The sequence below is a fragment of the Euprymna scolopes genome, chromosome 46, assembly GCF_053919585.1.
Source record: "Euprymna scolopes isolate OS-2025 chromosome 46, ASM5391958v1, whole genome shotgun sequence".
NCBI classification, from domain to species: domain Eukaryota; kingdom Metazoa; phylum Mollusca; class Cephalopoda; order Sepiida; family Sepiolidae; genus Euprymna; species Euprymna scolopes.
Window position 1 is genome coordinate 85,931,041 of NC_136527.1, and position 57,500 is coordinate 85,988,540.

Below are 57,500 nucleotides of genomic sequence, written 5' to 3' on the forward strand. Positions count from 1 at the left end.
TTAATTTTTATTATTACTATTTTTATTATTATCATTATTATTATTATTATTATTATCATGATTATTATTATTATTATCATTATTATTATTATTATTATAATTATTATGATCATTATTATTATAATTATTATAATTTATAATTATTTTTATTATTATTATTATTAATTTTTATTATTATAATTGTTATAATTTATAATTATTATTATTATTATTATTATTATTATTATCAATGTTAGTATTATTATATTTATTATTATTAATTATTATTATTATTATTATCATTATTATTATTATTATTAATTATTATTATTATTATTAATTATTATCATTATTATTATTATTATTAACATTATTATTATTATTGTTATTATTATTATTATTGTGATTATTATTATTATTATGATTATTATTATTATTATTATTATTATTATTATTAATGTTATGATTATTATTATTATTATAATTTATAATTATTATTAATATCATTATTATTATTATTATTATTATTATTATTATTATTATTATTATTTGAGAATCTTGGCAATGGATTTGATGTGTTTCATTTTAGATCAAGACTGAAGATCAGTCCTAGAAGCTTATAAAAAACCGGTAGCTTCCCAAAGACAAGAGCAGTTCATTTCTATTGGGGTCAGATAGAAGTCACAGAATTGATGAGGAAAAGAGAGGTGTTTATTTTTGATTAAAATTAATCAGCCATCTATTTCCCAATGCACCACGTGGTTAAGATCCAATGCAAGAGAATCAGAGAGATCTTGCTCATCCCCTGCCTTTAAAATGTTGCCATAAATTGTAGTGTCGTTTGCATAAATATCTACGAATGACCAAAGAATGTGATTTGGGAGATCATTGATGAAGATCAGGAAGAGAGTTTGGTCCAGGATTGAACCCTGCCGGACGTCACCGTTGATAACATGAGCTTGTGACTTTTACCCGTCGACAACTATTCTTATAAATCTATCAGACAGAAAGGATTTTACAAGTGAGAGAACATTTCTTGTGAAGTTAACCTTTCTGTCATACCCTGTTAAAACAATTTGATATCTCAACCATGGAACCATGAGAGACGTCAACGTTGATACCATAAGCTTCTGAATTTTGCCCATCGACGACTACCATTATAAATCTTTTCTCCACACTAAAAAACGACCCTGGTGTCTAACTCTGTCCCGTGGGGAGGCATTGTAAATAGGTACTACCATTATAAATCTATCAGACATAAAATGTTTTAATAACATAGAAGACATGTTCAGCTATTGTGTAGGTGAAACTCTTGTGAAGTAGACGTTTCTGTCATACCCTATAAATAGCATTTGATATCTCAAGAGCTATTGCTTTAGAAACGAATTATAAGTCAAGACATTCACTAATCTTTTGTTATATTAATTATAGTTAGCACATCAGATGTAGATCGAGCTTAAAATTCCGATTTTTCGAGTTACTGATTTACCTGTTCCAGCCTTGATATATATATATATATATATATATATATATATATATATATATATATATATGTCTTTTATTTTTTATTACCGTTTTATCTGTTTCGTTACACATGTAACATACATGTACACCTGCAATAGTATTGAGCACTTTCTTCAGGTTTTTATTAATTACCAGTTTTGCTATATATATATATATATATATATATATATATATATATATATATACATATATATATATATATATATATATATATATATATATATATATATATATATATATATATATAAATGTTTGTTTATGTTTTAGCGATATGTTTTGAATGATTCCATTATTTACGAAAGCGCATTTTTACCTAAATGCGAGCTGGGAATAATTTTCCCTTTAACCAACTTGGTACACCCACATGGGGAGTGGAATATATATTATTTTTAAAATATAATTATCCACTGACACGTGTTTCGTCGTCTACGACTCATCAGAGTGGCTAAATATAGCGAGATTCGAAATCGGGACCCCACGGTAATTAGCCGAAGCCATTTACCTCTGACCCATCTCGCCAACCGTCTGGATATATCGCGATTTACTTAAATGTTTGTTTTGGTTTTAGCGATAGGTTAAAGGGAAAATTATTCCCAGCTCGCATTTAGGTAAAAATACGCTTTCGTAAATAATTGAATTCATTGCTTTGTTTGGGGTGAACGTAAGTAAAAAAAATAAAATAATAAAATCGACACACCCAGAAATATTGCGTTTCATTTTTAAAAACATGATTCACTTTATTATTTTTAATTTTTTTTTTTTCTGATTCAATAGATGACGTGCAGAAATGAAAAGGTAACCGGTTTGAATAAGAAATTGATTAAAACCTTTTCACAGTTTTGAAAATTGACTTGTACGAAATTAGCATTTTTATGGCATTTGCCAGTGCCAGACTATCCGCAATTTTACACATCAATCAAAAAGGTCACATACATCACTATCACTATATATAATAAAATAATATAAATAAAATGTATAAAATATATATGATAAAATAATATAAATAAAATGTACATAATATATATGATAAAATAATATAAATAAAATGTATATATTATATATAATAAAATAATATAAATAAAATATATGATGATTGCAACGTATTGTAAGACGAGTGCCACTCCCTCAGACACTAAAAGTTCATGAGCCCAAAAATGACATATAGTCCTGCCGGCGAATTCACATGCACAAGCAGACATGACACTAAAGACGGTCATTGGTATACATACATATATATATATATATATATGTATATATATATATGTATATATATATGTATATATATACACGCACGCACACATACACATGTACATATATCACACACATATATACATGCGTACATACACAATACACATTACGCACACATACATATACATACATACACACATGCAAACATACACAACGGTCATTGGTATACATATAAATATATACATGCATATATACATACATACATACATACATGTCTATAAGCATACGCTCATATATACCCATATACATACACGATGCATAATACACAAACATACATATACATACCCACATGCATGCATACACATATACATACATATACATCAACATATACACAAACATATAAAAATACATACACATACACATACATATACGTACACATATGCACATATATATACATACACTTACCTACATATATATATACACATACATATATATGCATTTATACACATACACACATACATGCACATATACACATACATAGACATACACACATGCATACATACACATACACATATATGCATATACACACATACATTGCATACAAACATATATAAATGTATATACATACACACACAAACTTATATACACACAGACACATATACATACATATACACATAGATATAAATACATATAAACACACATGTACATAGATAAATATACACACACATACATATATAAATATACATACACATATATATGCATAGATACATATAATGATGGCAGATTAATTGTTACATGCATCCAGCATTTCAAGCGTACACACGTCACAGCTTTTTTTTCCGCCACAGGACTTTTTTTTTAATAGACAAATGCCTGAGGGAGTATCTATACAAAGACAATGTTACAGCTAAATCTCTCTCTCGGTTCAAAATGTTGACATCCAGCAAAAAGTCAGAGCAAGATAGCTAGCAACAAGTCAAACTGCAGACCAGCTTAATGCGGGTACTAGCCTCCCGCTTTGTTGTTTATTTCTTTAATTAGAGATCCGCTTCTCCCAGAGGGGCCGCCCTCACCACGGCCCACGGGAGCCCTCTCCATCCCACACACACATGGAAATGAACAAAAAGAAAATGGCACGAATTTACATCTTGTTCTTTCGCTATAAGACTATCACATTTTGAATTAGAAAATGATGATGTGGACAATTTCACACATTATTTCACAAATAAAATCGACGACGAGTCAAATGTAAACACACTCCAACCGACATATATTAAAGACGCTTACTCTTTTTTTTTTAATAATAATAATAATAATAATAATAATATATATATATATAATAACATAATATAAATAAAATGTACATAATATATATAATAAAATAATATAAATAAAATGTACATAATAGATATAATAAAATAATATAAATAAAATGTACATAATAGATATAATATGAAAGACGGTGGGATCCTTCTACCGCTCCAGAAGATATCTCACTACTGATGCAATTCTCTATCTATATAAAAGCCAAGTACGTCCAAGGATGGAATACTGTTGCCATATCTGGGCAGGAGCTGCTAAAAACAGCCTATCCTGCCTTGACAGAGTACAAAATAGACTTCGTGGCTTAGTGGGGGATACCCTTTTCTCTACCCTGCAACCTCTCTTCCACAGAAGAGACGTTGCGAGCCTGTCCTTGTTTTATCGTTATTTCCATGGCAGATGCTCGTCTGAACTCCGGTCTCTGGTCCCCCCTCGCCAATCTTTCACGAGAAACACCCGTCTAGCTGAATCCACTGTGAAAAATTTCCCCCACTCTATATCTGTGCCTAAATCAAAACGCGTATTCCATGAACAAAGCTTCTTTCTTAGAACTGCACGCCTGTGGAACTCTGTTCCGTCTGCCTGCTTCCCTCCGGACTACAATTTGGATATCTTCAAGTCCAATGTTAACAAATTCCTAATGAACCGCCCCCTTAAGTAAACACTTCAGCAAATCTCCTCACTAACTTTATGTACTTGCAATAACCCTTATCCCTGAGTGGCTTCCGGGCCTTGATAAGTGGTGATCACTGTGTAAAAAAAATAAATTAAAAAAAATAAAAAAATAAAATAATATAAATGAAATATATATATAATAAAATAATATAAATAATATATATATAATAAAATGATATAACTATAATGATAAACTATTTATAATAAATGTACCTAGATTACTGTTTTAAAAATAAATGAATAAATAAAAATATTATTAAAAAAAACAAAAAAACATCCGATCTTCAAGATGAAGACGCTAATCTTAATATCGTTTAAAAAATCAACAGCAAAAACTACGTATATATATATATATATATATATATATATATATATATATATAAAGAGAGAGAGAGAAAGAGAGAGAGAGAGGTATTAAAAAAAAGCTGTCTGGGAAGCCATCAGGGAACTCAGCAGAGATACTCCATGGGGAAATATATTTTCTCTTCCAGCTGAACAGTTCGCAAATGAGACCATTGAATGGTTCAAAACTGCAATTGAAGCACCCTGTTCCTACACGGAAATTCTAAAGCAACCCTCACTCCCCAATGGTTTACTTCTACTTATGCAGCTGCCATTGCTCAAAGGCAGCATGCATACTGCAGATTTAACCGACATAAGTCCATAGAAGTTAAAAGTAATTGTAAGAGAGAAATAGCGACAGCTAAGACAGATTACACTGAAACCACCAGAAAACGCATCGAAGCACAGACATGAGGAACCCGTGATTTTTTTGAAAAATCTACAACAGTGTAGTAAATAATGGGCAACGATTCCCCCACTATCAAACAATCATAAGGTTGTTTCCACGGCAACCGAGAACACTAATCTGCTTGCCAGTCGGTTTGCCTCTAACTCCACATTGGACCCGACACACAATTCCCTCCCTGACTTTCCTTTGCGGACTAGCGCAGTACTAGATGATTTTAAAATAACTTCTTCTCAGCTACATGCTATTATAAAAAACTTAGACACCTCAAAAGTATGTGGACCCGATCTCATCCCGGCTGTGCTGTTAAAAAAATGCTCTGCTGAGGTTGCTTCAGTTCTCTTAAACCTTTACAACGAATGCCTCAACCAATCTTGCTTTCCTGACTGCTGGAAAACCGATTCTGTGGTACCAGTTTTCAAGAATTCTGGCAAAAGAACTGACCCATTAAATTATCGCCCCATTAGCCTTCTCCCGCTTTTCGCCAAAATATTTGAGTCCTTAATTAATCAAGCTCTAGTCTATCACCTTACAGCTGCTAAACTCCCGACCGACAATCAATATGGATTTAGGCAAGCCCGCTCCACAGCAAATATCCTAACTGTAATCTCTGAACGTATATACCATTCACTGAACAAAACAGGGGAAGGTAGAGCGGTAGCCCTCGATATATCTAAGGCTTTTGACAGGGTATGGCACGATGGTCTTCTAAGGTAAATTAGATCATATGGCATCACTGAAAGAATACATAATGTAATTAAATTCTTCTAAAGTAAAAGAAAAATCCAGGTTGTCCTCGACGGTCGTACATCTAAACAATATGATATAAATACGGGAGTACCTCAAGGGTCTATTCTTGGACCTTTATTAGTCTTGATATTCATAAATGACCTCCCTGAAAAAATTGTTTCGGAGATGTGTATATTTGCCGACGACACAGCACTCTATAGCAGGCACGAGGGGAAAACAAATGAACACATATCTAAGGGAATGGTATAAACACTAGAAAATGACTTCCAATCTGTAGTGGAATGGGGATAAAAATGGAAGGTCACATTCAATGCTGCGAAGACTAAGCTTGTTTCCTTCAATAATTACAAGAAACCTTCTCTGCCACCAATAGCAATGGCTAAGAACACATTACTCGAAAGTACTTCCTTTAAACTCCTTGACCTAACGTTTACAGGGAACATGAACTGGAATAGATACATTGAGAGCATTGCCAAGGCTGCTGCAAAGAAGGTGAGCTCTCTCTACCGGGCTAGAAAACTCCTTATGCCTTAAAAATCCTGTATCTCTATATGGCCACTATTCGCCCATGTATAAAGTACTGTTGTCACATTTGAGCTGGTGCATCTCTCACTTCTTGACAAGATTTAAAAGAGAGTCGCCAACCTGATAGGTCCTGAACTGTCATCTAAGCTTCAGCCTCTGTCCCATCGACGAAATGTTGCATCCCTCTGCCTGTTCTACAAGTATTTTAATGGTGAATGCTCTGACGAACTACAAGCACTTGTACCCCCTCGACGTGAATACCCCCGACAAATCAAGCAAAATACAGCAGCTAAATATCATCCCATTCACAGTAGAGAAATCTAGGTGAAAGAAAGCATTCTACTCCAGTAGTTTCTTCGCCAGAACTACTAAACTTTGGAACTAGCTTCCAGCATTCTGCTTTTCAAACTGTACTGACATGCAGAAGTTCAAGTGCAATGTGAACAGCCATCTTGCCGCTCAACTCCCTTCATAATAGCCCTGTAACTTATGTCCCAATAGTAGCCCCCTACTTCAAAGTGGCACTGTGCCTTGTTTGGGGTGAAAATTGAATTAAAAAATTACAAATTGAAACCAAGATTTTCTGTTCAATTTCTGAGAATAAAAACAGATACACCCACTTACATTAGAAAGAAAAGAAGAGAAAGGGTGAGAGAGGGGGAAAGAAAGAGAAAGAAGACAAAGAGTCGTTTAATGCAGAAATATTCATTGATTTTGTTGAGTCATACATTATTAAACGAGAACAAACAATCTGAACATACGTCCACTTAACAAATATTCTGAAGATACGTTCATTTTGTCTGCGCGTTTATCGATGAAAATGCCATTTTAAAGGCTATAATGCGTTTAGCCTGACGATTCCCTACAGGCATTAAACGTGTAGATTACGTATAACATAATTGTCATATATATTTTATCTACCATATATTTTTTGTTTTATTTTACTTCAGCCAAAGTTCTCAGAAACCAAGTGGCCCACAACCTGGAGGTAACACTTGAACTCTATATGAGATACATAGATATTCGAATGTTCCATTAAAGTTCTTTATCTCTCAAACACTGAGTTAGTAAAGAAATTGAGAACATAATTTTTTCTCTCCCCAATTAATCATTTTCAAACGTGTATCCTTCGTTTTGGTTTTGGTCTTACTTGATTTCATGTCAAGAATTTATTTAATCTGGTGGAGTATCCAACGGTTTCAATCCTACCCAAAGCCGGCCAGAGGCCAAAACGTGGTGAGACGACAACAACTACGGATGGCATTGATTGCTGAGAATGCAGTTAGGAGATTCGAAGTTCCTATATATCGCGGTTACCACCTGACGAAGGCCAGAGGAATAGTTGGTCGAAACGCCGTGAAACAACAACTAATAAAGATGAGAATAATAGTCCGCAATAAATAAATGAATATAAATAATACTCATCTCAATAATGAATTCCAATTAAAATAATATATTTGAAAAGCTTCTAAATGTTCAAATGTTTACGTGATTTGTTATTTACACTCGGTTGAACACGAACTATGTACATGCTAAGCTAACCATCGACTATAAGAACATTTATAAAGTACTAGGGGGGATACCCGGCGTTGCACGGGTGTTTGGAGGTAAATCAAAACTTCGGGGGCGGGGGTTGAAATAATAAAAAAATGTTTTGGTAGGTGAGTATGAGGATCGAACCCGAACCCTTGAGGCGAAGTTGGAAATTAAAGTGTGGAAAAAAAAGTGCGACATTAACCATTGGCCCACCGCGTGATACTAACGCAAACACGTTTGAATTTATTTAATTACTTAGATTTGGCAGGTGCACGTTTTAATGACTTAATGAGGTCAACTTTGAATGCGGGATAGTATTCATTTACTGCGGGAACGCTTTTTTTATTTTTATTTTCCCGAGATCTTGGGGGGGGGACAACTCCCCTTATCCAATTTGAAAAGCGATTGTTGTCTGATATAAGGAAAATATTTCCACATTGATCAAAGCTGATTGCTTTCAGACATTTCTGGCGATGGCGACCGGAAAAATACAGCTAGAATTAGTGTCACTTTTATTATTGAAAAAATCCTAATCCACATGCGGCGAGCGACCAATGTTGAATACTTATCTTCCCGAAGTGGAGCAAATTAAATAGACAGGCGAGCTCCGTTGTTAACTCGGAGATATTATGATTTATATGTGATATAAAAAGTTTGCAGAAGTTGTGAACCAACCGATCGCTTCTCTGAAAAAAAGCCTTTCTTGGACATACACAAAAAGCGAACATACATACACACATTTTCGCTTTTATATATATAGACTAGCGGTTGCCCAGGTGCTGCAAGGTGTGTGCGCTCTAAAATTAAAAAGAAACCAGAGGGGTAAAAAGTTTTGGTAAGTTGGTAGGAACGAACCCGAAGCCCTGAGGCGAAGTTGGAAAATAAAATGTGAAAAAAACATGAACCGTTCGGCCAGCTAGAATGAGTTACTGAAAGATGTTTGAATTTATTTAAGTAAGAACAAAATTTTCGCTTTTATATATATATAGACTAGCGGGGGTACCCGGCGTTGCCCAGGTGTTGCGAGGTGTGTGCTCTTAAATTAAAAAGAAACCGGGGGGGTGTAAAAATTTTTTATAAGTTGGTAGGATCGAACCCGAAGCCCTGAGACGAAGTTGGAAAATAAAATGTGAAAAAAACAGGAACCCTTAAGGGGAGTGTATCGTCTCAAAATGAAAGCAAACATCTGGTATGACGACGGTATGCCGACATTGACCAAACGTCACATCGCTTTCTAGATACCATTGCCACAAGTGATTCGAATCGTGTTTCGCTTTTTTTTATACCGACAAACGAAAGTAACATGCGGCGATCTTAAAATGTCGAATATTTAACGTTTCAGAGTCGGGCAAATTAAAAAGACGGGCGACCTCCGTTGGTAACTCGTAGATATTATGATTTCAACGTGATATAAAAAGTTTTACAAATGAGCGACGGTTTCGAGAAGCCGCCGAAAAAATCCTTTTGCGGACATACAGAAAAAGCGAACACATATACATACATGCATTTTCGCTTTTATATTTATAGTTTAGACAAGCTAAAATATAATTGATCATAAAAATACTATGTAAAATATAGTTGATCATAAAAATACTATGTAAAATATAGTTTATCATAAAAATACTATGTAAAATATAGTTGATCATAAAAATACTATGTAAAATATAGTTGATCATAAAATACTATGTAAAATATAGTTGATCATAAAAATACTATGTAAAATATAGTTGATCATAAAAATACTATGTAAAATATAGTTGATCATAAAAATACTATGTAAAATATAATTGATCATAAAAATACTATGTAAAATATAGTTGATCATAAAAATACTATGTAAAATATAGTTGATCATAAAAATACTATGTAAAATATAGTTGATCATAAAAATACTATGTAAAATATAATTGATCACAAAAATACTATGTAAAATATAGTTGATCATAAAAATACTATGTAAAATATAGTTGATCATAAAAATACTATGTAAAATATAGTTGATCATAAAAATACTATGTAAAATATAATTGATCATAAAAATACTATGTAAAATATAGTTGATCATAAAAATACTATGTAAAATATAGTTGATCATAAAAATACTATGTAAAATATAGTTGATCATAAAAATACTATGTAAAATATAATTGATCATAAAAATACTATGTAAAATATAGTTGATCATAAAAATACTATGTAAAATATAGTTGATCATAAAAATACTATGTAAAATATAGTTGATCATAAAAATACTATGTAAAATATAATTGATCATAAAAATACTATGTAAAATATAGTTGATCATAAAAATACTATGTAAAATATAGTTGATCATAAAAATACTATGTAAAATATAGTTGATCATAAAAATACTATGTAAAATATAGTTGATCATAAAAATACTATGTAAAATATAGTTGATCATAAAAATACTATGTAAAATATAATTGATCATAAAAATACTATGTAAAATATAGTTGATCATAAAAATACTATGTAAAATATAGTTGATCATAAAAATACTATGTAAAATATAGTTGATCATAAAAATACCATGTAAAATATAGTTGATCATAAAAATACTATGTAAAATATAGTTGATCATAAAAATACTATGTAAAACTCTGTCGAGGCAAAAAATTTAATCTTTGAAGATATTATTTATTACTATAGACAACATTTTAGAATTAGAAATAAAAAATAAGAATTTTTGTTTAGAATTAAACAGTTCAGATTTTTTTAGATATAGGTCACTTGGACATGGATCTAACTTTATAATTTGATTTAACCCAAAAATAAATGTTAAGGAGTCAAAATTGGGATCAAAGTTTAAAAAAATTTGACCTCTGCAGTCTCTACCAAATTACTCAGCAAATTTCGGAAAAAACTTAATTTAGCTCTGTATTCAATCTGTTTCAATCTTCGTTTTATAATAAACAAGTTTGGATAACACACACACACACACACACAAACACACACACACACACACACACACACACATATATATATATATATATATATATATATATATATATATATATATATATATATATATATATGATCAGAATGTGACAGATTATATATAATAAATTCCGCAACCAAACAACGTCGCAGCCTACAAGAGCAATGACAATCAACGAACCGGAAGTTCAAGACTCGAGTTTCGCCCTCATTTGGGCTCATCAGTCAAACACATCCGAACTCAGGATTCGAAACCCGAGCATGCAAGAGGACCGGGTTTCGAATCCTGAGTTTGGATGTGTGGAATTTATTATTATTATTATTATTATTATTATTATTATTATTATTATTATTATTATTATTTTATATATATATATTGTATGTGCGTGTATGTTGGCATTTATTATTATTATTATATATATATATATATATATATATATATATATATATATATATATATTGTATGTGTGTGTTGGCACCTGTGAATATATGCAAGATGTGAATTTTGTAAAAAAACGTAATAAAAACTGGAAAAGCCGGATTCATTAGTATTTCGTAATGATAGAATTGTAACATACATACTCCCGCCATCTATCTATCTATCTATCTATTAATTAAAATATGGAGAAAGACAGAGAGTAAGAGATTAAAAAAAGAAGAGAATACAGTGTGTGTGGGTGTTTGCGATTCACGAGACTGTGACGAATCTCTCAAATATTCATGAATTTCTATGACGTTAAACGCAATCGGATGAGAAGTGTTTCTTTTTTTATAAAGGAGTTACCACTTATCAAGTTCCGAAGTCCACTCGAGGATGAGGGTTAATGTTTATACAACTACTTATAAATCTATCAGACAGAAAGGATTTTACAAGTGAGAGAACATTTCTTGTGAAGTTAACCTTTCTGTTATACCCTGTTAAAACAATTTGATATCTCAACCATGGAACCATGAGAGACGTCAACGTTGATAGCATAAGCTTCTGAATTTTGCCCATCGACCATTATACCATTATAAATCTATCAGACATAAAAGGTTTTAATAACATAGAAGACATGTTCAGCTATTGTGTAGGTGAAAATCTTGTGAAGTAGACGTTTCTGTCATACCCTATAAAAAGCATTTGATATCTCAAGAGCTATTGCTTTAGAAACGAACTATAAGTCAAGACATTCACTAATCTTTTGTTATATTAATTATAGTTAGCACATCAGATGTAGATCGAGCTTAAAATTCCGATGTTTCGAGTTTCAGATTTACTCGTTCTAGCCTTGATATATATATATATATATATATATATATATATATATATATATATATATATATATATATATATATATATATTTGCTTGGCGTTTCTCTCAACTTGAAAGCTGGGATATCGTGCTCATCTGAACATCTACAATTTTATAAATAGATAGACATACCGCAATATATATATATATATATATATAATTGAATTCATATATATATATATATATATATATATATATATATATATATATATATATATATATATAAATGTTTGTTTTGGTTTTAGCGATATGTTTTGAATGAATTCAATTATTTACGAAAGCGCATTTTTACCTAAATGCGAGCTGGGAATAATTTTCCCCTTTAACCAATTTGGTACCCCCACATGGGGAGTGGAATATATATTATTTTTAAAATGTAATTATCCACTGACACGTGTTTCGTCTACGACTCATCAGAGTGGCTAAATATAGCGAGATTCGAAATCGGGACCCCACGGTAATTAGCCGAAGCCATTTACCTCTGACCCATCTCGCCAACTGTCTGGATATATCGCGATTTACTAAAATGTTTGTTTTGGTTTTAGTGATAGGTTAAAGGGAAAATTATTCCCAGCTCGCATTTAGGTAAAAATGCGCTTTCGTAAATAATTGAATTCATTGCTTTGTTTTGTGTGAACGTAAGTAAAAAAAATAAAATAATAAAATTGACACACCCAGAAATATTGCGTTTCATTTTTAAAAACATGATTCACTTTATTATATTTAATTTTTTTTTCTGATTCAATAGATGACGTGCAGAAATGAAAAAATAACCGGTTTGAATATATATATATATATATATATATATATATATATATATATATATATATATATATATATATATATTACAAAGATTGTAATATTATATATATTACAAAGATTGGCCAAGTGGGCGGTCGCTTGACTTTAAAAAAGAGAAAGCCTAGTATACTGCGAGAACAGATACTACACTTTGATCTTGGTTCAAAAGGCCAAGAACAACAATTATTTAGCCTTTCGGTCCCGGCCTTGGCATTATCTACTGCCAAGGCCTCATTTAGGGTCCAAAAGAGCTTAGACACCAGGGCCAGTAAGGGGGGTTGGGGGAAAAAACCGGGTCTTTACTTAGAACTATGTTAGACTTGCAATGAAAAGCAAGCACTTTATGAAGATCTTGAATAATTATCTAAACTCAAACGTAAATTAATATTAAGCCAACTTTATAAATTGATAAAATTATTGGATTTTAATTATTGGATGTTAATTATAAGGTGAAGCTCGAAGATTTCAATCCCGATAGATAAAGCAAAAACAAATAAATAAATAAAATAGACAAAGAAATTAAAAAAAAATAAAAGCATTACCCCCGCCCCCCTAAATACACACACACCGCCCACCATATTCTTATGTAGCTAAAATGAGTCTGCTAGGTTCCCACTTCCGATATGACCCTAATAAAGGGTATATCGCTGCTTCCAAACTCTTCAGCTAAGGTTAAAAAATGTTTCCAACTTTTGAACCAAAAGCTCAAAGATGTCAATCCGGAGATATATAATGCCAAACCACCCACCCATTAATATTGGAGGGGAGATTATCTTCAAAAGCATCCTGTTTGATAATTGAGCCTTGGACTTACTAAGTAGATAGTAATAAGTCCCTTATATCCCACCCCCCTTTTTTAATGGAGAATAGATAATAAAGTGGTTGTGTTATCGGCAGCTGCAGTAACTCTCGCTTCTCCTTTTTTGTCCCTCCGTCCTCAAATGCAAATGATTTTTCTGACAAAGGGTGAAGAAAAGCTGCTGTAAATCGTAGTCTGAGATGTTGGAAATTTTTCTGCCTCTATGTCTATCCTTGTGGTCATGTCACTAGTAAGGGTGCTGGAGGTAAGCATTTTGTCTGGGCTGACGTTATCCGCCTGATAGTCAGGGACCCGAACCTTGGATTAACCACTAAGGAGCCTGCCTTATCAGCAGGCGCAAAGTACTGGGACTGCTGTATTGCCATTTGGTGAGTTGATCTGGACCATGCAGTAGTTTCTGGTGGGGCCTCCCGATGTCATACTAGTGGGTAATTGTTAAGACTTTACCGTTTCATGTGCTACAAAAAAAATTTTCCTATCTTTTTCTCTCTTACTTTCCCTCTCTGTACTGCTCTAACCAAGTATGCCGACCTGTTCCACAAATCCCAAAACCTCAACATGAAACATCTCCAGAAAAAAAAACTCGAATAAACCTAGAACCCCATCTTCCAACGTAGACCCCTACTACCATGTCTCCTTCTCCAATATCAGGGGTCTATGGTCCAACCTTCCAGAGGTTGAAACCCAATTACAGGAGACGACACTGGACATATTCTTCCTTAGCGAAACTGGAATAGGGCCGACCACTTCTCTAGATGAGTTCATAATTAACAGATACTCTAACTTAACATCTAAATCTGACCCCCAAGATCGCCATGGGCATGGAATATGTGCGTACATTAAAGATGGCTTTCGGTGTGGCAGGAATATCTCTAGAGAAGATCCTAATTTACTCTATATGTGCTTCCGGGTTGCACTTGCTTACACTTACATTTATATTTGCCCTCTATTGGCCCCACAACAACGGAGTTACTATCTTTAAGAACATATCTGAGAAAATAGACCACATCCTGTCTGCACACACCTCGGCTAACATCCACATCTGTGCTAGCTTCAACGTCCATAACGAGAAATGGCTGACCCACTCAAATAAGACAGACGATGAGGGGAGGTTTTGTCATGATTTTGCCATTTCTTATGACCTCACTCAGATTGTTCGCGAGCCCACCCGTGTGCCCGATACTACTGATCAATATGCAAGCCTCCTAGACCTTTTTCTCTCAACTTCCCCTGAGCTATGTTCATATTCCGTTCTTTCTCCTCTAGGATCCTCCGACCACTCCGTCGTATCAGTTAAGATAAAAATGAAATGTAATAAGTTCCTAGACATACCCCTCCACCGTACTGTATACCGATACTCCATGGCTGACGGGGATAGCTTCCGTACATTTAAGAAAAAAAATACATATTTACAAAAAACAAAATAAAATATACTATATACAAAACAAAAGGATATTTGTATTTATATAATGGGGGGTGAGATGATGGGGAGGGGGGCAAACATATGAAACACCCAAAAAGAAAGAAAAATAAAACAAACAAACAAAATGCCTATGGGGGGCGGGTTAGTAAGGGGACCCTCCCTTCCTACTACCTATTCGTCAATTAGAACGCCCATTGTATTCCGATCCCCTCCCCGAGGGGAGAGGTGAAAGCAAGCAGATCGTTCCCTAATCGGGTCCACATTGTCGACAACGTACGCTAAATCAAGTGGCACCGACTGCTCGGGGTCAATGCGAGCCGTTACCTCTCCGACATACTCCTAGAGACTCCGAACCCGGCTGCAATGAAAGAATGCATCTTCTCTCATCTCCTCCTCCTCCTCTTCGTCTTTGCAACGTGGGCATGGAAGATAATAATATTCACCATCCCTGAAATCCCTGGCTAGTCTGCCGAAGAGTGGCAGCGCATCCCGAACTAGCCTCCATGTGATGGAAAACTGTGTGTTATTTATGTAACTACTGGCTGGCGCCCAACACCACAGCGAGAGAAATTACCCCCCTTGACAGATGCAGCCGCTCAACCAGCGGGTCTTTCGCGGTACCCACCACTAACTCCTCATATAGCCTCCTCCTAGGCCATGCAACGTCACTGGACCCCCACAATGCCCTAAGGGCGGCTTGGCATTCGGTCAGGAAACGCCGTTTCCCCACTGGTCGTTTTCGACCTTCAGCAGCGGGGTCGGATATGAGCCGTGGAAAAGCTTGTTCCACGATTGGTACCCAGTGTGTTTCCTCCAACAGTGTGCGACTCAGGAACGCCAATCTTTCAGCGTGCTTATGACTTTGTAGGTCTGGCATTCCTAAGCCTCCCTCTCTAAGTTTCTGTGTACAGTCCTGTCTGGAGACATACGGCTTTCCTCCCATCCAAACAAGTTTGAAAAGGAGGCGCTCTAAAGCCTTACAGTGATCTCCGCACGACCTTTCAAGGACAATTTCCTCCGAATCCAAGTCCCTACTGACGACTCAACCTTCGTCTGTACCTCCGACTAATTCTTGTCCAGCTGGAGTCCAGGCTCGAACCACATTCCGAGGATCATCAGTCCAGCCGAACGCACCTGAAAGCGAGTTTACCCCAGTCCAGGCACCCAACCGCAGACCAACAGACTTGCTTCTATTGATCACGGCCCCTGTGATATCTTCATACTCAGCGATCGCCTCTATCACCACTTTAAGAGCGAGACATCTTGCAGCAAACACGGTGACGTCATCGGGGTATGCGGACACCCTGGCAAATTTGCTGCCAGGTAGAGCTATGCCGCGCAGGACTGGTCGCGCCGCCTCGTCCCTTAATTTGCGAAGAAAGGGCTCCAAGCCGGAACATATAACAGAGGCAACAGCGGGCAACCCTGACGCACCGACCGGGAGACCCCAAAGGGCTCCAACAACCTACCATTAGCTTGCCCCAGGACTGCAGGATCACAATACAGAGCAGAGACCTACTTGTGGAAGTCCGGACCAAAGCCAGCGCTTTCCACAACAGATCTCAAGAACCCATTGTCCACCCTATCGAACGCCTTGGACTGATCTAAATTGATCAGCGCGGCTTCCATTTCGGCTTCTACACTCTCTATGATCGTGCGAACCAAGTGCAAATTGTTTTGAATCGATCGACCCTTCACAGTGTAGTTCTGATCCGGCTCGACCAAGTCACCGATAACAACCTGCAGTTCGCAAGAACTCGGAACAAAATCTTGAAATCTGCGTTAAGCAGTGTTATGGGTCTATAATCATCTAGATTCCCCCCTCAATGCCGATCCCCCTTCTTCAGAAGCGTGACCACTCCTTTGGTAACCTGCCTCGAGATCGAGTCCTGGGCAAACCAGTGGTTAAACATGCCCGTCAGAAGGGGCACAAACATGGGCGACAGCCTCAAGTACAGTTCATAGGGCAAACCATCGAGCCCCGGAGATTTATTGTGGCCAACCTTCTTCAACGCGGTAATGACCTCACATTCCGTAAACATCCCTTGCAGCTAGCCGCTCGGGCTGCAGTAATGCGGGGCGAGCCAGCTAAATAGCTGCCAAACTCCTGGCCGCGGAGTCTTGGTAGTTGGATTAAGCGTTCCTTCAAATATTGCCGAAACCCACTGCAGATCTCCCATGCTGATACGAGAGAGAACCCTTCAAGGTTTTTCACCTCCCAAATGTACCCATCCAAGCCGCGTCTTCGGGCGGCCTTACACTAAACAGCGTCAACATTCACGGCTTCGTTAGAGACGCTTTTTAACCTAGCTCTACATGACCTTTGTAATACTCGTTAGCCAAGCGATTCAGGTCCCCCTTAACTAGAGCTAGTTCTAGGGAATCCCCCCTGCCACCACCCGGGTCAGTCTATCATCTAGCTGCCTTTCGGTCTGCACCCTAGTTAATGGCTATATTGGACACAATAGAGACTAATGCCTTAAGCCTAACCCACCAGCTACTCCCAGTAACCGCCCCAGCTAACTCCCTCTGAATTAGTGACGTCAGCTGACGTTCAACTTCTAGTAGCCAGCCAACCTAGACCTATTACCTAATTTCAGATGGGCAAACACAAGTTTGTGGTCCGAATGACCTAGCCAGTGGAATGTGGGACAAGATAGGAAATCTATGTCGACCCTTCTAATTAACATTCTGTCCAAGTATGTGCTGTGCTCGGACAGACGGCCAAACTAGCATGCCACGTCCACATCTCCCTCCCGGGGTGATCCAGACGGAACCTGTCAGCCAGATCGCACGAGGCCATCAGGTCAAACAGGCTGCTATCACACCGCCCCGACCCTCTAACCCCCCGACCTTATTTATATTGGGGTCCAGGACGGCATTCCAGTCCCCTATTAAAACTACCCGCTCCAGACCCGAAGAGAGAAACCCCTCCACCTGCCAAAAAAAGGAAACTCTCTCACTGTGGATGTTCGGCGCATAAACTGCCATGATCCGGAACGCGCCGCTGTTAATGGCAACATCGACAATGACCAGCCTCCCATGAGCATCTGTGTGGACAATGGTAACCGTCGCAGACAGAGTGCAACACACTAGTACAGAAACCCCCCCGGCTCCGGAGGCTGCCATCATAAACGTCAAAATCGCTTACCAGCACATCGCAATCCCCAGCCCCAACAAAGTATATCTCCTGCAGTGCAGCTATGTCTAACTCAAGGGCCACAAGATTCCTCAGAATGTGAGCAGCCTTGCTGCGGGCTCTCATGCCCCTTGCATTCAAACTAGCTAGGTTCAAGCCCGTGGCCATGTTTCTCTAACTAGTAATTTTTGTCGACTAAGGGTCTGAAGTCCTCGGGGGTAAGTACGTCGAAGGCCTGACCAAGACTGCCTGTGAGCAGGTCGGACATAAGTAGTCCGCCTCGAGCCAGGCCCCCCACATCCAAGGGGAACAACATCAACTTAATCGCCCTATAGAAGGAGGGGTGAAGCATGGGACCCCCATCACTGTGACAACCGTCCTTCTTCGGGACTGGTATTCTGGTCACAGTCTGATATTTTTCCAGGTTAGGTCTCCCTTTGCCCAGCTCTCCGCTTCTTCCTTTGACGGCAAAAGGAGATCCCACGTGGCGTGATACCGCCTCACTAGATACTGGGCCGGGATTTTTAGATCACCCAGTATTTCCATCATTCTATCCAAGGGAACACCGATGAGCCCCTTTACGTTGGCCTTGAGGGTTATAAAAGACAATGTTCTTTCTTTGATGTCTTCCAGAGTTCCTGGCAACGCTTTCATAGTGTTTCCTTGCATGTACTCCTGATACTTGCTTTCAAACAAGTTCCTGTAGTACTCAGGAGTCTTCTTCGGGCCTTCCTTCTGGCCCCAAGCTCCTCCTGTCTTCTCAGGTTCCTCTAGCATGCTGGTTCCAGCTGGCTGCTGAATATCAAGCTTTCGTCTTTGCGCTGCTGGAATCAGGGAGGCGTCACTTGGTGTGAGGGCTGACCACTCTACCGCGCTGGCTGGCGTCTAGAGATTTACTTTTTCGCAGCTCTTCTGCTGCTGACTTCTGGGGGCTGCTGGATTCTGATTGTGAGTGTGTCGGCGGCATAGCTGCTTCTTCGTCCAGCATCTGTTTACCGGCCTCCTCTGCTTCTTCTTGTTTATAGCCTTGCAGGCTTCCTCACCGCCTGGGGTGCCCTGGACGAACTTCTTCCATGCGGCCAGTTCCTCTTCCTTCATTGTGGCCACCACGGTTGCGGGTATTATCCATGGTTTTTCAACCCTCTTCTGAAAGGGTCCTGTTACTGCGCCCAGGTCGACCACTGCTACTCTTGAAATGCTAGGGTTGATTTCTGGGGTGGCAGCCCCCGGACCCGTACTCGAACTGACCATACTCGCCGAACCGACTGCTCTGGGGTTGCCTTTTAGGGTGGCAACCCTTGACACCATACTTACCGAACTGGGCGTGGCGACCCCCGGAGCCGAACCGACCGTATTCGTATCGACCGTACAGGAGGTGGTGGCCCCCGGAACCGAACCGACCGAACTGGGGGCGGCGACACCTGTAACACTTCTCAAACTGGGGGTGCCTTTCGGGACAGAATCCCCCGAGCCCTTCGCGGACACTACACCAGGGGCGTACCCCATGGTGAAGAGGTAGAGGCCTAATACCCCCCCTAGGTGTTGGCCCAGTGCCCTTTCCCAACCCTGAGCTAATCTAAGTAGTTAGATTGCCTACTGTTTTCTGGGTCACCGAAACAAGCGGGTAGATCCCTAGTGGGGATTGGGAATAGTTCATATCGGGTGTAGGGAGGAAAAATAAATAGATTGTCAAAAACAAAAAGGGGAAGATTAGGCACCGACCTTCGAGTAGGGGTTGATCAGGGGGTGATAAAACAGAAAGATGGGGGGTAGTTGTAGGGTAGCCTCGGAAGGTTCTCTAGTGCCAAAAAACAAACAATCGGGGGGACAGGATCTCATTTGTACCACCAGTCAAGAGTCTCTTTACTTTTTATTTGTCTAACCTAGCGGGATGGGCTCTGTAGGACACAGTACTGCATGTGCCATGCTTATGGTGGTAACACAAATTCAAACTTGGTGCCTCGTCGGTTGCACAAGCTAGCGTCATGCACCCACCTCTTGTCAAAGGCCACTCGAGGCAACCTCTTCCAATCGCATCTGATCTTTCCTTAAAGCAGATGTTTAAAGTAGACGATCAGATCCCGATCCGGAACAGATATCCCAACCTGTCTCCTCTCTTGAGGCTTGTATTTATGAACATCCGTGGGCTTAGAACTAATTTAAATGATGTTGAAGCATTTCTCCTAACAAACACCCCGGATATCTTAGCACTAAGTAATCTAACCTACATTTCTCCATCCCGTCCAACTACTTTAACATGCCTGGATACATCCCACTCTGCCGTAAGGACTCTGACTTGTTTTTAAACTTGACTGCAGTTTCATGGTTCATCCGTTTTCGAAAATATTTTCAAATATTCCTGACTTGTTATCATTAGCACTTTATGAATAATCTGTGGGTGTATGTGTGTGAGTGTGTGTGTGTGTTTGTGTGTGTGTATGTGTATGTGTGTATGTGTATGTGTGAGTATATAATTAATTATGCTTACGTTTAAAGTTTACTGCAGTTTCATGGTTCATCCTTTTTCGAAAATATTTTCAAATATTCCTGACTTGTAATCCTTAGCACCTTATGAATAATCTTTGTGTGTATGTGTGTGTATGTTTATGTGTGTGTGCGTGTGCATATGTGTGTATGTGTTTGTGTGTATGTGTGTGTATATTTATCTGTGTGTATATGTGTGTATGTGTTTGTGTGTATGTGTGTTTATGTTTATGTGTGTATGTGTGCGTATGTGTTTGTGTGTATGTGTGTGTATATTTTTGTGTGTATGTGTGTATAATAAATTATGCTTATTTTTAAACTTTACTGCAGTTTCATGGTTCATCCGTTTTCGAAAATATTTTCAAATATTCCTGACTTGTAATCCTTAGCACCTTATGAATTATCTGTGTGTGTGTGTATGTGTATGTGTGTGTGTGTATGTGTTTGTGTGTATGTGTATGTGTATGTGTATGTGTGTGTGTGTGTGTATGTGTATGTGTTTGTGTGTATGTGTATGTGTATGTGTATGTGTGTGTAGTGTATGTGTGTGTATGTATGTGTGTGTGTCTATGTATGTGTGTGTATAATAAATTATGCTTATTTTTTAACTTTACTGCAGTTTCATGGTTCATCCGTTTTAAAAATATTTTCAAATATTCCCGAATTTTTATCAATCAGCACCTTATGAATAATATATGTGTGTGTGTGTGTGTGTGTGTGTGTGTATATATATATATATATATATATATATATATACACACACACATATATATACATACATATATATATATATATATATATATATATATATATATATATGTGTGTGTGTGTGTGTGTGTGGGGGGTATAATAAATTATTATTATCAACTTTACTGCAGTTTCATGGTTTATCCGTTTTCGAAAATACTTTCAAATATTCCTGACTTGTAATCCTTAGCACCTTATGAATAATCTGTGTGTGTATGTGTGTGTATGTGTGTGTATGTTTATGTGTGTGTGTATATAATAAATTATGCTTATTTTTAAACTTTACAGCAGTTTCATGGTTCATCCGTTTTTAAAATATTTTCAAATATTTCCGAATTTTTATCAATCAGCACCTTATGAATAATCTATGTGTGTGTGTGTGTGTATATATATATATATATATATATATATATATATATATATATGTATATATATATATATATATATATATATATATATATATATATAGGGTTTGTATTACTGTACACATAGATTCGAAAAAATTGTCAAAAAACAAATATATAACAAATAAATGTTATCAAAGGCAAGATGAGTTACTTTTCTACCAAACTGGATATATTTTTTGTGTTTTTATTCAATGTAACATGTTTATTCAGTTCGAAAAACATACAGTGTTTACCGATGCGTTGGAAAATTAAAGATGGCGTCTGACTCCCTCTTTAACACGGTAAGATTTGGAAAAGGTATTATAAATAAAAAAACTGGCTAAAATACTGTTAAAACTCGCTCAATAAATGTTCTCATTACATAGGTTGACATATATTCGGCGTTTGTTTAACCGTATAATGTCTAGTTTTTTTTATTTATAACACCTTTTCCCAAACTTACCGTGTTAAAGAGAGAGTCAGACGCCATCTTGAATTTTCCAATACATCGGTAAACACTGTATGTTTTTCGAGTTAAATAAACATGTTACATTGAATAAAAACACTAAAAACATATCCAGTTTGGTAGAAAAGTAATTTATCTTGCCTTTGATAACATTTATTTGTTATATATTTGTTTTTCGACAACTTTTTCGAATCTATGTTTACAGTAATACAAACCCTATATATATGTGTGTGTGTGTGTGTGTGTGTGTGTGTGTGTGTGTGTGTGTGTGTGTGTGTTTAGTATATTATGCTTATTTGGAGACTTTACTGCAGTTTCATGTTCCATCCGTTTTCGAAAATAATGTAAAAATATTGCTGAATGTTTATCATTTGTGATATTTTATCTACTTTGTTGAATACCTACTGGAGAGAACTTGAATGCCTACTAGACACTGTCCTCGAGTGCCTTAGGTCTCTCTGTACAGTGGTTTTTCAGGACAACCTGGCATGAGGATACTTTTTCCATAGAAGTAAACCCTGACTAAATATTAAAAAAAACATAGTATTCGCTGCCCAAATAAGATCTCCTTACTATGGCTGACTCACATTATCTTTTACGAGGAATGGTGCACCTTCTCCAAATGATGTTACCTTAAGTAACAGCACGAACCTGGATACTCCACCAGACTAGATAAATTCTTGCCATGAAATCAAGTAAGACCAAGATACCAAAATGAAAGATATACTACAATATATGAAAATGGTTAATTGGGGAGAGAAAAATTATGTTCTTAATTTCTTTAATAAATCGGTGTTTGAAAGATAAAGAACTTAAATAGAACATTCGAATATCTATGTATCTCATATAGAGTTCAAGTGTTACCTCCAGGTTGTGGGCCACTTGGTTTCTGAGAACTTTGGCTGAAGTAAAATAAAACAAAAAATATATGGTAGATAAAATATATATGACAATTAAGCTATACGTAATCTACGCGTTTAATGCCTGTAGGGAATCGTCAGGCTATACGCATTTGAGCCTTTAAAATGGAATTTTCATTGATAAACGCGCAGACAAAATGGACGTATCTTTAGAATATTTGTTAAGTGGACGTATGTTCAGATTATTTGTTCTCGTTTCATAATGTATGACTCAACAAAATCAATGAATATTTCTGCATTAAACGACTCTTTGTCTTCCTTCTCTCTCCGTTGCCTCTCACTCTTACTCTTTTTTTTTTTGTAATGTAAGTGGGTGTTAGAATTCCTAGAAACCCATATTTATCGGCTTTTTTTCTCAGAAATTGAACAGAACATCCTGGTTTGTTCATCCAATCAAATCGCTATCACATTCTGACGTCACATTTTTTTATTCCTATAAAACGAGAAGAGTCCAGGCTTGGCTCACATTCTTCGTTGATAGATATTAACAAGAACGTTTTATAGTTTCCTGCTTGAAATTCCACATCAACGAAAATCGTAACCTGCTTTATTAAAAATGTGAGTATAAATATTATCTCCAAATATTATATATTAATTTTTAATGATTGTCATTTAAACACCATATTTTTTTAGCTAATTATATTTTTTTGTAATCGAATTGTTCAATTTTCAGGGTTTTTTTTTTAAATGTGAGTATAATATTATTTCAAAATATTATATATTAATTTTTAATGATTGTCATTTAAACACCATATTTTTTTTAGCTAATTATAATTTTTTGTAATCGAATTGCTCAATTTTCAGGGGGTTTTTTTTAAATGTGAGTATAATATTATTTCAAAATATTATATATTAATTTTTAATGATTGTCATTTAAGCACCATATATTGGTCCCCCGATTTATCGGAGAGAGACCTATATTTTCAGTGACGTCCGTCCGTTAGTCCGGACGATTGCCAGATAACCCTCTATTAGTTTTACCTAAAATTTTACCACAAATTGTATTTCACTAAATACATGTGCACAGTAAAATCTTTTTTTGCGAAAATTCACATTGCGTCCTCAGGGACTCAAAAGTGGTAAAAAAAATGCCCGTAAATGGCCAAAAAATGACACATTTTGCCCCATAACTTTTGATCCATCCATTAAATTTTTTCAGAAACTTGACATTGTCCTTCATATAAATCCAGTATGGATGACCCTTGCAAAATTCTGGTTCGCATCCCCGGAGACTTTCAGTGCTAAAAGCGCCCCTTTTTGTGACTCTTTTTTTCATATTTCTCAACAAAAACGTGATATGTCTGACTATATAGATGTTTTACACGGTGGTCAACTCAAATATACATGTATTAAGGCCTGAAACTGCACCGTTATCCATTGACACTGGGATTCGGTTTCCCCAGGGGCTCAAAAGAGTTCAGAAATGCCCCAAAATGGCCCAAAATGACACTTTTCGCCCCATAACGTTTGATCCATCCATTAGATGTACCTGAAACTCAAAATTTGAAGGCCATTGTTTTTAATATAAATTCTGTATGGGTGACCCTGGCAAAATTCTGGTTCGCATCCCTCTGGGACTTTTAGGGCTAAAATAAACATGCCTTTTTGGATATTTTTTTTTGTCGACAGATCGAGTTTTTAAAAAAATTGTTGTTTTCAGTAAAAACAACAATTTTTTTAAAAATTACAATGTAGACTAAGTTTTCGGGGTTGCTAAAAACGAATACAACATTTAAAAATAGTGCAGAGAAATAGTTTTATGATATGAACAAAAAAAAATTTTCGATATAAATTAATAATTTTGACATTTAAAATGAAAGACGACTAAAATATTCACGTTATAAAATTAAACGTAAAATGAAAACCCACTTTATGGCCACCTAGTGATTTTGTTTTTTTGAGGATTGCATGTAAGCTTTTGGGGGTGGGGATTTGGGTTTGTATTACTGTACACATAGATTCGAAAAAGTTGTCAAAAAAACAAACAAATATATAACAAATAAATGTTATCAAAGGCAAAATAAGTTACTTTTCTACCAAACTGGTTATAATTTTCGTGTTTTTATTCAATGTAACTTGTTTATTCAGTTCGAAAAGCATACAGTGTTTACCGATGTATTGGAAAATCAAAAATGGCGCCAGACTCTCTCTTTAACACGATAAGTTGGAGATAAGATGTAATAAATAATAAACTAGACAAAATACTGTTCGAAATTTGCTCAATATATGTTACCGTGACATAAGTTGACATATATTCGGTGTTTTTTTAATGGTATGTTGTCTAGTTTATTACTTACAACACCTTTTCCCAAACTTACCGTGTTAAAGACAGAGTCGGCCGCAATTTTGAATTTTCCATCGGTAAACACTGCATGTTTTTCAAGCTAAATAAACATGTTACATTGAATAAAAACACAAAAAATATATTCAGTTTGGTAGAAAATTAACTTATCTTGTCTTTTATAACATTTATTTGTTATATATTTGTTTTTTGACAACTTTTTCGAATCTGTTTACAGTAATACAAACCCGGGGATTTATATAAAAATGTGATCCTCACTTTTCTAAAACGTAATTTTTCATATCATGAAAGCTCTTTCTCTGTGACATTTTAACCGTTATATTCGTTTTTAGCATCCCTGAAAACCAATAAAGGTTTTTTGGAGTTAGAAAGAATCATGACATTGACCATAATTTTTACAAAATATTGAGTGACATAGCATTTTCCCTAGATGTGAACACATTGAGCATTGCGAATACGGGGACTGCACTTATCCCCCTTTCCGATACTGTAATGGCTGGCGTTTCATATTTGCCGATAGCGATATATATTTTATTTTCTAAAAACACAATAGCAGTTGTTGTATTAGATGAATTTTCGTAATTTTTGGATATATTACTATTTTCGACATGACAAGTATGTAATTATTGTTGTGTTTCGATTAAAACCACATTTAAAAATCGATTTCTTAACAATCAGCTTTTTTGTTTACGTTAAAAATAATTTAGAAAATAAAAATGTTTTTATAAACGAAAAATTTGATGATCTTCAAATGTTTTAATCGATAAAAATCTGAATAATTAAAAAGAAAATTATCAAAATTGTCCCTCAATGTTTGTATGCTAGATTAAAACCTTCTGATCAAATTAAGATTCTACATTTTTAGGCGGTTACGTGTCAAAATCCTTAAAGACGAGAAGAAAAAAATTAAGAGGAAGAATAATTTTTTAATTTAGAAATTAAATGTAAAATGATCACGGATTTTCGGGCCATTGTCGTTTTAAGTCAGTAAAAATGGTGTACTTATCACCGACTTTAAATTCTAAACCAATAGTTTGTTTTTCTTTCTGCTATTTTTACTAATGTTGTGCATTTTAAGAGTGGGGGAGGGTCTAATGTTTTACAACCTTGTCACCCAGACTTAGGGTTAGTGGATAATTTGTCTAATTGGTTAAAAACTGTGAAACGGCCGGGAAATAGGAGATCAATTTACATTAACTTTGTATACGAAATTGATCCCCCACTTTAAAAATTCTCAAAATTTTAAAAAACTTGGTGTTAAAATTTTTTACAAAAAAGTTACGCACCTGAAATGCACATTTACTTACTTATACTAAATGTGAGTGAATCAAACCTTGTTATTTTAAAGGTCTTTTTATTCTTGTGCTCAAATATATACACAGGGTGGAACGATAAAAGTGAAAAACGACACTACAGCTTTATTTGAAAAAACCAGGTGACTTTGTTATGTAGTAGAGTTGATATATATTCAATGTAACCGCCTTCAGCCTCAATCTCCGTCTCGATATAGGTCCGGAGCTGGGAGCATGCCTTTTCAACAAGCGCCGGCCGGAATACTCGGCGGATGGCAGCGACCAGGCTCCCTGTGGTGTTGTGGGAGGTCATGTTGGTGATGTTCTCGACGTACAGCGCCGCCGCTCCGCTGTACTACAGCGGACTAAGGTCGGGGGAAGAGGGGGCGGGGCACTGAGAGACGGGTGCAAAGTCGTATCACTCCTTCTGAAGCCAAGCCTTTTTATAGTGAAAATATTTGTAAATAATTCACTTTTTAAATAGTTTTTAAATAACACAAATATATATATATATATATATATATATATATATATATATATATATATATATATATATATATAAGTGTGTGTTATGTAAAAACTATTTAAAAAGTGTAAATAATTCACTTTTTAAATAGTTTTTAAATATATATTTAAAAAGTGAATTATTTAATATTGCCTTTCATTCTATCTCTCCCCCTTACCCTGTTTATATATATATTTATATTAAACTATTGAAACAGTCATGTCAACTTGACCTCTCTCTCTTTTTTTCTCTCTCTCTCTCTTTCTTTTTCTCTCTCTCTCACGCTTACTCTCTCTCTCTCTCTCTGTCTTTCTCTCCCTTTCGTCTTTTTATTTCCCTCTCTGCCCCTGTGTCTTTTTCTTACTCCTTCCCCCTTCCTTCGCCTATTCCTGTTTCTCCTCCCTTCTCTTTAACTGCATTAAACGAAATAGCCACGTCATATAAACGATCATCCAATCAAATTGCTTCAAATTATCACGTGTCTCATCTTTTTGTGACACCATTAACTGAACTGTTGCAAAGAAATGGTTTAAAAAACAATCCACAACATATTAAATTAATTAAAAAAAAATGTAAGTAAATTTTTTCAAAATATTACATTTTTTTTAGATGAAAAATTCATTGAAATATTTTTCATCGACGACAAATTATTTTTTGTTCATTTTAATTCTATTTATTTTTACATGAAAAAAAAGTAGAAATATTTTACCCCCCCCCCTTTTTAATGTTTGTCTGAATTTTTTTTTCCAATTTAAAATGTTTGTTTAAAATAGAGATTTTACCTTTTTAAGGCGATTACGTGTCCGATTCATGAATTGTTTTGGATTTATTAAAGTTTAAATGCAGTTTAAATCCCGTTTTTCTGGAAATGTCGGTTGCAAATGTTTCTTTGAAAAAAAAAATGTTAAAAAATAGTAAAACAGTTTTAATGAGAAAACAAGTTACAAAATAAAAAAAAAATTTTTTATTAAAAATTGTTTCAACAAACAAAAAAATATATAAAAATAAAATATTAAATTTTCATGAAAAAACTAAAAAAAATTTTCCTATACAATTGACGATTTTTATGAAAATATTTTTATATATTTTCTTAAAAAAAATATATTAAAAAATTCTGTGGCATCCCCCAAAAAAACTTCAATGAAAAAAAAGTTGTGAAAAAAAAAATTATAACCTTTCAGGTGGGGGTTCAGTTTTCAATTATAACGTAGTACTAAATTGAACACGGACTTTGTGGCCACAATAGATAAATAGATGAGAGAGGAAAATTAAATTGCGTCTGTTGCAACGATCGGCTCAAACCGATGATTGACGGGAATTCCCGAGAATCCGGGTCAAATTATGCAACAGTACCAAATATTTAAATATTGACTTTTTTTTTTTTAAATCTTTCCATTCGATAAAAATAATCGGCAAAAAAAATTTAACTAAAAACCATGGGGGGGGGGATAAGCAGCTGTATATATTTACAGGAGGAAAGTGTAGTATCGGTTTTTGATACTACACTTGATCTTTTTTTTGCCATTGGTGAGAGAAAAAGAAATCCTTCTAGACTGAGGTAATTTAATTTTTTGGTTGTCTCAGTGCAGATTCCCTTTTTAAAATCGTCTTTGTGTCTATCTCTGCCCTCGTGGGGAGGCAAGTAAACAGAGGAAAAATACGAAATAAAAAAAGGGATTAGTGACCCCCTTTTTTTCGTTGATATTGTTCCTGTTTTAACTTTTACTCTATCTATATCTCTATCTCTCTCTCTTATATATATATATGTGTGTGTGTGTGTGTGTGTGTGTGTAAGTATATAATGTCTAAAACGATGTTTAATTGTGAAATCTAATGCATTTTCTATTTTGTTTTATTTCAGTTTGACAATGGCTTCCAATAAATTCGAGCAACTTTACCAATGTGTCGCCTGCGAACAACAACTAAACCGACTATCGAAATGCTTGCCATGTTTGCATAGCGTATGTCAGTCGTGTTTCGGAAAAACTTTGGATGAAACGAACACAAACTGCACTTGTCCGAAGTGTCATGCGCAGTTTGTGGATTGGAAAGACTTTGGTGTCTCCCCGATTATCGCAAAGGAATTGATGCTGCAAGAATTCAATTCTTCATCCGAGTTCAACTGTGATTGGTGTTCGGAGGATGGCATTTCATCCGTGGCGAAAGTTTGGTGCGGAGAATGCCGAAAGCTTTTGTGTAACACTTGCATCCGAAACCACAAAAGATTGTTAAATACCCACATTTCCAAAGATTTGGATGCGATGCGAAGATCGGATGCAATTGCGTTGGTGATGAAGATGCAGAACACTTGCGATCTTCACAAGAAAGAGTTGGAGATGTTTTGCGAAGGATGCTGCAATTGTTACTGCGACAAATGTTATGCTACGCATGTAAATGACCCGATGACCTCATGCACGAATGTGACCCCGTTAAGGGTCCGCGATGAAATTGTCAAACGCAAGGAGCAGTTCCCCACCCTCGAGCACAAAATGACATCATTTGAAGAAGAAGTGAATGAATCAACGGAAAATCTTTTTCGATTTGTTGAAGAATTCAAATCGGACTGCGCGATAAAACGTGTGCAAATCTGGTCGGAATACGAATCGATTTGTGAAAAAGCGAAACGTGACGCTTTGCGATTGACTGAACAAATCGATGACAAAATGCAAGAAATTTTGGCGAAATGTCATCGAACGAAGCGACAAAACGATGAAATTCTCCAAGAAATTTCCACATGGCAACTGAATTCTGATCATTTGATCAGCAAACATCTTGAAGATTGCGAAGCTTTCCGTGGAATGCAAATGTTGGAAAAACAATGTCCAGTTTTTCGACATGATTTGCCATCGACGGAGACGAAATATGAAATTTTTGTCGAATTTCCTGATTATTGGCGCGAAAAAACCATCGATTGTTCTTTGCGAAACGAAAATGACGCATTCGTCACGTTTGAAAATGTTGGAAGGAAAATCCAAAAAATCCGCAAAGAAAAGCGAATCGATTTGCCAGAAGCAAAAAATAATCGATTTATACGTTCGATTTTCGTCGACGAAAAAGATGAAAATATTTTTGTTTGCGATCGAAACAATAAATCGCTGATTGAAATGAAAAAAAATGGTGAAATAAAAACTGAATTCCATTTTTTTTCTGTCACAAACGACGAATCATTCCGACCTTTTGACTTTTGTTTTCTTTCGAAAGAAAACATTTTTGTCGTTTGTGGTTTCCATGGAAACAAAAAATTATTGTTTTTAGAAAGAAAAAAACATTTTCCATTTTTTGAATTGAAAAATTTTTTGGAAACGAAAACAAATTTTGTTTCTTTGTTTGAAAAAAACGAACAAATTTTTGTTTTGGATGAAAAAATTCAAATCCATTTATTTTCAAAAAATTGTAAAAAATTAAAAGTTTTTCGAATTGAAACAAATTTTAATCCAAATTTTTTTTCCCGCATTCGTTTTGATTTTTTTAATGAAAAATTTTGGGTTTCAGATTCATTTCATGACGAATTAATTTGTTTTGATTTGAATTTTAAAAAAATTAATTCGATGGAAAAAGAAAAAAGATTTTTTGATTTTAATTTCAACAAAATTGGAAAAATGTTTTTTTGTGATAAAAATGAAATTTTTTGTTTTCCGAAACAAAATTTGTTAAAATTTGAAGAAAAACAAAATTTTTTTTTTCCTTCAATTTTTGTTTTTAAAAACAAAATTTTTGTTTCAGTCGAAAAAAACGGAAAAATTGGAATCGAAATTTTTAAAATTTTTTATTGAAAAATAAAAAAAAATTAAAAATAATTTTTTATTTTTGTTTTTTTTTTTCTCGTGTGTTTCTGTGTTTCTCGTCTATTCGTAACTTTCATAAAATTTTGTCTTTTATTAAAAAATATTTGAAAATCCATAAATTTTTTTTAACAAATTATTTTTATTGTTTTTTATTTTTGTGGTTATCTTTACGATTAGTGTTTCCAATTCACTTCCGGTTGTTTCTTCGCTTTTTAGTCGATTTTTTTTTGTTTATAAAATTGTTAGGTGAAAGTATAGAATTGTTTTTTGTATAGAATTGTTTTTTTTGTCTAACATTTTTTTATTTGTTGTTTTTTATATTTTTTTTTATTTATTGTTGCCCCCCCCAACAAAAACAAGGTGGCCATAAAGTGAGTGCTCATTTCACGTTCAATTATTAATAAAAAAAATAATTGAAAATTGTTTTTTTTTTGTTTATTAAATTGTTAGGTGAAAGTATAGAATTGTTATTTGTTTGTCTCTAATATTTTTTATTTGATGTGTGTTTTTATAGTTTATTTTTAATGTGTGTTTATTTAGTTTGCGTGTGTGTATATATATATATGTGTGTGTGTGTGTGTGTTCGTTTATTATTATTATTATTATAATATGTGTGTGTGTTAGATTTGAAATATTTTGGAGAAAAGAAACAAAAAAAAATCGTACTATTGCACTTTCACTTTAATACAAACACTTATTGCTCCGTGCTTAAATAATAACGTTACTATTTAAAAAGCCATTCTTAACATGGGGAGGGAACAGTGTTTTTTACCTATTCTGTACTTTAAACTTACAATTGAATAAAAAAAACATATCACAAAACTTTAATTAAACTTGGAAAAACGATTTAAGTATCTTTTCAGTATCGTGAAAACTAGTTTCCGGATCCAATTTTAAATGCGATATTCGTTTTCAGCACACCAGAAAACCACAAGAAAACAAATATTTAAAGGTATGTTTTGTGTTGGTCTACCAGGCCACAATAGTTTGATCTCCATAAAAAGTTGGACATAAAGTAGGTGCTCATTTTACGTGAACTTAATAAAGAAAATGATCTTCATAATCGTTCAAAACTCGAAAATGAATAAAAATAAGTAAATATTATTGTAATATGAATTGGATTGATTTTTATCATTTTTTGTTTAAATTTCTAATTTTTGAGCTATTACTGAGACTTCAAAGACACGACTCACACATGTCTGCTAATTTCTAGTTGTTTTCTAGAACCGAATAAACACTTCAAAATGAGTTAAAAACCCAAAATCTTATCCAGGTAATCAAAAGATTTATTTTCATTGCCTTTGGTAACATTTTTTCATAATTGTTTTTATAACACAATTTCCTTCTTGTTAATTGTAAAAAAATGCACAACAAATTAATTACGGTATCTTTTAATACTAAATTGTTAGGTGAAAGTATAGAATTGGTAAATGAACCCCTCCCCCACATTATTTATGTGTGTGTGTGTGTGTTTATAGTTTATTATTACTGTGTGTTTAGAGTCTCGATAATCGTTCAAAACTCGAAAATGATTAAAAACAATGGTAAAAATCAACCCAATTAAATATCACTGTGACATTAATTATGCACAAAAAATGGTAAAAACCTTTCTTTACCATTTTTTTATCATAATTTTCTATTTTTTAGCTATTATCGAGACTTCAAAGATGTAAATATCCAGCAACTAAATATCACTGTGACATTAATTGATTTTTACCTGTTTTTATTATCATATAACAGTAACACTAATTTACACAACAGAAAGAGAGAGAGAGTTTGTGTATGTGTGTTCGTTTTGTAAAGGTAGATAACTCTGATTTGTATTATCTCCCCTTTTTGGTGTGTGGGGGTTTGCTCAACATAAAATGAACACAATATAACATGAATTTATTAAACTTTTCCGCAAATAAATTTTCCGTATATGGAGCAATGTAATTCTTTATGTTATAAGTGGTGGCCATTGTTGTACGCGCAAGCGCACGTATATGCGAAAAAGTATCTTTTCAGTAAAATTAATAAAGAAAAGTGATCCCTCACTTTTATAACTATTTTTTTCACATCTTAGAAACTTGTTGTTTCCTGGAATTTTAAGCATTAATTTTAAATTAGACATAACGCTGTCACCTTTTGGAGTCTCCATAATCGTTCAAAACTCGAAAATGAATAAAAAAAATATGGATTGATTTTTATAATTTTTTTGTTTAAATTTCTAATTTTTGAGCTATTACTGAGACTTCAAAGACACGACTCACACATGTCTGCTAATTTCTAGTTGTTTTTTCGACCCGAATAAACACTTCAAAATAAGTTAAAAACCCAAAATCTTATTTAAGATTTATTTACATTGCCTTTGGTAACATTCTTTAATAATTTTTTTTATAACACAATTTCCTTCTTGTCAATTGTAAAAAAAAATGCACAACAAATTAATTACGGTATCTTTTAATACTAAATTGTTAGGTGAAAGTATAGAATTGGTAAATGAACCCCTCCCCCACATTATTTGTGTGTATGTGTTTATAGTTTATTATTACTGTGTGTTTAGAGTCTCGATAATCGTTCAAAACTCGAAAATGATTAAAAATAATGGTAAAAATCTAACCAATTAACTATCACCGTGACATTAATTATGCACAAAAAAAATGGTAAAAACCTTTCTTTACCATTTTTTTTTCTGTATTTTTTTTTTGAGCTATTATCGAGACTTCAAAGATGTAAAAATCCAGCAACTGAATATCACCGTGACATTAATTGATTTTTACCCGTTTTTATTATCATATAACACTTAGTTTTTGGAGTCGAATAAACACTATAAAATAAGTGAAAACACTAAAAACTTATCCAGGTAAATAAAAGATAACGAAAATTAAGCACTTGTGCAATTTAACTAACCAGGATTTTTTTTTTTAGCTTTCATTTTCGAAGAGTTATAATAAACTCTAAATAATAAAGGTGACTGAAATAGGATTTAATCAATAATTAATTTTTGACCCAAACAAATGGATGGGAAATGTTTGTCAATGGTATTTTAAACATTTTAGGTGCTTATTCAGATTAGCACTCATGATGGCATTTCCAAATGAAAGAAAATAAAAAAAATGTCTATATCATGTATAGACCAGTCACATGACGAAGATGAACAAATTCCAAAAATCACGTAATTTGATCAATTTTATTTTTATTCAAGAAATTCAAGTTTAACAGAAAGAAAGAGAGAGAGAGGGCGTGTGTTCGTGTATGTGTGTGTATATATATATATCTATATATATATATATATATATATATATATATATATATATTTATATATATATATATATATATATATATATATATATATATATATATATATATATATATATATAACCAAGTAAGATATGTGACTTACTTGTGGTTTCATTAAATACTTTTACATGCTAAATCCGATCGCGCATTTTGCTAATTGCTACCCTCTGATGAGAAGTAGAGTATTTCTTCGAAACTCCGCGGATTAAGGACTATCCGCTTATCTTGTGCTTCCTTTTTAAAATTAAATATATTTTTTAACTCTTTTTCAAGGTGTTTTTTAACATTTTTGATTAATCGTTTGTTCATATTATATATATATATATATATATATATATATATATATATATATATATATATATATATAAATTTACAATATATATATATATATATATATATATATATATATACATATATATATATAATATAAGATTTCCTTAAGGTAGATTACTCTGACTTTTCAATTATCTCCCTTGGAGAATACATAGTAAGCTATAAAATATATATGGCGATTATATTTTATAACTTACTAAGTAGCTCTACCTACGTATTGAGCACTTTTGAAGTAAATACTTCAAGTTTCCGCATAAATTTATACTTTCGTATATTAATTTTAGGTGAGTAAATGAAGAAGTTATATATATATATATATATATATATATATATATATATATATATATATATATATATATATAACTTCTTCATTTACTAACAAAATACATTTACAATATATATATATATATATATATATATACATATATATATATATATATATATATATATATATATATATATATATATATTTCAACGACACAACAGAGAGAGATAGAGAGTTTGTGTATGTGTGTTCGTTTTCTAAAGGTAGATAACTCTGATTTGGATTATCTCCCTTGAAGAATATATATTTAAATATTTGTAAGTATATTTTCCTATGGTTTCCTGAAGGTACATAACTGTGATTTTTTAATTATCTCCCTTGAAAAATATCTGGGAAGGTCTTTTTTTTTTTTTTTTTTTTTTTTACACAGTGATCACCACTTATCAAGGCCCGGAAGCCACTCAGGGATAAGGGTTATTGCAAGTACATTACGTTAGTGTGGAGATTTGATGAAGTGTTTACTTAAAGGGACGGTTCATTAGATATTTGTTAACATTGGACTTGAAGACATCCAAGTTGTAGTCCGGTGGGAAGCAGGCAGACGGAACAGAGTTCCACAGGCGTGCAGTTCTAAGAAAGAAGCTTTGTTCATGGAATCCGCATTTTGATTTAGGCACAGATATAGAGTGGGGGGAATTTTTCACAGTGGATTCAGCCAGACGGGTGTTTTTCGTGAAACATTGGTGACGGGGGACGAGAGATTGGAGTTCAGACGAGCACCTGCCATGGAAATAACGATAAAACAAGGATAGGCTCGCAACGTCTCTTCTGTGGGAGAGAGGTTGCAGGGTAGAGAAAAGGGCATCCCCCACTAAGCCAGGAAGTCTATTTTGTACTCTATCAAGGCAGGATCGGCTGTTTTTAGGAGCTCCTGTCCAGATATGGCAACAGTATTCCATCCTTGGACGTACTTAGCTTTATGTTTTAACTTATTTTAAAGCGTTTATTTACTTCGGAACAAAACAAGTGTAGAGACTTAAATTAGAACAAGACCGAGATGACTTTCATGAGACCGTCGTCTCGGTGTATATATCAGAAGAAAGTCCCCACCAACCTCCATACGTAGTTAATTGTCATGTCGAAAATAGTAATATATCCAAAAATTACGCAAACTCATCAAGTGCAGAGTTCTTTATAGTTCAAAGTAATTTGATGTTTGTTAAATTAATTCGATGAAAAAAGAAAAAGATTTTTTTTATTTTAATTTCAACAAAATTGGGAAAATATTTTTTTGTGATAAAAATGAAATTTTTTGTTTTCCGAAACAAAATTTGTTTAAATTTGAAGAAAAACAATTGAAAAATTGGAATCGAAATTTTTAAAAAATTTTTATTGAAAAATAAAAAAAAAATAAAAATAATTTTTTATTTTTGTTTTTTCTTTCTCGTGTGTGTCTGTGTTTCTCGTCTATTCGTAACTTTCATAAAATTTTGTCTTTTATTAAAAAATATTTGCAAATCCGTAAATTTTTTTTAACAAATTGTTTTTTACCGTTTTTTTTTATTTTTCTGGTTATCTTTACGATTAGTGTTTCCAATTCACTTCCGGTTGTTTCTTCATTTTAAGTCAAAATTCTTCCGGTATTTTTTGTTTATAAAATTGTTAGGTGAAAGTATACAATTGGTAAAGCGCCCCCCCCCCATATTGTTTTTTTTTTTTCTAACATTTTTTATTTGTTTTTATAGTTTTTATTTATTGTTGACCCTCCCCCAACAAAAACAAGGTGACCATAAAGTGGGTGCCCATTTTACGTTAAATTTAGAATTAAAAAAATATTTGAAAATTCGTAACTTTTTTTAACAAATTGTTTTTCAAAAATGGTTATCTTTACGATTAGTGTTTCCCCTTTACTTCCGGTTGTTTTCTTCGTTTTTAGTTGATTTTTTTTGTTTATTACATTGTTAGATGAAAGTATAGAATTGTTTGTCTCTAATATTTTTTATTTGATGTGTGTTTTTATAGTTTATTTTTAATGTGTGTTTATTTAGTTTGCATGTGTGTGTGTGCGTTAGATTTGAAATATTTGGGAACAAAGAAACAAAAAAAAATTCGTACTAGTGCACTTATTGCTCCGTGCTTAAATATTAACATTATTATTTAATAAGCCATTCTTAACCCATGTTAGGGACGGTGTTTTGTACCTATTCTGTACTTTAACCTTACAATTGAATAAAAAAAACATATCACAAAACTTTAATTAAACTTGGAAATACGATTTAAAAAATAGCACCAAAAATGTCAATAATTCTTAAATTAATAATTAGATGTATTGAATTAAACCTAAAACTCTACGATTCTCAATTTATTGATGGTTTTCCTTCACGACGGTTAAAACTTATTTCAACGAATCCTTACGGTGAATATGACTTAAATTCTTTCCCGAAGCTGTACTTACAACTGCACATTTCCTTTTCAGTTTTTTTCCGCTTTTCACCTTGTACGTTATATATGCTATTATTTTTACGTTATATCTGTTAATATTTTATTTCCATCATATTTGTTTGAAACGCGTATTCAATTGTTAACATTAATACCTCTAAAAACGATACACATGCAAAGAAATATGTCGCGCCGCCAAATGGAAAACTTTTCACTAAGTGACCTCCTCCCCTCCCTCTAAATCAGCCCACACCGTCTCCCTACTAAATAGATCGCATCTTGGTACCACAAGTGCACTTTGACCGTACGAGGCCAAGAGAAACGACCACCATGCTTTTTAGCCTCGAGTATCCAAGAAAAAAAAACCAAAGCTAAGTAAAATTCCTAACTGTTTCGCATATAATTTAAAGCTAATATTCTTTCCATTTCCAGGCATATTGTAACCGATAACTTTTCTCCACTTAAATAGACTATTTCGCAGTTTACAATGCCATGTCACTTAATTTATAAGTCAATGCTATAGTAAAGACAAACTCGGTAAAAAAAGAAATTATGCTATTTTATTTAGAGGACATGAAAACTTTATTTAAGTTACTTAATATAATCAGCCATCGAAAGGCAATTTTTTTTTTAAGAAAAAAAAATAAATAAAATGTTAATAAACATCAGTGACCCCCTCCCCTTCCTTGTACACTGCCATTTCCTTTCCAGATCCCTGCTCCGAACTTATGCTCGTGATCCATCATCTCATCTTAAGATGAGGGCCTCTTATGCCTTACACAACAATTTATCAGTCTGTACTATTGTCTATAAACTGATATCATCAACAATTAGATAAGCTGTTTTTAAATTTCCTCTCTTGACAAAATTGCAAACCGAAATACAAACGGATTTTTCTTTGCGATAGAGGATTGAACTGAAGCAGTATACTTAATATGTACAATACGTGCGTACTAAACTAAACCACCTTTGCTACCTATATACAATCGCCTATACTGAATCCTCATCAGCTCAAAACTCTCTGTATCCCCAGACTCTTAATTTCTCAAATCTTATATCACCAAGACATCCTTCTTAATTGATACAAGAATCCTCCTGAGCAGTTCAACATCCAGTGATCATATATCTAATCCTCATGAAATTGCTTATATCACCCTGAATATTACCTTAAATCTTTATTCTATCCCTAAGCTAAGTAGAACACCTAATAACACTCTAGTCAACTACTTTTAAAATTAGATAAACCCAGTTTCAATATTAGAAGTACATCGTCCCTCACCTTGACTACGGACTTGTGCAATAAGCCATGAAACTATTGTACCTAAAATTCCTCTCAAAACTACAAAATACTGCTGCTTGTATACTAAGTACCTCCTATAGATACTTTACCTCCAAGATGACTGCCTTGTCTGTTTTGCATGGCAAACCTTATTATTTTTTACTTAAATTCTCTTTCTCTTGATCACTAACAAAACAAAACTGCTCTATTTCCTAAGTTGCCACTAAACCTAATCCGTCTCACGTAACTTAGAGGGGTCCTTGCTCTCCGCCCTTGACCCTAACAAACTCGTAAATCGATACCCATTAACACCTAAAATTTCCTAGGCATGCTCCTGATTATAACTCCTAACCCATAACCAAGCTTCTAAGTAAATACTTACTAGCCATAGTCCAATACATTGACTTAAAGTAATCTATAATTAACAGTAACCATTAATATCTCTTTATTAAGAGATAGTATTGCAATAATTATTACACAAACTAAACCGGTACTCATTGAAATAAAAACTTCCGGATATTAAGAGAAAGGCGAAGTCATTCTCCTTCGTTGTAGTCTAAAGGCAACTTACTCAAATTGTCCAAAATTCCATGCATTCGTATACACTACTACTTATCCATCCATCTATACTTTAAGTATACTTACAGAATATGCAATAACCTATATCTATCAGGTATAACTGTACTCCATATCAAATGTTCTCTTGTATCTATACTGAGCATATCTTATCTTTCAGTCTTGCTTAATGTCCGGTTTGGGCATCAAATCAGAATTTCTAATAGCAAGTAGATCATACTCTAACACTTTATCCTAATCCTAAACCTACTAAACCATATCTAACTATACATTCCTAAACCTACTAAACCATATCTAACCATACATTGCTAAACTTACAAAACTATATCTAACCATACATTAACTCGTCTCTCTCGATCCAATACTGTAGCAAATTTAGCTGCTTCCACTGCATGAATTTTTACCTATATCCTCTCTCAGTAAAAATGAAAATGGACAGCATAATAATGCCCTTTTTAAACCACACTTGAGGAGTGAAAATCTTCTGTAGAAGCTAACCTAAATGCCCGATTTTTTCAGGAGATATTAACCTAAATAACCAATAAATATTAACTACCCATGCGGGGTCGCAGAAATACCTGGATTAGGACCCAGGCGCGGGGCGAACCCCCTCGGAGCTGATGGACCCGTAGGTCTTCCCAGGCCATCCGTCTAGGAGAAGGAAAACTCTGAAACTAAACCTAGGGGAGGGAGGTCTCTTCAGTCCTGGACGACAACCTTCCTAGAGCTGGTGACTCAAACAAATCACCGGTTGGCAAACCTAAACTGCTTAAGGAGGAGATAGGCTTTGTCTATCGCCCGGCTTTCATACTCCTTCTTTGCCTATTGACCAGGCGTAGAGGTACTATCACAGGGACTCGTCTGAATCACCCAGTGGTTGACCTTGTTTCCTGACTAGGGCAATGAACGCCGCTTTTCCCCACTCCCGCCACATCCGATCCCCCTAAACTGGACACAGTGGAGTGCTTCAGTGCCATATGTGTCGGTGCAGTTGAACTGGGCTGGCTTTGCCTAATGGATTGAGGGTACCGGATTGACAGTTCCTGGCTGCTGTTTCCAACTGATAGTACATGAGCCCTAACTCTTTGGTAGCGCTTAGAGCGGCTGCTCCATCAACAGTTGTAAAATATCGGGATGTTTGTAGTGCCATGTCGCGCATGGAAAGGGACCCTGCACTCATCCCCGGTGGGCTTTCCTGAGGCCACAATCCTGTGGGTGAGGACAGCTGATGGTTTACATGTATTGCATGTCTGGTATTCTGCACAACTATTTGTCCAGCACCCCCTCACTCATCCACCCTAACTGAAACTTTTAAAGAAAATAAAATGAAATGACAGCTCAAGCAAAAGTTATGTTTAAACCAGGACAAAACTCAAAGAAAACCAACCTGCCTCCTCCCTTGAGGCTTGCATGTACTAATATCCGCGGGCTTAGAACTAACTTAGATGATGTTGAGTCAGTTCTCCTTGTAAACACCCCGTATATCTTAGCATTAAGTGAAACTAACCTTAACTCCTCCAGTCCCTCTAACCACTTTAACATGCCTGGTTATCTCCCACTCTACCGTAAGGACTCGGACAGACATATGCATGGACTTGGAGTCTATATTCGAAACACCCTCCCCCTAACTAGAGAAATAAAACTAGAATCAGAGGGCCAGGCCTTTATGTGCTTCAGACTAAATATGCAACACAATATTAGCTACTTGTATTTTCTCTACCGCTCTCCCTCAAACCAAGACTGTACCCTAATAAACAAAGTCTCAGACAGCATAGATATAGCACTCTCCCTCGATACTAGCGCACAAATACATGTATTTGGTGACTTCAATGTCCACCACAGTAACTGGCTAGGATTCTCAAATCACACAGACGTAGCTGGTAGCGCAACACATAGCTTCTCTATATCTCATTCCCTATCTCAATTGGTTACATTTCCGACACGTTTCCCAGACCAGCACGATCAACATGCCTCACTTCTAGATCTCTTTCTGACAACGGTTCCCAATGACTGTACAACAAATGCCCACAGCCCACTCGGGAATGCTGATCATGCTGTGATAATGGTAGAAATCAGCCTAAATTCTCGCCCTAAAACTGAAGACACACTACTCAAAACAACGAGGTATTACAAAAAGGCTGATAGGGAAGCCATCAGGGAGCTCATCAGAGATGCCCCATGGCAAAATATCTTTACTCTTCCAGCGGAACAGTGTGCAAATGAGACAACTGAATGGTTCAAAACTGCTATTGAAGCACATGTTCCCGCACGGAAATACTATAGCAAGCCCCACTCCCCCCAATGGTTTACTTCTGCTTGTGCAGCTGCCATTTGTCAAAGGCAGCATGCGTTCCGCAGATTCAACTGTGGTCCAGCTCAAATAAACAGAAGTTTATAGAAGCTAGAAATAATTGTAAGAGAGTGATAGACACAGCTAAGTCAGATTACTCTGAAACCACCAGAAAGCGCATCGAAGCACAGAAATTAGGAACCCGGGATTTTTGGAAAATCTACAACAGCGTAGTTAATAATGGACAGTCAATTATTCCCCCCACTAACAAACAATCATGAGGTTTCTTGCACAGCAACTGACAAGGCTAATCTGCTTGCCAGTCGGTTTGCCTCAAACTTCACACTGAACTCGGTACACCACTCACTCCCTGATTTTCCTCTGCGAACAGACGCCACACTTGACGATATGAAAATCACCCCTTCTCAGGTACATGCTATTATAAAAAACCTAGACACCTCAAAAGCATGTGGACCAGATCTCATCCCGGCTGTGCTATTAAAAAAATGCTCTGCCGAGGTTGCTCCAGTTCTGTCCAAACTTTACAATAAATGCCTTAACGAATCTTGTTTTCCCGACTGCTGGAAAACCGCCTCTGTGGTACCAGTCTTCAAGAATTCTGATGAAAGAACTGACCCACTAAATTATCGCCCCATTAGCCTCCTCCCGCTTTTCGCCAAAATATTTGAGTCCTTAGTTAATCAAGTCCTAGTCCAGCACCTAACAGCTGCTAAACTCCTGACTGACAAATAATATGGATTCAGGCAAGCCCGTTCAACAGCAGATATCTTAACTGTAGTTTCTGAACGTATATACCGTTCATTGGATAAAACAGGGGAGGGTAGAGCGGTGGCGCTTGATATATCTAAGGCTTTTGACAGGGTATGGCACGATGGTCTTCTAAGGAAAATTAGATCATATGAAATCACTGGAAGAATTCATAACGTAACTAAATCCTTCTTAAGTAATAGAAAAATCAAAGTTGTCCTCGACGGACGTACATCCAAACAATATGACATAAATGCGGGAGTGCCTCAGGGGTCTATCCTTGGACCTCTATTGTTCCTGATATTCATAAACGACCTCCCTGATAATATTGTTTCGGAGATGGGTATATTTGCCGATGACACCACTCTCTATAACAGATATGAGGGGAAAAAAATGAACACATATCCAAGAAAATGGCAGAAACACTAGAGGATGACCTCCAATCCGTAGTGGAATTGGGACAAAAATGGTTGGTCTCATTCAATGCTGCTAAGACTAAGCTTGTTTCCTTCAATAACTACAAGAAACCTTCTCTACCACCAATAGCAATGGCCAAGAACACATTGCCTGAAAGTACTTCTTTTAAACTCCTCGGCCTAACGTTTACAGGGAATATGAACTGGAATAGATACATTGAGAGCATTGCCAAGGCTGCTGCAAGGAAGGTTGGCTCCCTCTACCGTGCTAGAAAACTACTTACGCCTGCCAGTATCCTATACCTCTATAAGGCAACCATTCGCCCATGTATGGAGTACTGTTGTCACATCTGGGCTGGTGCATCTGCTGCTTGTCTCTCGCTCCTGGACAGGGTTCAAAAAAGAGTCGCCAACCTGATAGGTCCTGAACTGTCATCTAGGCTTCAACCTCTGTCCCATCGACGAGATGTTGCATCCCTCTGCCTGTTCTACAAATACTTTAATGGTGAATGCTCTGACGAACTGCAAACACTTGTACCTCCCCGACGTAACTACCCCCGACAAACCCGACAAGCTACTAAGTCTCATCCCTTTACAGTGGAGATTCCTAGGTGCAAGAAAGCCTTTTACTCCAATAGTTTCTTCCCCAGAACTGCGGGTCTTTGGAACTCCTTTCTGGGATTCTGCTTTCCCAACTGCAATGATATGCAGAAGTTCAAGTGTAATGTTAACAAACATCTTTCTACTCTTCTCCCTTCATAATGACCCCGCTAATTAATTCCCTAATAGTAGCCCCCTGCTTCAAAGTGGCACTGTGCCTTGTTTGGGGTGAAAATTGTATAAAAAAAAAAAAAAAAAAAATTTATCGTCAAACACGTAAATAAACAGATTTTATTATTTTGTGTGTGAAATAAAAACGTTTTACAGTGGGGGATCATTTTTCTATATTAATTTAACGTGAAATAAGCACCCACTTAATGGCCACTTTTTTGGTGGGTGGGGGTTTGCTCAACATAAAATGAACACAATTAAATATGAATTTATTAAACTTTTCCGCAAATAAATTTTTCCGTATATGAAACCATGTAATTCTTTGTTATAAGTGGTGGCCATTGTTGTACGTGCAAGCGCCCACAAGTATCTTTTCAGTATCGTGAAAACTAGTTGCCAGACCCAATTTTAAATGCGATATTCGTTTTCAGCACACCAGAAAACCCCAAGAAAACAAATTTTTAAAGGTATGTTTTGTGTTGGTCTACCAGGCCATAATAGTTTAATCTCCATAAAAAGGTGGACATAAAGTAGGTGCTCATTTTACGTTAAATTAATAAATAAAAAGTGATCCTCCACTTTTAAAACTATTTTTTCCACATCTTAGATATTTTTGTTTCCTGAAATTTTAAACATGAATTTTGAATTGTAATTTTTAAAACGACAACATTAGACATAACGCTGTAACCTTTTGGAGTCTCCATAATCGTTCAAGACTCGAAAATGAATAAAAAATAAGTAAATATTATTGTAATATGAATTAGATGGATTTTTATCATTTTCTTTGTTTAAATTTCTAATTTTTGAGCGATTATCGAGACTTCAAAGACACGACTCACACATGTCTGCTAATTTCTAGTTGTTTTCTAGAACCGAATAAACACTTCAAAATGAGTTAAAAACCCAAAATCTTATCCAGGTAATCAAAAGATTTATTTTCATTGCCTTTGGTAACATTTTTTCATAATTGTTTTTATAACACAATTTCCTTCTTGTTAATTGTAAAAAAATGCACAACAAATTAATTACGGTATCTTTTAATACTAAATTGTTAGGTGAAAGTATAGAATTGGTAAATGAACCCCTCCCCCACATTATTTGTGTGTGTGTTTTTGTAGTTTATTATGACTGTGTGTGTAGAGTCTCGATAATCGTTCAAAACTCGAAAATGATTAAAAATAATGGTAAAAATCTAACCAATTAACTATCACCGTGACATTAATTATACACAAAAAAATGGTAAAAATCTTTCTTTACCATTTTTTTTTCTGTATTTTTTTAGCTATTATCGAGACTTCAAAGATGTAAAAATCCAGCAACTAAATATCACCGTGACATTAATTGATTTTTACCCGTTTTTATTATCATATAACACTTAGTTTTTGGAGTCTAATAAACACTTTAAAATAAGTGAAAACACTAAAAACTTATCCAGGTAAATAGAAGAGAAGGAAAATTAAGCACTTGTGCAGTTTAACTAACCAGGGATTATTTTTAGCTTTCATTTTCGAAGAGTTATAATAAACTCTAAATAATTAAGGTGACTGAAATAGGATTTAATCAATAATTAATTTTTAACATTTTTGATTAATCATTTGTTCATATTATATATATATATATATATATATATATATATATATATATATATATATATATATATATATATATATATATATATGATTTCCTTAAGGTAGATTACTCTGACTTTTCAATTATCTCCCTTGGAGAATACATAGTAAGCTATAAAATATATATGGCGATTATATTTTATAACTTACTAACTAGCTCTACCTACGTATTGAGCACTTTTGAAGTAAATACTTTAAGTTTACGCATAAATTTATACTTTCGTATATTAATTTTATGTGAGTAAATGAAGAAGTTATATATATATATATATATATATATATATATATATATATATATTTTTTTTTTTTATTTATTTTTTTTTTTTATTACATTTTCACCCCAAACAAGGCAAATTGCCACTTTGGTGTTGGGGGGCTACTATCAGGGGCAACAACTACTGGGGTACTATGTAGGGATTTGGGCAGCAAGGTGTCGGTTCACGTTACACTTGAACTTCTGCACGTCAGTACTGTTGGGGAAGCAGGGACCTGGAATGGAATTCCAGAGTCTTGCGGTTCTGGGGAAGAAACTATTGGAGTAAAAAGATCTTTTACATCTAGGGACCTCTACAGTGTGGGGGTGGGATCTAGTAGCCTGTCGGGTTTGTCGAGGGTGCTCGCGTCGTGGGGGCACAAGTGATTGCAGTTCATCAGAGCATTCACCACTAAAATACTTGTAGAACAGGCAGAGGGATGCAACATTTCGTCGATGGGACAGAGGCTGAAGCTTAGATGCCAGTTCAGGGCCTATCAGATTTGCGACTCTCTTTTGAACCTTGTCAAGGAGCGAGAGACTAGTAGCAGATGCACCAGCCCAGATGTGGCAGCAATACTCCATACATGGGCGAATGGTGGCCTTATAGAGGTACAGAATACTTTCGGGTGTTAGTAGTTTTCTAGCACGGTAGAGAGAGCCTACCTTTCTTGCAGCGGCCCTGGCAATGCCTTCAATGTAATTGTTCCAACTCATGTTTCCTGTGAACGTTAGGCCAAGGAGTTTGAAAGATGGACTCTCAGATAAAGAGTCGTTGGCCATTGCTATTGGTGGTAGATAGGGTTTCTTGTAATTATTGAATGAAACTAGTTTAGTCTTGGCAGCATTGAACGCGACCAACCACTTTTGTCCCCATTCCACTACAGATTGGAGGTCTTCCTCTAGTGTTTCTGCCATTTCTTTAGAAATGTGTTCATTCGTCTTCCTGTCGTGTCTGCCATAGAGTGTAGTGTCATCAGCATATATACCCATCTCAGAGGCAATGTTGTCGGGGAGGTCATTTATGAATATCAGGAACAATAGAGGTCCAAGGATAGAACCCTGGGGCACTCCCGCATTTATATCATATTGTTTAGATGTACGACCGTCGAGAACAACCTGGATTTTTCTCTTATCTAAGAAGGATTTAATTATGTTAAGTATTCTACCAGTGATACCGTATGATCTGATTTTACTGAGGAGACCCTCATGCCACACCCTGTCAAAAGCCTTAGATATATCTAGAGCTACCGCTCTGCCTTCCCCCGCTTTGTCCAGTGATTGGTATATACGTTCAGAGATCACGGTGAGGATGTCTGCTGTGGAACGGGCTTGTCTAAATCCATATTGTTTGTCAGTCAGTAGTTTAGCATCTGTAAGATGATGGACTAGAGCATGGTTAATTATGGTCTCAAATATTTTGGCAAAAAGTGGGAGGAGGCTAATGGGGCGATAATTTGATGGGTCTGTCCTTTCGCCAGAATTCTTGAATACTGGTACAACAGAAGCAGTTTTCCAACAGCCCCGAAAGCAAGCTTCATTAAGACATTTGTTGTAGAGTTTGGAGAGAACTGGAGCTACTTCGGCTGAGCACTTTTTTAATAGCACAGCTGGGATAAGATCGGGTCCACATGCTTTTGAGATGTCAAGGTTTTTTATGATAGCATGCACCTGAGCAGGGGTGGTTTTCAGATCGTCTAGTGTGGCGTCTGTCCGCATAGGAAAGTCAGGTAGGGGGTGGTTGGAAGGGTCCAGTGTGGAGTTTGAGGCAAACCGACTGGCAAGCATGTTAGCCTTGTCGGTTGCTGAGGAGACAACCTCGTGATTGTTGGTTAGTGGGGGAATTGTTGATTGCCCATTATTTACTACACTGTTGTAGATTTTCCAGAAGTCTCGAGTTCCTAGTTTTTGTGCTTCGATGCGCTTTTTAGTGGTTTCCGTAAATTCTCTCTTAGCTGTCGCTATTTCTTTCTTAACATTATTTCTAGCTTCTATATACTTCAGTCTGTTTGAACTGGACTTATGTCGGTTAAACCTACGGTATGCATGCTGCTTTTGAGTAATGGCAGTTGCACAAGTCGACGTAAACCATTGGGGAGAGTGGGGCTTACTATAAAATTTCCGCATGGGAACATGCGCTTCGATTGCAGTTTTGAACCAGTCAGTGGTCTCGTTTGCACACTGTTCAGCAGGGAGAGAGAAAATATTTTTCCATGGAGCATCTCTAATTAGTTCCCTGATGGCTTCCCAGTCAGCCTTATTATAATATCTCGTTGTTTTGAGCACTGGCTCTTCAGATTTGGGTCTAGAGTTTAGGGCGATTTCAACCATTATCACTGCATGATCAGCGTTTCCGAGTGGGCTGTGGGCCTTCGCTATGCAGTCATCGGGAACTGTGGTCAAAAACAGATCTAGAAGTGATGCGTGTTGTTCTTCCTGGTCAGGGAAACGGGTTGGAAACGTAACAATTTGTGATAGGGAGTGAGATATAGCGAAGCTATGGGTTGTGCTGCCCGCTGCATCTGTGTGAGTAGAGAATCCAAGCCAGTTTTAGTGGTGGACATTAAAGTCACCAAACACATGTATTTGTGCGCTAGTGTCGAGGGACAGTGCCGTGTCTATGCTGTCGGATACTTTGTTTATTATGGAGCAGTCCTGAGTCGAGGGAGAGCGGTAGAGAAAATAATAGTAGCTAATACTGTGTTGCACGTTTAGTCTAAAGCACATAAAGGCTTGATCATCTGTTTCTAGGTTTGTTTCTCTAGTCAAGGGAAGGGTATTACGAATGTAAACTCCAAGTCCGTGCATATGTCTGTCAGAGTCCTTACGGCAGAGTGGGAGATATCCAGGCATGTTAAAGTGGTTATATATATATATATATATATATATATATATATATATATATATATATATATATATATATATATATATAACTTCTTCATTTACTCACATAAAATTAATATATATCAACGACACAACAGAGAGAGATAGAGCGTTTGTGTATGTGTGTTCGTTGCTTAAAGGTAGATAACTCTGATTGAGATTATCTCCCTTGAAGAATATATATTTATATATTTGTAAGTATATTTTCCTATGGTTTCCTGAAGGTACATAACTGTGACTTTTTAATTATCTCCCTTGAAAAATATCTGGGAAGGTCTTCTTTTTTGTTTTTTTACACAGTGATCACCACATACCAAGGCCCGGAAGCCACTCAGGGATAAGGGCTATTGCAAGTACATTACGTTAGTGTGGAGATTTGATGAAGTGTTTACTTAAAGGGGTGGTTCATTAGAAATTTGTTAACATTGGACTTGAAGACATCCAAGTTGTAGTCCGGTGGGAAGCAGGCAGACGGAACAGAGTTCCACAGGCGTGCAGTTCTAAGAGAGAAGCTTTGTTCATGGAATCCGCATTTTGATTTAGGCACAGATATAGAGTGGGGGGAATTTTTCACAGTGGATTCAGCCAGACGGGTGTTTTTCGTGAAAGATTGGTGACGGGGGACGAGAGATTGGAGTTCAGACGAGTACCTGCCATGGAAATAACGATAAAACAAGGATAGTCTCGCAACGTCTCTTCTGTGGGAGAGAGGTTGCAGGGTAGAGAAAAGGGCATCCCCCACTAAGCCACGAAGTCTATTTTGTACTCTATCAAGGCAGGATAGGCTGTTTTTAGCAGCTCCTGCCCAGATATGGCAACAGTATTTCATCCTTGGACGTACTTGGCTTTATGTTTTAACTTATTTTAAAGCGTTTATTTACTTCGGAACAAAACAAGTGTTGAGACTTAAATTAGAACAAGACCGAGATGACTTTCATGAGACCGTCGTCTCGGTGTATATCAGAAGAAAGTCCCCAACAACCTCCATACGTAGTTAATTGTCATGTCAAAAATAGTAATATATCCAAAAATTACGAAAATTCATCACATGCAGAGTTCTTTATAGTTCAAAGTAATGTGTATGTTTGTTAAAAACTACTCCAAAAATGTATATCAGAAGAAAGTGTGTTTCTCGTTTATTCGTAACTTTCATAAAATTTTGTCTTTTATTAAAAAAAATTTGAAAATCCGTAAATTTTTTTTAACAAATTGTTGTTTACTGTTTTTTTATTTTTGTGGTTATCTTTACGATTAGTGTTTCCAATTCACTTCCGGTTGTTTCTTCATTTTAGTCGACATTCTTCCGGTATTTTTTGTTTATAAAATTGTTAGGTGAAAGTATACAATTGGTAAAGCGCCCCCCCATATTGTTTTTTTTTTTTTGTCTAACATTTTTTATTTGTTTTTATAGTGTTTTATTTATTGTTGACCCCCCCCCCAACAAAAACAAGGTGACCATAAAGTGGGTGCTCATTTTACGTTAAATTTTGAATAAAAAAAATATTTGAAAATTCGTAATTTTTTTAACAAATTGTTTTTTATTTGTGGTTATCTTTACGATTAGTGTTTCCACTTTACTTCCGGTTGTTTTCTTTGTTTTTAGTTGATTTTTTTTTTTGTTTATTAAATTGTTAGGTGAAAGTATAGAATAGTTATTTGTTTGTCTCTAATATTTTTTATTTGATGTGTGTTTTTATAGTTTATTTTTAATGTGTGTTTATTTAATTTGCGTGTGTGTGTGTGTGTGTGTGTTAGATTATTATTTATTGTGTGTGTGTGTGTGTGTTAGATTATTATTTATTGTGTGTGTGTGTGTGTGTGTGTGTGTGTGTGCGCATGTGTGTGTGTGTGTGTGTGTTAGATTTGAAATATTTTGGAGCAAAGAAACAAAAAAAAATTCGTACTAGTGCACTTATTGCTCCGTGCTTAAATATTAACGTTATTATTTAAAAAGCCATTCTTAACATGGGGAGGGGACGGTGTTTTGTACCTATTCTGTACTTTAACCTTACAATTGAATTAAAAAAAACATATCACAAAACTTTAATTAAACTTGGAAATACGATTTTAAAAATAGCACCAAAAATGTCAATAATGCTGAAATTAATCGTCAAACACGTAAATAAACAGATTTTATTATTTTGTGTGTGAAATAAAAACGTTTTACAGTGGGGGGTCATTTTTCTATATTAATTTAACGTAAAATAAGCACCCACTTAATGGCCACTTTTTGGTGGGTGGGGGTTTGCTCAACATGAAATGAACACAATATAACATGAATTTATTAAACTTTTCCGCAAATAAATTTTCCGTATATGAAACCATGTAATTCTTTATGTTATAAGTGGTGGCCATTGTTGTACGTGCAAGCGCACATATACGTGAAAGAGTATCTTTTCAGTATCGTGAAAACTAGTTGCCGGATCCAATTTTGAATGTGATATTCGTTTTCAGCACAGCCGAAAACCCCGAAAAAACAACTTTTTAAAGGTATGTTTTGTGTTGGTCTACCAGGCCACAATAGTTTGATCTCCATAAAAAGGTGGACATAAAGTAGGTGCTCATTTTACGTTAAATTAATAAAGAAAAAGTGATCCTCCACTTTTAAAACTATTTTTTCCACATCTTAGATATTTTTGTTTCCTGAAATTTTAAACATGAATTTTGAATTGTAATTTTTAAAACGACAACATTAGACATAACGCTGTAACCTTTTGGAGTCTCCATAATCGTTCAAAACTCGAAAATGAATAAAAAATAAGTAAATATTATTGTAATATGAATTAGATGGATTTTTATCATTTTTTTGTTTAAGTTTCTAATTTTTGAGCGATTAACGAGACTTCAAAGACATGACTTACACATGTCTGCTAATTTCTAGTTGTTTTCTAGAACCGAATAAACACTTCAAAATGAGTTAAAAACCCAAAATCTTATCCAGGTAATCAAAAGATTTATTTTCATTGCCTTTGGTAACATTTTTTCATAATTGTTTTTATAACACAATTTCCTTCTTGTTAATTGTAAAAAAATGCACAACAAATTAATTACGGTATCTTTTAATACTAAATTGTTAGGTGAAAGTATAGAATTGGTAAATGAACCCCTCCCCCACATTATTTGTGTGTGTGTTTTTGTAGTTTATTATGACTGTGTGTGTAGAGTCTCGATAATCGTTCAAAACTCGAAAATGATTAAAAATAATGGTAAAAATCTAACCAATTAACTATCACCGTGACATTAATTATACACAAAAAAATGGTAAAAATCTTTCTTTACCATTTTTTTTTCTGTATTTTTTTGGAGCTATTATCGAGACTTCAAAGATGTAAAAATCCAGCAACTAAATATCACAGTGACATTAATTGATTTTTACCCGTTTTTATTATCATATAACACTTAGTTTTTGGAGTCGAATAAACACTTTAAAATAAGTGAAAACACTAAAAACTTATCCAGGTAAATAGAAGAGAAGGAAAATTAAGCACTTGTGCAGTTTAACTAACCAGGGATTATTTTTTGCTTTCATTTTCGAAGAGTTATAATAAACTCTAAATAATTAAGGTGACTGCAATAGGATTTAATCAATAATTAATTTTTGACCCAAACAAATGAAGGGTAAATGTTTGTCAATGATATTTTAAACATTTTAGGTGCTTATTCAGATTAGCACTCATGACGGCATTTCCAAATGAAAGAAAATAAAAAAAATGTCTGTATCATGTATGAACCAGTCACATGACGAAGATGAACAAATTCCAAAAATCACGTAATTTGATCATTTTTTTATTTATTCAAGAAATTCAAATTTAACAGAAAGAAAGAGAGAGCGTCTGTTCGTGTGTGTATATATATATATATATATATATATATATATATATATATATATATATATATATAACCAAGTAAGATCTGTGACTTACTTGTGGTTTCATTAAATACTTTTACATGCTAAATCCGATCGCGCATTTTGCTAATTGCTGCCTCTAATGAGAAGGAGAGTATTTCTTCGAAACTCCGCGGATTAAGGACTATCTGCTTATCTTGTGCTTCCTTTTTTAAAATTAAATATGTTTTTAACTGTTTTTTAAGATGTTTTTTAACATTTTTTATTAATGATTTGTTTATATATATATATATATATATATATATATATATATATATATATATATATATTGATTGTTATTGTTGTTTTTTGTTTGTTTATTTTTTTCAAGCGATACATACGGTTAATATTGGCTCCGCCTCGGAGCTTATTTTTTTATTTACTTAGAAAGTCGCCCTTTTTAATTTGGACGTATATAACATTTTTATTTATTTATTATTTTTAAAACAGTTATTTACTTGAGGAAAAGTTTAATAAATTCATGGTATATATATTTCAACGACACAACAGAAAGAGAGAGAGTTTTTTTTTTTTTTTTTCTTCCTTTGAAGATTGTAATGCCGGGTATGGGGCAGCCAAACCAGCTGCCAACATTGCCCCGCTTTTTTATTGAAACCAACCGAGAGCTCTTTTTAGTATCCTCGCTGTTCCCTTAAGTGCAATTATCTGAATCTCTTTTGCACTTGGTTCACCATGAATATTAGTTAGGTAGGACTTCAGGTTCTTCTTCATAAGTCCTGTGGCACCTATGATAACTGGTATGATCGATATCCCCTTTAGGTTCCAGTTTCTTTTCATATCATACATGCGACCTTGGTATTTGGTCTGTTTCTCACTTTCAGCTCTGTTAAGACCGCCATCATTAGGAACACTCACTTCAATCAAGATTGCAACTCTCTCTGACTTATTCCATATAACTATGTCAGGTTTCACAGCAGCATTTTCAAGGTAGGTGGCTGTAGGGATTACATGGTCGTAATGTATGGTATATAAATCATTTCCAACTGTTTTTTCAGGTTGATGTTCCCAGGACTTGCTGCTACACTGGATGTTTAATTTTTTACAGATGATCCAGTGGAGGTACTTGCATACTCCATCATGTCTCGCTGTATAGTAGCCGTCCCATAGAAGAACTTTGCAACTTGATATCAGATGACCAACACTTTCCAATTCTGTGTGGCAGAATCTGCATTTATTGTTATTACTGATCACTGCCATCTTCTTGAATGCATTGGTCATCAATCCCTGGTCTTGGGCAGCCATTATGACCCTTTCCTGATCGTGGTGGAGGGATCCTCTTTTGAGCCAGTCCAAAGAACCTTCTTTATCTATGTATTCCCGAGAAAGTTCCCCCAGAAAATACTTTGCACGCTGATGTTGTTCCCATTCTTTAAGGTTCATCTGTTGAAAGGTCTCGGTATATTTCTGCCGGCTCTTTCTTGCTATTTCTGTGGCACACTTGTTTGGTGTTTCGTCCTCATCTGAGAGACAACTCTGACCAAAATGTTTGGCCAGCTGGGTGACTGATGTTGTTCTGCTGGCTCTTGTTTCTTGATGTTCATATACTATTGAGAGGGTGTCATTCTGGGAGCTTCTCAGATACTGACCGGTGCTCACAATAGTTGCCCTATGTTGATGATTAATCTCTGAGAGTCCCAGACCTCCTTCTCCCCTGGGCACATACAGCCTTGGTAGACACTGATTTCTATATATTATTTTATGAAGCGTTAGTAGCTTCCGTGTCTTTACATCTAGCCGGTTGATGTATTTTTGTGGCCAGTCAATGATACCAAAGCTGTATGTTATTACTGGCATAGCAACCTGGTTTATGGCAGTAATTTTATTTTTATTGGTGAGCTGGGTTTTGCATATTTTCCTCACCCGGCGTACATATTCTTTACTAATCTTCTCCCTCATCTTGGCATGTTGTATGTTCTCGTTTTCCTCAATGCCAAGGTACTTGTAAGGCTCATGCTCTTCTAGATCCCTGATGTCGATGTTTTCATTAAGCTGCATATTTTCTGTGTGGGTCTTCTTCCCAGCTCTGAGTGTACATTTGGCACATTTATCCAGGCCAAACTTCATTCCGATGCCACTGGAGAATGTGTGTACTACCTGCAGAAGGTGGTGCAGATCGGTGTCAGAGCTAGCATACAGCTTAAGGTCATCCATGAAGAGCAGATGGTTTATTCTCTTGCTTGGATCTCGATGGCGTCCCTGACTCAAATTGTAGGCGCTCTGATTTTTATTCAGGAGCTTGCTTAGTGGGTCTGTTGCCATACAGAAGAGTAAGGGAGATAAGCTGTCACCTTGAAAAATTCCCCTCTTTATTTTTACTTCAGGTATGATGGTTTTTCCTCCATTGTGAGTTAATGATATTGTAGTTTTCCACATCTGAAGGTGAGCAGCCAGTGTTTGTCTAATTACCGGGTGGATCTTGTATAACTCAAGGCACCGAAGTAGCCATGAGTGTGGCACACTGTCAAATGCCTTCTGGTAATCAATCCATGCCATGCTCAGGTTTTTGTGTCTCTTCCTACAGTCTTCTAGGACGGTCTTGTTGATTAATAGCTGGTCTTTGGTACCGAGGCATTTTCTTCTGCACCCTGTCTGCTCTTTTTCAAGGTAGGTCCCAGAAGATAGATGGTCATATATACCATCGGCTATCAGACCAGTGAAAAGCTTGTAGGTAGTTGTAAGGCAGCATATTGGCCTGTATTTATTTGGCCGTTGTGTCTCCTTGGTCTTGGGTATGAGGCTGGTGTCCCCCTCTGTCAGCCAGGGTGGTGTAGCTTCTTCATCTCTTAGCATTCTGCTGAAGCAATCACTGTAGTGGGGGTGGAGTGCAGTCAATTGCTTCAGCCAAAAGTTTTGGACATTGTCGATGCCAGGTGCTTTGTGGTTGGATAATTGTGCCAGTTTTCTTGTTATCATACCAGGAGTTATGACTGGTTCTGGCATCTGAGGCTTGGTTTCATTGAGCCTAATAATATCTTCAATCCACTGGGCCTCTTGATTATATTTACCTTCTGTTTCAAATAGAGGTCTCCAGTAGTTTTCCAGTAAACCAAATTGGGATAGAGGTCTCCAGTAGTTTTCAGAAAACCAAATTGGGATGATTTTTACCATTATTTTTACTCATCTTTGAGTTTTGAACGATTAGCAAGACTCCAAAGGTGGCAGCCTCATGTCTGCCATCTTTGCTGTCGATGTGATATACACACACATATTATCAAACAAGCAAACACACACACACACACAAATAACAATCCAGGGGGGGTCATTTACCAATTCTGTACTTTCACCTAACAATTTTGTAACAAAAGATACCATAATTAATTTGTCGGGCATGTTTTATAATCGACAACAGAACAAAATTGTGGTAAAATAAAAAAAAAAAACATCAAAAAATGTTACCAAAGGCAATGTAAATAAATCTGCTTACCTGGATAAGATTTTGATGTTTCAACTCATTTTAAAGTGTTTATTCAATTCGAAAAACCAACTATCAATGAACACATATTTAAGGAAATGGCAGAAACACTAGAGGTTGGCCTCCAATCTGTAGTGGAATGGGGACAAAAATGGAGGGTCACATTCAATGCTGCCAAGACTAAACTTGTTTCCTTCAATAATTACAAGACACCTTCTCTTCCACCAATAGCAATGGCCAAAAACACATTACCTGAAAGTACTTCCTTTAAACTCCTCGGCCTAATGTTTACAGGGAACATGAACTGGAAAGATTGAGAGCATTGCCAAGGCTGCTGCAAAGAAGGTAGGCTCTATCTACCGTGCTAGAAAACTACTTACGCCTGAAAGTATCATGTATCTCTATAAGGCCACCATTCGCCCATGTATGGAGTACTGTTGTCACATTTGGGTTGGTGCATCTGCTGCTTGTCTCTCACTCCTGGACAGGGTTCAAAAAAGAGTCGCCAACCTGATAGGTCCTGAACTGTCATCTAGGCTTCAGCCTCCGTCCCATCAACAAAATGTTGCATCCCTCTGCCTGTTCTACAAATACCTTAATGGTGAATGCTCTGACGAACTGCAAGCACTTGTACCCCCTCGACATGAATACCACCAACAAGCAGCTAAATCCCACCCCTTCACAATAGAGATCCCTAGGTGAAAGAAAGACTTTTACTCCAATAGTTTCTTCCCCAGAACTGATGCTTCCGGGATTCTGCTTTCCCAACTGTACTGACATGCAGAAGTTCAAATGTAATGTGAACAAACATCTTTCTACTCATCTCCCTTCATATTACCCCTGCAACTTATGTCCCTGATAGTAGCCCCTACTTCAAAGTGGCCCTGTGCCTTGTTTGGGGTGAAAATTGAATTAAAAAAAAATAGAAATTAGCGGACATATGCGAGTCATGTCTTTGAAGTCTCGATAATCACTCAAAAATTAGAAAATTAAACAAAAAACAATGATAAAAATCCATCCAATTAATATCAAAACGATATTTGGTGGATTTTCACCATTATTTTTATTCATTTTCGAGCTTTAAACAATTATCGGGATTCCAAAGGTGGCAGCGTTATGTCTAATGTTGCCGTTTTAAAAATTACAATTTAAAATTAATGTTTAAAATTCCAGGAAACAAGTTTCTATGATGTAAAAAAATAGTTTTAAAAAGTGGGGAATCAATTTTCTTTATTAATTTCACGTAAAATGAGCACCTACTTTATGTCCACCTTTTTATGGAGATCAAACTATTGTGGCCTGGTAGACCAACACAAAACATACCTTTAAAAATTTGTTTTTTCCGGGTTTTCGGCTGTGCTGAAAACAAATATCACATTTAAAATTGGATCCGGAAACTAGTTTTCATGATACTGAAAAGATACT

The 57,500-nt window shown here is 35.3% G+C and overlaps 1 long non-coding RNA gene across 1 annotated transcript; it reads left to right on the forward strand.

Moving 5' to 3' along the window:
• Positions 1–23,968: 23,968 nt before the first annotated feature.
• LOC145270697 (uncharacterized) lies at positions 23,969–31,585 on the forward strand. The gene is made up of 2 exons (XR_013865521.1): positions 23,969–24,247; positions 29,650–31,585. It is a non-coding gene; the product is annotated as an uncharacterized LOC145270697 (long non-coding RNA).
• Positions 31,586–57,500: the final 25,915 nt, after the last annotated feature.